Source organism: Pygocentrus nattereri, chromosome 26 (assembly GCF_015220715.1).
Source record: "Pygocentrus nattereri isolate fPygNat1 chromosome 26, fPygNat1.pri, whole genome shotgun sequence".
Lineage (NCBI taxonomy): Eukaryota > Metazoa > Chordata > Actinopteri > Characiformes > Serrasalmidae > Pygocentrus > Pygocentrus nattereri.
The window spans coordinates 6,949,724-7,021,544 of record NC_051236.1 but is presented as its reverse complement, the minus strand read 5'-3'; the positions used below and the strand labels follow the sequence as shown (position 1 = coordinate 7,021,544).

The 71,821-nt window shown below is 42.9% G+C and overlaps 3 protein-coding genes across 4 annotated transcripts; 2 read left to right on the top strand and 1 right to left on the bottom strand.

The window, feature by feature from the left end:
- The first annotated feature begins 19,033 nt into the window (after positions 1 to 19,033).
- On the top strand, positions 19,034 to 29,886 carry LOC108433700 (cytochrome c1, heme protein, mitochondrial). The gene is made up of 7 exons (XM_017708434.2): positions 19,034 to 19,181; positions 21,591 to 21,781; positions 23,025 to 23,151; positions 23,768 to 23,925; positions 25,244 to 25,404; positions 27,866 to 27,966; positions 29,561 to 29,886. Exons 1-7 carry the CDS (start codon positions 19,101 to 19,103, stop codon positions 29,663 to 29,665), a joined length of 924 nt encoding a protein of 307 aa, XP_017563923.1. The 5' UTR covers positions 19,034 to 19,100; the 3' UTR covers positions 29,666 to 29,886.
- A 3,896-nt stretch (positions 29,887 to 33,782) lies between these two features.
- ergic3 (ERGIC and golgi 3) lies at positions 33,783 to 56,744 on the top strand. 2 transcript variants are annotated; one of them, XM_017708435.2, is made up of 14 exons: positions 33,783 to 33,894; positions 34,319 to 34,389; positions 35,723 to 35,810; positions 36,262 to 36,381; positions 37,817 to 37,910; positions 42,902 to 43,067; positions 43,732 to 43,789; positions 47,200 to 47,214; positions 47,498 to 47,529; positions 47,619 to 47,715; positions 52,839 to 52,903; positions 53,747 to 53,883; positions 55,291 to 55,346; positions 56,119 to 56,744. In XM_017708435.2, the coding sequence occupies exons 1-14, from the start codon at positions 33,807 to 33,809 to the stop codon at positions 56,196 to 56,198; spliced, it is 1,167 nt and encodes a 388-aa protein (XP_017563924.1). In that variant the 5' UTR covers positions 33,783 to 33,806; the 3' UTR covers positions 56,199 to 56,744. The 2 variants fall into 2 exon arrangements, with proteins under 2 accessions (XP_017563924.1, XP_017563925.1); XM_017708436.2 differs by lacking the exon at positions 47,200 to 47,214.
- On the bottom strand, positions 49,427 to 51,844 carry romo1 (reactive oxygen species modulator 1). Its single transcript, XM_017708437.2, has 3 exons — positions 51,690 to 51,844; positions 49,810 to 49,940; positions 49,427 to 49,660 (listed from the first exon to the last, which is right to left on the bottom strand). The coding sequence occupies exons 2-3, from the start codon at positions 49,938 to 49,940 to the stop codon at positions 49,552 to 49,554; spliced, it is 240 nt and encodes a 79-aa protein (XP_017563926.1). The 5' UTR covers positions 51,690 to 51,844; the 3' UTR covers positions 49,427 to 49,551.
- Positions 56,745 to 71,821: the final 15,077 nt, after the last annotated feature.

Genomic DNA, 71,821 nt, shown 5'->3' with positions numbered 1-71,821 from the left:
TGAATAACGAGGGGACGTATATATATTATGGCTAAGTCGTAGCTCATATGTAATTAAGTAATGGTCAGAGATTGCTGTGGTTTGCGGTAGGATATTAAGCTTGTCTATGTTAAGACCTAGTGTCAAAACTAAATCTAACGTATGACTACAGTAGTGTGTAGGCCCTGTTACATTTTGGGTAAAAGCAACAGAGTCTAGGACTGAGGTAAATGCCTTTTTTAGTGGGCCATCTACCTTCTCAAAGTGAATATTAAAATCTCCTACAATTATTACTTTATCGTTGCACACAGCCAGGTTTGCAGCGAAGTCACAAAATTCTTTTATAAATTCAGAGTCGCCCCCTGGTGGCCTGTAAATGTTAAATAATGAGAACGCCTTCTTTTTTGTGACCGGATTTGTGACGTGAATAGAAAGGACCTCAAAGGAAGTGAAAGTGTCACATTGTTTCTGACTGATATCGAGAGTATTTTGGTATATTATACAGACTCCACCTCCCTTGCCTGATAATCTTGGCCTATGTGCATAATTATAGCCTGCAGGCGTGGCTTCATTTAAAGCTAAATATTCATCTGGTCTATCCCGTTTCAGTAAGACAAAAAAAGTCAAATTTATGATTGCTTATAATTTCATTTACGACGACTGCTTTAGAGTTTAGTGATCTTATATTAAGTAGTCCAAGCTTTAGATCTAAGGTGTTAGTGCTATCATCAGAACATGGATATGTGTTGATTAGGTTGTTTAAATGGGCTGATTGAGTTTTTCTATGATTAAATTTAGTTTTAATTCGGGGCAAAGACACAGTCTCTATAAAGCTGATCTTGGGTGACGCCTCAAGGCGGATCGCCGACAGTCGGTTTAGCCTGTCTGTCTGCAGCCTGGTCCCGGCTGTCAGCAGCTGTTTACACTACTCTGCCGACTAACTAAAGGACTATGTGCTATGCTGCACAAAAGTAAGGCAGCACCCTCCCGCGTGGGGTGGACACCATCCCTACCTATGAGACCAGGCTTGTCCTCAAAACGCAACCAATTGTCTATAAAGCCCACTTGATTTTCGGAACACCACTTGGACATCCAGCCGTTTAACACTGTAAGCCTGCTGTAGGCCTCAGCGCTGCGCCGCATTGGGATGGGGCCAGAGCAGATTACGGCATCGGACATCGTCTGGGCCTGTTTAACCACCTCTCTAATATTAGCCTTAGTTATCTCTGACTGCCGCAGACAGATATCATTGGCCCCTACATGAATGACTATCCTCGACTATCTCCTATCAGCTAATCTAAGGTTGCCACTAATGTCCAGCGCTCTGGCTCCTGATAAACATCTAACTGTTACTGCTGGCGCCCCTAAAGGAGTAGCTAACTTCACGTGTCGAACAATCGAGTCTCCTATGACCAGGGTGCTTTTAACAGGCTTCACAGTGGGTGCTTCACTGAGCGGGGCAAACCTGTTTGACACGCAAATCGGAGGAGCGTGGTGTTCCAGATCTGGTAATTTCCAGATTATTTTATATGAAAATGATTCAAACTCTAAAATCCAATTCAGCAAATGTTACAGAGATTTATTTAATTGTTCAGTCAATTAAAGTTAATTAGTACATCTCTGGGCGCCACCGTGGCGCAGTGACCAGGGTCCTCTCTGTGTGGAGTACATGTTCTCCCTGTGTTCCTGTGTTCTCCGGTTTCCTCCCACAGTTCAAAGACATGCAGTCAGGCCAATTGGAATTGCTAAATTGCCCATGTGTGAGTAACTGTCCATGTCTGTCTGTCTGCCCTGCGATGGACTGGCGGTCTGTCCAGGGTGTATCCTGCCTTCCGCCCGATGACCACAGGGATAGGCTCCAGCACCCCCCGCGACCCAGAGGGAGAAGCGGCTTAGAAAATGGATAGTACATCTCTTTCTTTGGTTATATTACATAAATACAAAGGGTGTCCAACAACAAAGCTTGTTATGAGGAACATTTCTGCTTTTATTAATCATCCAGAGAGCTGGGAGTTTTTATTCATGACTGAAACCGAACCTCAGGAACATTTTCTCTGATCCACACTAACCTCAGCAAACCACAAGATGTTGAAACAGCCTACAGAGAGGCCAAATACTGATCAATAATACAGCACACACACACGCACACACACATGCACACACACACTCACAGACTCACACACAATAACACACACACACACACACACACACACACACACACACACACACACACACATACACACTCACTCACACACACACACACACCTACACACACATGAACACACACACTCACAGACTCACACACAATAACACACACACACACACACACACACACACACACACCCCTACACTATATTGCCGAAAATATTTGTTGTCTGGCTTCACATGCACATGAACTTGAGTGACAGCCCATTCTTAATCCATAGGGTTTAATGTGATGTCGGCCCACCCTTTGCAGCTATAACAGCTTCAACTCTTCTGGGAAGGCTTTCCACAAGGGTTAGGAGTGTGTTTATGGGAATTTTTTACTGTTCTTCCAGAAGCACATTTGTGAGGTCAGACACTGATGTTGGACGAGAAGCCCTGGCTCACAGTCTCCACTCTACTTCATCCCAAAGGTGTTCTATCGGGTTGAGGTCAGGACTCTGTGCAGGTCAGTCAAGTTCTTCCACACCAAGCTCGCTCATCCATGTCTTTATGGACCTGCTTTGTGCACTGGTGCACAGTCATGTTGGAACAGGAAGGGGCCATCCCCAGACTGTTCCCACAAAGTTGGGAGCATGAAATTGTCCAAAATCTCTTGGTGCTGAAGCTTTAAGAGTTCCTTTAACTGGAACTAAGGAGCCGAGCCCAACTCCTGAATAACAACCCCACACCATGATCCCCCCTCTACCAAACTTTACACTCGGCACAATGCAGTCAGACAAGTACTGTCTCCTGGCAACCGCCAAACCCAGACTCATCCATCGGATTGCCAGACGGAGAAGCGTGATTGGTCACTCCAGAGAACACGTCTCCACTGCTCTAGAGTCCAGTGGCGGCGCTTTACACCACTGCATTTGGAGGTCTGTAGTGATTGACTCTGCAGAAAGTTGGTGACCTCTGCGCGACCCATTCTTTCACTAATGTTTATATATGTAAAATATATAAACCACTTTACTTTTAATGGATGTTAGTGGAACTAGAATTTTTTCCAAGTAATTTTGAGCCGTTTCTTTTGGTCCATTCATCATGAAATTTACACACATATTAAAGAGCAACAAATATTGTCAAAAACAAACAGCGATATATAGAGCATATATATGAACCCAGGCCTTGTGTCTGCTTACGTTATCAGGTCAGTACAAAACACACAAACCAAATTTGAATTGAAATGTGTTGCCACTAATAATAATAACGATGGTATATAATATTAAACGCAGCACAAAGAAGAGAAAAGCTGAGTTTTAGATCCGTCCTGCAGTACAGAGGCGAAACAGCAGAGCCTTAGCGTTAGAGGAGCATTCATCTGTATTGATTGGCCCCGAGCGTTTTAATTACTTCTGCTCTTACTGATTTCACTTTCTGAAACCTGCTGCTAATGAAGCGCATTTGTCTGAGCTTTAAGACGCAGCTCTGCTCTTCAAAGTGCGAGTATCGATTGCAAAACCCAGAGATGAAAGATCTCAGCTTTGCACTGTCAGAGCAGCAACATTTCACACAGACAGGCCTATTAAAAATTCATAATGAAAGGAGTTAATTATGTTTGCCACTTTTTAGCACAGTGTGCAGAGACAGCATCATATTTTATCTGCTTAAGCTTCAGGCTTTTTACTGTTTTGTTCATTTCAATGACAGGCTGCATGCTGAATTTTTCTGCATTATTAAATGCTGAAGATGTAAACAGAGTCGTTCAGAGTGGTTTGGTGTGAAATGTTCCGTTCTAGAATCAGAACTGTTCACAGTGGTGCTGATAGGAACCAGACTAAACCTCCTAAATCCTGTCTTAACTTTAGAATGAACACCAACAGGGTCCTAACTTCTGTTTAAGGCCCGTTTCTCTGGATTTTAGGCAGCTGAGTCAGACAGTGTAGTTCACTACCAGCATAATGAGCTCCATTTATTTCTACTGTAAAACTTTCACTGGGATGTTTTTCATTTCTAATTCGCTGCCGACTCGAACTCCACTGCCCCTCTGATCACCTTCCTATGTTAATGTAGATGATGAACTATTACAGTGATGGTGGTGAATAATGAGGAGGCGGAGCTGAACGGGTGTCTCTAGTTTTTTTTAAAGAGCTTTAAAAGTGAAGTGGTTGTTGCAGGACAAGATATCGTGATGAATGTTTTCACACCACTTACAACACTCCCTGCCCCCAAACACTGAATTCTGCAGAAATAAAAATGTAAAAAAATCTCCTTTAAAGGTACATCAGAGTTCAGGTTTAGTGCTCTACACTCTCAGAAATACAGGTTCTAGACTGTCTCAGGGTCAGGTCCCCTCTTGTCACTGGACTGGACCCCTCAAGGCTCCATCTCAGTCCCTTTAGTCAGGGAACATAACTGAACCATAATCCACTGAAATGATGTGTTCTAAGCTGTACTGACTCCATACACCCCGCCTCACCTCCAGGCTTACCTCGATGAATGAGAAATGAACCTAAACAGAACCTTCACTACTAACAGTGTAGATAGTTTTATACTTCACTAAAATCTCAAAATTCCTTTAACCTCTTATTCTCCAGGGTATATTTTGGTTTGTGGGGAAAAACGGGTCGACTTTCAGTAGAAAAACCAACTTCAGCTTCTTTTATTATAAGGGTTTAAAATGACATCACCATCTATTTGACTGGAGAGTTACAGCCTAATACGATGCCCAGTTTCTGAATGTAGCTTATGGAATATGAACATTATGAGGAGCACTAGAGCATTATGTCAAGCACTAACCCTTCACTCTGTAACATTACACTACTGTGCAGTAATGCTGGTTTCTGCTGGCATTCTATTGGATATGCAGTGTTAAGTCAGGCTAACCAGGCTAACAGTGGTGCACATAAACGGTGGTGCACATTAACGGTGGTGCTGTGACGAGGAGCGAAGAGGCGGATGCATGTGCTGAGATAAGCGAGATTTATTAAGGGCAAATCCAAAGTCAGGGTCGAGACAGTCCAGGGTCATAGAGCCAACACGGATAGATCGGGGGACAGACATGACAGACACCAGAATGCAACAGAACAAACAGAACAAACAACACAGCAGATAACAAACAAAGCAAACAAAGACCAGCGAAAACAAAAGGCAAACACAGGGCTTAAATACGACACCGGGAAGACGAGGGACAGGTAAAAACAATCAGGGGCGGAATCACAAAACAAGCAGCATGAACCAAACAAACGCACATGGAAGACCACACATGGAGTGGGAGGAGCCAATCGTGACAGGTGCACATTAACAGTGGTGAACATTAACAGTGGTGAACATTAACATTGGTGAACATTAACGGTGGTGTACATTAACAGTGGTGAACATTAACAGCGGTGAACATTAACAGTGGTGAACATTAACAGTGGTGAACATTAACGGTGGTGAACATTAACGGTGGTGAACATTAACAGCGGTGAATATTAACAGTGGTGCACATTAACGGTGGTGAACATTAACAGTGGTGCACATTAACGGTGGTGAACATTAACAGTGGTGAACATTAACGGCGGTGAACATTAACGGCGGTGAACATTAACGGCGGTGAACATTAACAGTGGTGTACATTAACAGTGGTGAACATTAACAGTGGTGAACATTAACAGTGGTGAACATTAACGGCGGTGAACATTAATGGTGGTGTACATTAACGGTGGTGAACATTAATGGTGGTGAACATTAACGGCGGTGCACATTGACTTTCCCACATTGGATGAAACACTGATGTTGCTCCAGTTTAAACTCTGACATTTGAAGCCTGTAATGAGCTTTATTGTGTTTTAGTGTTTCAGTAAATCCTTCAGTAAATACGTCAACTTGAAGCCTCACTCTTAACACTGGAGGAGGCTTTAGTCCAGTACGGTGTCTATAGAGGAACCATTTTGGGTGCTACTATATAGAACCTTTTAGAAACCTCAGAAGGTTTCCTACAACCTAAAGAACGCTTTCATGATGTATGTCATGCAAAGGATTCTTTGAGTGTTCATGGTTCTATATAGAACCGTTTTCTTTACTAAAGAGCCCTTGAAGAACTGCCTTTTTTTTAAAAGTGTACAATTTTGTTGTTTGTAAGTGAAGGAAATGAGAGAACAGGGAACGCCGCTGCCCGATGTTTCTTTCCGTCGTCTCATCTCAGGATCCTGTCAAACAGATGCGAGCTGCTGACCGGTCGGCAGACGAGCAGGACACGAGTGGCAGGTCAAAACAGTGTCACTCAATCTGATGCGGCAGGTGGATGCAGCTGGAGAGTGAAAGAGGACATGGATAAATCACGGCGCCTCATTCCGATCACTGAGGTCCAGCCAGAAGATAGAGCCTCTTTCTTCCCAGCAGACTGAAGTGGTGGAGTGGATGAAGCTGAAACGGTAAACTGCTGTCACTTACAAAGTCATTCCCTTCTCTGCGTTTCACTGACAACAACACAGCCGCCTTTATTCCCATCTATTTAAGCCTTTTGTTTGTGAGAATAAATTAAATCTGCAGGAGGTTTTTCTCTTCTTTCTTTGATCTTGCTGTAAAGCGTGCGGACGCTGCTTTTACAAAGCTCTAAACAAACAGCGGCGCTGTGATCTGTGGCAGAAAGCAGAGCTATACCATCAAAGCCATTACATTTAGTCAGACAACAATAACACATTCAAGATGCTCTCGTCGTAATTTGAATGTGGGGGATTCGCGCGCCGCAATCTGCATCCATAATGCACTGAAGAGGCTCCTTCTGATCTCCAGCTTTTCTTTGCACTTCAAAAGCTGTTTTTGGACACTTTGCGCTTAATGACATCACTTCTGTCAATGCATTACAGATGAAAAGGATGAGAGGAGTGACTTTGGCTACCTGCCGTTCTTTTCCATGTGATTTTCGGTTAATTCTTCAGTCCTTCACTTTTATTAAAGAGAAAAGCTTCAAAGTGATAGCGGCAATGGAACGAGGACCAATGGGTGATGCCAGCCATAGTGGCCAGTCCCGGATTAGGTTTTGGGTTGAGGGTAAGGTTAGATTTAGGATTAGGGCCGGGGTGAGGGTTAGGATTAGCCTTAGGGGTGAGTCCTTGTGAGTTTAAGAACCTGATCGCTTGAGGAATAAAGCTGTTACAGAGTCTGGCAGTGGTGGCACGGATGCTCCGGTACCTTCTGCCAGACAGCAACAGTGAGTAAAGTCCATGTGAGGGATGGATGGGGTCGTCCACAATGCTGGTGGCTTTCCGGATACAACATGTGGTGTAGATGTACATAATGGAGGGGAGAGAGACCCCGATGATCTTCTCAGCTGTCCTCACTATACGCTGTAGGGTCTTTGAATGATGGTGTTGAATGCTGAACTGAAGTCTATGAGCAGCATTCTGACGTAGGTGTCTTTATTGACCAGGTGGGTGAGAGTCAGGTGGAGTGTGGTGGAGATGATGTCGTTTGTTGAGCGGTTGGGGCGATATGCAAATTGCAGTGGGTCCAGTGAAGGAGGAAGCTGCTCTTTAATGTGTCTCATAAAAAGCCTCTCGAAGCACTTCATGATGACGGGAGTGAGTGCAACGGGACGGTAGTCATTGAGGCAGGACACTGGAGACTTCTTCAGCACAGGGATTGTGGAAGGATCAGTGGGATTGCAGGAGCAGCAGTGGAATTTTGGGAGCTGCATTAGGATTATGGGAGTGGCAGTGGGATTGTGGGAATGACATTGGAATTGTATGAGCAGCAGTGAGATTGAGGGAGCAGCACTGGGATTTTGACAGCAACAGTGGGATTATGGGAGCTGCAGTGGGATTGTGGGAGCAGCAGACAGTTTATGGGAGTGGCAGTGGAATCGAGGAAGCAGCAGTGGGTTTCTAGGACCAGCAGTCAGATTATAGGAGCTGCAGTGGGATTGAGGAAGCAGGAGTGGGTTTATAGGAGCAGCAGTGGGATTATGGAAGCAGCAGTGGGTTTAAGGGGGCAACAGTGGACTGGAGCAGGCAATAAGAACCAAAATAATGTTAAGAATTCTGTGATTTCAAGTAAATAAGTGAATTTGTCCTGAAACCTTTACAGAAAAAATACAAGAACACTGCCCATCACTAACAGCGTGGATTAAACAAACAGCTGCAGAGTTTTTCCCCTCGTGCCTTAGCAGTACATACACTCTAAATGCATTCTGAATACGTGACTTTTCCTGTACTGTACAGGAAAACATTACATACATTTAGCACAGTGTATTCAGTGTTCAGCCATCACGCCTTTTCAGCATATCCTGAGAACGGCTGATAACTAAAATCCCAAACAGATTAACAGAATAAGACGAGAGTCCCTGAGAAAGATGTTCCAAACCATCTCCTACAGTGGCTCCACATCAACCACTTTAAACAGCCACTACAAATGCTCAGAGAGCTCGATATGCCGCCTCACGCCAACAGTTAGCCCGTTCCTCCTGACGGATCTGATCAATTCCCTACTGCAGCTTCGTTATGTTAATTCCAAACTCGCAGAGCTCTGGCGAGGAACGAGGCCTATAAATCTTTCATGGAGGAGAAAAATGCAGAAACACACCAGCAGAGCAACAACTAATGAATTAACTAATCATAACAAGACAAATATCCCAGTGTAAGCGGTAAACAGCCGCCGTTCTGCAGCGCTAAATACATATGCGACTGTTCTGAGCTGTTGGCCGAGATCCAGGAGTCTCTGCATTTCTGACGTTATTCATGTTTTTCAGCTGTTTTAATGTACAATATTTCCACTTCCTTAATTTCTGATGAATTCAAAGCACTTTTGTATGAAAATGAGGAGACTCATTTGCTTTGATGCCAACAAAAGCTGTTTCCTCTGCCATTAGAGACATTTGCTTTGGTTTTTTGGCCTTTCATCTTCAGTAACAGCAGAAGTCTTTGTAGTGAGGTTATGATCTTAGTGCACCAAATCTGGCCACTCAATTAGGTCAGAGAGAGGGGATGATGATGTACACCTGCGGTCACCTCGATAAACTATCAGTGTTCCTTCCTCTGTGATAAAGTAGAAGCCACAGTTGCTGAATACCTCATAGCGGGAAGCCTTCAGGGCCTTCAGAGGAAGACTAAAGACTTCTGGGGACTAAAAATGCATGTCTATAATTTGTAGTTCATTGCTATTCAATAGAATCATGCTTTTATTTAAACCCTGCCAGTGTCACAGCAGTGTTCTTGTTTTACTGTGAATTTATGGATGGAAACAAAAGTAGATGTGGCTGAGAAACCTCTCCTATTGGTAACACTGCAAAAAATGTTATCTTGTCAAGTGATATTATGTTAAATCTGTTCAAATTTGGTATTTATTGTTGTAAGCTTAATTTAAGATTTAATGTAAGATTATTTAACATTTTTTCCAAACATATTAAGTAGAATTTTCTCATTATATTGGCAGATCATTTTGCTTGTATAATAATACAAGCAGATTCACATGAAAGAGGCCCCAAATATTCAGCTGTAACTCCCGTTAGGATGAAGCAATTTGAAACAAAAAATACGCCACATGCCTTGAAGTGTGTGTAATAGATTGCTTAACTATAGACACTTTATCCACTTTATCCACTGCTCTAAGTCAATATCATGCTGCTATAGCAAACTTGCACTCTGGACTTCATATTGCTGCTAACTGCCTACTCTCCTACTCTCCCTCTCTTGTGTACTTTCTATTTATTTATCTATTTTAATAACAGCTCTTGGGTGTAAACTGGACCATGAGATCTTAATTTCGTTCCACCTCATGTACCATGTGATGCGAATGACAATAAAATCTCCTTGAATCCTTGAATCCTTGAACATGTGATGCTGGAAGTGACCATGCCAGAGCCATGAAGGGGTACGTGGGTCTGCAAACGTCACAATGGCTGTCCAGTGCCACCTCATCACTCCAATGCAGGGGCATCCCACCTTTTCCATAGCTCCAAATACTGAGGATCTCATTGCATGTTGTTTTGTTCAGATTTCTTCATGCTAGAGAGAGTTATTAGAGATTATTTGAGGCCTCTTTCCAGTGAATCTCCCTGTATAATCTTACAACCCCATAAAACCCCCAATAAAAACAGAATATGATGATTTGCAAATCCTTTTCAACCTATATTCAACTGAATACACTACAAAGACAAGATATTTAATGTTCAAACGGATAAACTTTATTGGTTTTTGCAAATATTTACTCATTTTGAATTTGATGCCTGCAACACGTTCCAAAGAAGTTGGGACAGGGGCAACAAAAGACTAGGAAAAAACACCTGTTTGGAACATTCCACAGGTGAACAGGTTCATTGGAAACAGGTGAGTGTCATGATTGGGTATAAAGGGAGCATCCCTGAAAGGCTCAGTCGTTCACAAGCAAAGATGGGGCGAGGTTCACCACTTTGAGAACAACTGCGTGAGCAAATAGTCCAACAGTTTAAGAACAACATTTCTCAATGTGCAACTGCAAGGAATTTATGGATTTCATCATCTACAGTCCATAATATCATCATAAGATTGAAAGAATCTGGAGAAATCTCTGCAAGTAAGCGGCAAGGCAGAAAACCAACACTGAATGCCCGTGGCCTTCGATCCCTCAGGTGGCACTGCATTAAAAACCCACATCATTCTGTAACGGATATTCCCACATGGGCTCAGGAACACTTCAGAAAACCACTGTCAGTGAACTCAGTTCGTCGCTCCATCTACAAGTGCAAGTTAAAACTCTGCCATGCAAAGCGAAAGCCACATATCAACACCACCCAGAAACGCCGCCGGCTTCTCTGGGCCCGAGCTCATCTGAGATGGACTGACACAAAGTGGAAAAGTGTCCTGTGGTCTGACGAGTCCACATTTCAAATTGTTTATGGAAATCACGGATGTCAAGACACTACAAGAATCATTTACCAATATATGATTCTCCTGCCAGAAGTTTTATCAGTTCATCAGGTTTTTTCCTCATGTTTTGACCCAGGCTTAACGTTTGTTTGACAGCCAGATTGAAGTCCCAGCTCTAATCGTCACAGTTCACCACGGATATTACAACCATTATTTCTGCTCTTCTTTAAAGTAATATTAAAACTGAATTCTGAATGAATGTTGGATATTATTGAGCTCTGATGTAGGACAGCTGGGCGGTCATTAGGCTACACTTCGAGAGCTGTTTAAATAAATGTGTACCATATCTTGTAATGTTATCTGCAGATTTCTGAACAGAAATTATTCTTTTTCTTGCAGTTCTATTAATAAATAATTAAGAGTCAAGGCACTTTATGCCCTATGTGGTGTGGAATGAATGGCACATTATTGCTGTTAATTATTAAATTAAATATTAAAGCTTAGTGATCACAGATTTGCCACAATGGAAAAACAGACTTTGTGCTCAGTCGTTCTTTCTTTCTTTCTTCATCCAGAAAACTCTTACTTGAGAACAAGTATTGATAGTGAATGCAAATTAAGGTTTTAATGAACAAAACAATAATCAAGCACTTACTTTGAATTAACATGCACCTTATGGAAAGACAGGTCAAAGTGTCACTGGGCTATTGGCCTGCCAAGCTTCCCATCAGCTGACCTTGAACGCTAGCATCAGCTAAATTAGCCAGGTAGCTCGGACTCAGGATAAGCAACAACTGTAGGATTAATGAAAAGCTGTCGTCATTCTAAACCAGCAATAAAATGAAAGCAGTGAAAGATCACGGCAGCTGTTCAGCAAAGATTAATTACCCAGCCCACTTCTGTAGGACGGTAGCTCTGAGCTCTTGTGTCCCCAGCATTGTGGACGACCCCTTCAGCTCCTCTCATGGAGCATCCATTCCACCATCTCCAGACACTGCAGCAGCAGCATCCCTGAGGTAGTCACACTGAGCCTAGTCTAGACCCTCTCCAACATACACTTGGCCTAATCTAGACCCTCTCCAACACTCCACCTGGCCTAATCTAGACCCTCTCCAACATCCACCTGGACTAATCTAGACCCTCTCCAACACTCCACCTGGCCTAATCTAGACCCTCTCCAACATACACCTGGCCTAATCTAGACCCTCTCCAACATACACTTGGCCTAATCTAGACCCTCTCCAACACTCCACCTGGCCTAATCTAGACCCTCTCCAACATCCACCTGGACTAATCTAGACCCTCTCCAACACTCCACCTGGACTAATCTAGACCCTCTCCAACACTCCACCTGGCCTAATCTAGACCCTCTCCAACACTCCACCTGGCCTAATCTAGACCCTCTCCAACATACACTTGGCCTAATCTAGACCCTCTCCAACACTCCACATGGCCTAATCTAGACCCTCTCCAACATCCACCTGGACTAATCTAGACCCTCTCCAACACTCCACCTGGTCTAATCTAGACCCTCTCCAACATCCACCTGGCCTAATCTAGAACCTTTCCAACATACACTTGGCCTAATCTAGACCCTCTCCAACACTCCACCTGGCCTAATCTAGACCCTCTCCAACATACACTTGGCCTAATCTAGACCCTCTCCAACACTCCACATGGCCTAATCTAGACCCTCTCCAACATCCACCTGGTCTAATCTAGACCCTCTCCAACATCCACCTGGCCTAATCTAGACCCTCTCCAACATTCCACCTGGCCTAATCTAGACCCTCTCCAACACACCACCTGGACTGATGTAGAGCCTTTACATAAAGATTATATATAGTACCAAAAAGAGTTCTACTATTCTTATTATGTCAAGCTTGTATACTCATTTGGTGCTATATAGAACCATTTTCAAAAGGGTTGTATATAGAACCATACACCACACATTCTCCATCAGTCTGAAGAACCTTTTTTACCATGCAGAGAACCATTTAAGCAAATGGTTCTATATAGAACTTATTATTCCTTTTACTAAAGAATCCTCAAAGGAGCATCTTTTTAAAGTGTACATATTAAAGTGTACACATTTTAGAGTGTACATATGCATTTCTATAGAACATATATAAATATATTTCTATAAATATAAAAGGCATCATGTCAAGTAAAATTAAATGTAGTTCTTAAATCTAAATCTCAGGTTGAGGTTGTTGTAAGCTTCATTCAGTATATAAGTTATTCTAGGCATGTTTTAAGTCATCTTATTAAGTACAATTCTCTACATTGGCAGATTATTTTAAGAAATAGGCTTGAAACCAGTAAAAATATCAGATAATTTCACTTTACTTTATAAAATCAATTAAAAGAAGCTACATAATCTTATAATAAGTGCACAACCATCTAAAAAGTGTTACTGTTACATATATCGACTAGATTTAAGATCACTTAACTTGAGATTTTTTTTGCATCGTAACATTAGAATAAACACAAATAAACGAACATCGTGTAACAAAAAATTTAAATCTATATGTACATAAATGTGAGTGGGGCTTCAGGGTCACAGCGCAGCAGAGTTGTGTGATTTACACGAAGCTTTTTCTCTTTGTAACTAGTTTTCCTGGTAATACTAAAGTTTTGAACGCTGAGCTTTATTTATTTGTTTCTACAGACAGTTTCAAAGCAGTGCAGACGTCCAGAGATGCTATATATTATATTATTGATCTATTATCTCTCAAATTACCATTTCCATTTAGCCTGATTTAAATCTGGCTTTTTCACAACAAGGAGAGGAAAAAGAGAAATAGAGGAGCGTTAAACCAAAGTGAAACCTGCCCTTGAACCACATCACTGCACTGTCAAGCTGGCCCAGAAGTTGAGCAGGTTACCATGGCAACTGCCAGAGATAATCACCCCTCCATAACCGTGTCCCCAAGCTCGACATTTCGGCACGCATTATATATAATTTTCAGTGGAGATAAGTAGGCTTCCTTCAGCGCATCCTAATGCCGAATGACAAATATTGGTTCTGGGAAACTGCAATTTACAGATATCAAAGAAATAGCCCAGCTTCCCAATCATAAAATATTCATTTTTGTACCAGTAATGTATGAATGAGGGACCGGCAAGCGGGAACAGTCACTCAGATTTAGTTTAAACCAAAAAAATAAATAAATAAAAGTAAAGTTTAACTTTGTTTAAAAGTGGATTAATATCTCACAGCGGCAGGACAAAACACTGCAGAGGGCTCATCAGCTCAGGCCTTCAGGGACACCGGGCTCTCTTTATCATTCACAACAGCATCACTTTTAACCCTTTAACCCCCAAACAGAGTTTACAGAGGAGGTGAAGCTCCGTGCTATATATAGCGATATATATATATATATATATATATATATATATATATATATATATATATATATATATTTATAAACACTGCTCAAAAAAATAAAGGGAACACTTAAACAACACAATATAACTCCAAGTAAATCAAACTTCTGTGAAATCAAACTGTCCACTTAGGAAGCAACACTGATTGACAATCAATTTCACAGCTGTTGTGCAAATGGAACAGACAACAGGTGGAAATTATTGGCAATTAGCAAGACACACTCAATAAAGGAGTGGTTCTGCAGGTGGGGACCACAGACCACTTCTCAGCACCTTTCTGCTTTCTGGCTGATGTTCTGGTCAGTTTTGAACGTTGGTGGTGCTTTCACACTCGTGGTAGCAGGAGACGGACTCTACAACCCACACAAGTGGCTCAGGTAGTGCAGCTCATCCAGGATGGCACATCAATGCGAGCTGTGGCAAGAAGGTTTGCTGTGTCTGTCACCGTAGTGTCCAGAGGCTGGAGGCGCTACCAGGAGACAGGCCAGTACACCAGGAGACGTGGAGGAGGCCGTATGACAGTCAGAAAATAAAATTTCAGAGGAAGATGGACAAATAAAATTAGTCTTATAATGTCATAAAGTGTGCTTTTAATATTCCTTTATATTCACTCCTGGGCAAAAACAATCAAGCAGCTGCAGTGAGTGAGTGTGGAGAGGTCTTCACTCTGATTTCTCTCAGTGTTGGAGTTTAGTGTGAACGTTCAGACAGTCCTTTACAGAGAGAGTCTGCGGTGATCCTCTCAGCACCGACGGCTTCACACAGCTGAGAAACACTGCTGAGCACGTTTGGGTTTAATGTGAGACCAAATATTCACTATAGGCCTTAAACCTGGACTCTGACCAGCCAGAACCATTAGAACCATCAGTAAAAAAACAAAAGCCATCAGTAAACACTAAAAACCATCCATAAACACTAAAAACCATCTATATAAAAACAAAAACCATCAGTAAACACTAAAAACCATCAGTAAATACTAAAAACCATCAATATAAAAACAAAAACCATCAGTAAACACTAAAAACCATCAGTAAATACTAAAAACCATCAATATAAAAACAAAAACCATCCATAGACACTAAAAACCATCAATATAAAAACAAAAACCATCATTAAACACTAAAAACCATCAGTAAACACTAAAAACCATCAATATAAAAACAAAAACCATCAGTAAACACTAAAAACCATCAGTAAAACACAATATTACATTATATTTTGGGCTTGACCCATTTTTTGCCCAGGAATGTAGAATAAAGGATAACACTTTTCTGTAGGCTGCTGTTCATAAGACTGCATGACACCTATATAAGCCCTTCAAGACAACTGACATAACTCTTTACAAACATTTAGGAACAATTATCCCAGCAGGCGTTATTTGTCCTAAACGTTGCATTTGCCAGTTTGACTTCAACACTGACAAATGCAGACATTATAACAGATGATGTCTAGTAGACTTGGCCTTGTTTAATGTTTATGTAGGGTTATGTCACTTGCCATGACAAGCTTACGCAAGTGTCATGTAGCCTTATGAACAGGACAAGTGTTACCGAACAAAGTATGTTTATTTAACGAACTATAACCTCGACATTGAATTCCCTCCTAACAAAACTCTCTACAGTAATTACCAACATCGTTTTCCGTTTTATTTTCCGTTTTAAACGTTTTTTGTTCGGGGACCTGCTCTTCTTTGTAAAGGTGGTCCACAGATCTTGTTTATTTTAGCACCTCATATGGCAGGCCGGGTTGCCAGTTCCACAAAAAAAACTCTAGCTCAAAATGCAAAAGGTTTGTCCACCATAATCTGGAGCACCTTAACTAACACAATTTGAATGTAAAACATGGACCTGGCAACCCTGATGGTGAAAGGTATTTGTGGTGAAAGGATACATGGAGGTTGTTAGCAGGCCAAAAATACTTATTATTCCAGATTTTCCACTATTTTCCATCATCAACATTCCATATAAACTCAGAAGACTCGTCTGGGTTCTCTGGTGGTTCTGGATGATAAATAAAATGTCTATATCTGTGTTGTAGTCATGGCGACGCCTGGTTCCCATCACCACCACTGTAAAGACGTCTGAACCATTTCACACCAAACCCTCTCAATCTCACTGATTACACCTCACACTCTGAATTTGGCAGATATATTTAGGTGGAATTCCCCTTCAACACTCTGGATTCTGGAAGAAATGTTGGTGTCTGCAAACGTGCGTGTCTGAAACTGTGTCACTAAAATGAATTCCTTGTTTATCCTTTAAATAAATGGTGTAAATGTTCTTCTTAGGCAAATCGAGAAGGCCTGACTTACAGCAGTAACACACAACCTCAATCCCAGTGCAGCGTCACTGCTGACTTCTCTCCTGCACTTTCACATGGTCCTCAGTTATCGACATTCCAGCATGAATGGGAGCCGATAGAGTATTCACTGAGGCACATGTGCTCATAATTGACCAATTCAGCTGTACTTATTCTCCGAAATGGTGTCATTTGGTGGCCTTTTGGATGCGCTATCAGGACTCAATCCTACAGCCTTCAGCAAATAGTAGCAGTCAGTGGATTTTCCGCTAAACACAGTGGTAGAACACCCCGAGGTGTGGTCTGTTTTGGTGCTAGAACCCATTTTCAGCAGCATCCCTCCTGCCTCATGGGACATGCTCAATTTTCCCAGGCTTATCTGGCCAAGGTGGGCAATTTTGAGGCCTTTTGTCGCGCGGCTGCTCCACTTAGGACCCTGCTGTTGGGTTTGAGGCTAAATTATGTCTCTGCGGTTCTCCTAACTCGGAATAACCCAGTCCACCAACCCAAAACAAACAACAGCTCGATCTGTATTGGCTTACAGTGAGAATATCCTCACTCATAAGAAATGAAGCAGGTCTCGCTGTGAGCAGGTCCTCACGCCCGTGAGACTGGCCGTTACTGCATGAATACACAAAAAGAAGCACTGCAGCTTTTAACATCACAGTAAACGTTACGGGTTTTCCTTCTTCAGCAGAGTAATTGATTTATGAATGAGGAATCGTGTTTGTTGTTCCACCTTCATCTCCTGCTCTTGCTGGAATCCAAATGAACTCGCAGTTTAGGACTGTCCACTCAGCTGTGGCATCACTCTGACACCTAGAGGATTACAGCTGTCACTGCAGATGTTTGTAGAAAAATGCTGTATAATTTTTTTACCCGAACTTAATCGAGTTCTGGATTTCCACACAGTAAACTGGTTTTCTTTTAAAGTAAAGCCGTTTTACTCATCTCTTTGTGAAGCACTTACAGAGGAATCCCACAGACTTTTCACAGAGTCTGAAATGGTTCAGACGTCTTTACAGTGGTGGTGATGGGAACCCCGACTACAACACAGATATAGACATTTTATTTACCATCCAGAACCTCCAGAGAACCTACACAAGTCTTCTGAGTTTGCTGATGTTGATGATGGAAAATAGTGGAAAATCTGGAATAATCCATTTTCTTTGGGACTATTTTGCCGCACAGCGCCCTGCATGTCTCCCTCCACCACGAATGGAGTTGAAGTTCTCTAAACTATCATAAAACAGCGCCTCAGTCTTCAGGCAGTGAATTCAGAACCATCTCATGTAGGAACTTTCTGTGAGGAGCTTTTAGAGGGGGACGTCTGGTTCCTATCACCACCACTGTGAACAGTTCTGACTCGTTTCACACCAAACCACCCTGAATGACTCTGTTTACATCTTAAACATTTCATTACGCAGAAAATTTCAAATTTTGCTCAAGTCTGATCTGTCTGACATGATGATTCACAGGTCAGCGACTCAAATCCGTCATTAATGTGGTGAACCGGCCTGAACTGATCCTCATGAGTTCATTCTCCTCAGTAATGTCACGTGACTGAATCACTGCATCATCAGCAGAAACTAACGAGCAGAACGAGCTTCGCTGAGAAGATCATTAACTCTGATCAGCTCTCAGCTTCATTATTAGAGCCAGACGAAGGAGAAAAAGGTGAGATGAGCTGCTTTTCCACCGTTTACAGGCTTTAACGTCTGTTCGGCGCTGTTGCCATGGTAACTGCGCATGCGCAGTGAGAAAAAGCGCATGAATTCCGTCACATTAATGTCACATGGCCACACATGAAAGTGGCTTAGGTCGGATTTGAAGAGATCAGATTTGCGTCCACACAGCCCTGAAAACACCAGATCTGAATCACATTAGGGCGAAAAAAACTGGATCTGTGCCGCTTCAACCTGGTAATGTGAACCCAGCCTCAAAAAAGTTAATACAATTATTACGTTTTACTGTGTAAATGTTACTGGTTGATCCTAACAGACCTCCAACGACCTCCTACCGCTAGGAGGCGCCACGTTAAAGAAGGATAACTTCATTTCGACTCAGTAAGCCCTCAGTTAACGATTAAAATACATTTAGACATCAAAAAAGTTCCTAACTTTCTCCACTTATAAGAAGAACAGACACATCGGCGAGAGTCTCATGAACGCTGTTTTCCTTTTTCCAGGTAGAGGAGACGAAGGAAGGCTGAGTCTCAAATGGCTCCGTGCTCCCTACATAGTGCACTACGTCGGTCTCAACATGCAGCCTCGTGCATCGAAACAGCGCGTAATACGTCCATCAGAAAACCGTTTGAGGTTCCGTTGCGTGCACGCAAATCTCTGGTGGACATGGAGCGCGCTAGGTGTATAAAGAGAACGCATCGCGACTCCCATAGCGCACTACATAGGGAGCAGGGCGCTATTTGGGATTCGGCCTCGTCGGCGGAGGAAGTCTTTCCGAGATAGGGTGAAGAAAATGGCTGCGCTCCGAGTGGTCGTGCTGTCCCGGAGCGGCAGAGCTCTTCTAAATGCGCCGAAAACGGCTCATACAGCTCGGGTAGGGGCACAGCAGCAGCTTTGGCTACGTGGTGTTTCATGTATGTTGTGGACTGGACCGGTAGTTCGGATTTAGGGGCTGGAAAAGTGGGTCAGAGTGAGCTAGCAGTGTGAGCTAACCCGAGCAAGGTCACACAGCCGCTTGTGTAACGACGGCAAAGTTACGGTCCTTTTACCGCAGATTACAAGAAATAAACTGGATTCCAGGCCAGCCAGGCTTGTGTTTTATATACTGTTAAAGCTGTGGTGCCAATCGACTGTTAATCTGAAGTATAAGGCGTCTGGAAACCGTTTAAATTAGCTCGCTTAGCTGGCCGGGTGGCAGCGAACCCCTGGTGTTCTGCGTTGTTAATGTATATAAATGTTTTCTGAGGTAAACTTGGCGTTAAATTTATCCGTATATCCGGTGAGATTGACCCTTCTGCCAGATTTTGAGTTTAACTGAGATTTTCTTGTATATTTCTGTCCTTACAGTGAGCTTAGCAGCTCTGCGAAGGGGTCAAATATCGTTAATGTGGATTAACCTCAGTGGCATCTCACTAACGTTGAAGGAGTACTCCACCGAATTTTCAGAAATCTACACAATCGACGGGTTGTGATGTAAACAGTCATTCAGGGTGAATATAGAGAAACTGACCGAGTCAGAACTGCTCACAGTGGTGGTGATAGGAACCAGACGTCCCCCTCTAAAAGCTCCTCACAGAAAGTTCCTACATGAAACGGTTCAGACGTCTTTACAGTGGTGGTGATGGGAACCAGGCGTCGCCATGACTACAACACAGATATAGACACCTTATTTACCCTCCAGAACCACCAGAGAACCTACACGAGTCTTCTGAGTTTATATGGAATGTTGATGGTGGAAAATCTGGAATAATCCGTTTTCTTTGGGGACTATTTTGCCGCACAGCGCCCTGCATGTCTCCCTCCACCATGAATGGAGTTGAAGTTCTCTAAACTATCATAAAACATCGTCTCAGTCATCAGGCAGTGAATTCAGAACCATCTCATGTAGGAACTTTCTGTGAGGAGCTTTTAGAGGGGGACGTCTGGTTCCCATCACTATTTTGATAAATTGGGTTCCTCTTTAAGGGAAGACGGTCCTTATCTGCTCCTGAATGCGCTGCCAAGTTATCTGAGGGCTGGGGTCCAGTGAGGGAGCTGTGTTGGTGTTTTATAATAGTTTAATTATAATCTTTAGTAATTTTACCTCCTATAGTAACACAACTAGTAGCACTGTGTTATGGTCACCTATAATGTTTGAGTACAGGGCAGTTCTTGTCTGAATTGTAGGACTATAGATGTTTTTCATCAAGCCATAAATCTCTCTGTAAATTTGCATTGTTTGGTTTGTCCTCACAGCCTTCTGGGTGACAGCAAGAGCTCGCTTTCATGGTGATGTACATTTATTGTGATTAGTAGTGGAACCTGAGGTGATATTGGTTTGCAGGGATTGAAAATAATCACCAAAAATGAGTAAAGTTGCTGAAATCGCTTTTATATCGAAATCACAATTTTAAAAGAGCGCAATTTTCAAATCGGAAGAGCTGCAACATTAATTATGGCCATTTTTAAATGAACAATGTCTCACGTGAGGAACATCAACCTAATTTTAGAGCTTGCAAATTGCCTGTAGATGAGTTGGACCAATCAGAAGCAACCAAATGACTGTGTTGTGACATCACAACCACAATTATCTGGCGGTCTGGCATGTTCAGTGTTCGAGTCTGAAGCCAGAAGACGTAGCTGTTCTGGTCTTCTTGGCCAGAATAACAGGCCTTGACTTCAGTTTACAAAAATAATTGGAATTTTAAAAAATAATCGCAGTCGCCGTATCGATCAGAAAAACCGCAATTAGATGTTTTTCCCGAATCGTTCAACCCTGGTGAGTGCACACGGATTAGAACCTGTTGGCTTGCGTACTGCCCATCACTGTTATTCGTTATTAAGATTAAGATTGTGATACTTTTTTGATCCCACACCCGGGGAAAATCCACCTCCGCATTTAACCCATCTGTGAAGTGAAACACCACATACACACTAGTGAACACACACACTAGGGGGCAGTGAGCACACTTGCCCAGAGCGGTGGGCAGCCCTATCCACGACGCCCAGGGAGCAGTTGGGGGTTAGGTGTCTTGCTCAAGGACACCTCAGTCATGGACTGTCAGCGCTGGGGATCAAACCAGCAACCTTCCGGTCACAGGGTTGGTTCCCTAACTTCCAGCCCACGACTGCCCCCAGTTATTAATTATGTATTAGTTTTATATATATATATATATATATATATGTGTATATATATATATATGTGTGTGTGTGTGTGTGTGTGTGTGTGTGTGTGTGTATTTGGCTTGTTTTAAGACTAATGGAAACATTAGTGACCTCAGGTGTGTCATGCTTTGTCATCCAGGCCAACATGTCATTTGCCAGTCTGCCCAAGGGAAGGAAGGTGGCCCTGACCACGCTAGGAGTGTTGACCACCGGAGGGGCTGGACTGGCTCTGATGCTGCACCAGTCTGTGAAGGCTTCAGATCTGGAGCTGCACCCTCCCTCCTACCCCTGGAGCCATAATGGCATGCTGTCCTCTCTTGACCACTCCAGGTAGCACACCTGACCTGAGACAACACTCTTTAAAAAAAAAAAGTTTTTTAGTACGGATAAAGGTTCTGTGTAGAACCATGAACACTTGGGAGAACCCTGTGCATTATCTTTGCCTGGTGAAATTGGCAAACTAATAATAAAGCAGATTTTATCAACAAGGAACAGAGCATCATCCGTCTTTTTCAAACCAAATGGAGTAAAGACTTAACTTAGACTTTGTCATTCAAATTAATACAGTACAGTGCAATTAAAGACTTAAGTCTAGATTTAAATAAGATTTCCAATGATGAATCACCGTTAGCAGTGAAATTTAGTCTGCAGTGCTGTGAAAAAGTATTTGCCCCTCCTGTTTCTTCTATTTTCACCCATTTCAGATAAAGACAACAGGATTAAACACACATTGCAGTTTTTAAATGACCATTCCGTTTTGTTGAAGATAAAAAAAAAACCTACATCATCCATCAACCTAATAACTGATTGTGCTGCACTTGGCAGTAACAACTGCAGTCAGACACTTGCGATAACTTGTGATGGGTGTTTTACGTCGCTGTGGGTGAATTCTGTCCCACTCTTCTTTCCAGAACTGTTTTAATTCAGCTACATTGGAGGGTTTTCGAGCATGAACTGCCCGTTTAAGGCACCACATCAACTCAATGGGATTCAGGTCACGACTTTGACTCTCCAAAACCATAATATTGTTTCTTTTGAGCCGCTCAGAGATGGACTTGCTTTCACTGTCCTGCTGCGTAACGCCAGTGCCCTTGAGCTTTGGATCTTGACCTGACATGCGGCATTCTCCTGTAGGATTTCCTGCATGAGAGCAGAATTCATGGTTCAGCCAATTATGGCAAGTTGTCTAGATCCTGTGGAAGCAAAGCAGCCCCAGACCATCACTCTACCACCACCGTGTTTTTTGTCAGTAATAACTGGTAATAAGACTTGGAAGCAGCATTTTACTGTTAAAGAATTGTTGTTTAGGATGTTGTGTGTAGATAATTATAAAGCCAGTAGCTGTATCTCCCTTTAATTACGTGGTAGAGAGCAGTTTGGTAAGTTAAGGTAAGTCTTCATCTGGTTTTCAGCTGATGATGGGCGAATGAGAGCGACGCTGAATCAGCTACGATGAATGACCGATGAAATGGATTTCCGTGCACTCGATCTTTGTTGTTTTACTCATGTCCACTCCTGCATTGCTGCACTTTCCCTGTGATTTGACTCCGGAGTCGTTCTGTTCTCTCCTCAGTATCCGCCGCGGCTATCAGGTGTATAAGCAGGTGTGCGCGGCGTGCCACAGTATGGAGTACCTGGCCTTCCGTAACCTGGTGGGAGTGTCGCACACAGAGGACGAGGTTAAAGCATTAGCTGAGGAGGTAATGAGATTCGCGTTAGTCCTACTGCTTGAGAGCAGGTCGGTTTGTACACTAATGCAGCTGTTTATGTATTTATGAGTTAATTTTATACATATGATTTTTAGTTGTTTTTTTTTTAATACTTTTAATTGTTATTCTAATTTGTCTTTTTATTTCTGCCTTATTTCTGTGTTTGTGCAATTATATCTCTTGCCTCTGTAACGCTGCATTTTCCCCCTCTGTCTGTCTAATGTACTGTATATTTACAATTATTAAAAAAAGGACTAATGCAAATGCTAATTGGATTGTAAAGATACAATCAAAAAACTGTTTTGTGTTATTTGTTTTATTGTCTTAGTTTATTAGTAAGCTAGACTAGACTAAGCCGTAAAGGGGACCTCCACTGAGTTTTCAAAATTCCTGCACAGTTCTGTGTTTGAGATTCGATCATTTGTCTTCTTGCCTTGTAACCTTCTTTGAAGCACTTTGAACTACTTTTATGTATTAAGAGTGCTTTATAGATTAAGCTTACTGTTGTTATTATTATTTACAGTATGTGAGGTGTGGACCGTGCTGCAGCGAGAGCCCGCAGTCACCGCGTTTTATGTACTTTAATAACATCATGCATCTGTTCCAGATTGAAGTTGTTGATGGCCCTGATGAGTCAGGAGAGATGTTCACCCGTCCTGGAAAGCTTTCCGATTATTTCCCCAAACCGTACCCAAATCCTGAGGCTGCTCGCGCTGCCAACAACGGGGCTCTGCCTCCTGACCTCAGCTATATCGTCAACGCCAGGTAGTGGTCACTCCGGTTCTCTTCGTTTAGATACGCGGTGACACCTGGGTTCAACTTCGGTGGAATTGCTTAATGCAAGTCTGATTCATTTGTGTGGAGTTCACTTAAAAGAAGAATGATATTATATGTACAGTCGTATCCAGTAGTTGCTAAAATTATGTTTTGTTGAGTTTCTAAGTGACAGTAAGTGAACAGTTCTCTATAGAGGAGACACTTCTGCACATTTGAATGCACTAATACTGATTATTTGTTGAATTTAACATTTTGGGGGAGAAAAAAAAAATAAAACACATTTTTTAAGATTGAGCTTCTGTGCAGATGTTGATGCCAGAGGAGGTTTGATCTCTGGAGGTATTGATCAGCAGAGCGTTGGAGACTTTTATGCTCTGTGCTCCTCAGAACTTGGCGAACTGCTCTGTAACTTCACGTGGTCTGACTCTTCGTTCCTGAGCTGCTGTTGTTCCTAAACGCTCCCACTTTTCAATAATACTCTCATAGCTGGTTATAGAAAATCTAGGAGGGAGAAATTTCATGAAATGACTCGTGTGACAGCGGCTCCTGTTACAGCACCACGCTGGAATCCAGCGGCTCTTTAGACCCGCTCTTTCACTAATGTGTGTGACGGCAGGGCTGGGTGCTGGATTTGTACACCTGTGGCAATGAGACTGAATGAAACACCTGAGCACAATGATTAAGAGGTGTCCCAATACTTTTGTCCATATAGTGTACAGATGGGGCATTTCTGGTCAAAAAAACACTAATGGAAATGCTATTTAGATTATAAAGGTATGATCCAAATTAAACAGTATCAGAATTATGTGATGTTTTAATGTCCTGAAGGGGAACTCCACTCTATTCCTGCATGATTCAGTTTTATACAAAAGTTCCTGAAATTACATGTTTTTGTTGTGTCTAAGTAAGTAAACACATTCTCTATATAGAGGACACTTCTACACATTTTAATGCTTTAATACTGTTTATTTGATCAATTTAATGTATTGGGAACAAAACAGAAATCAATCTATATATTTTTTCTTCTGTTTTCTTTAAATTATACTATGTCAGTTATTAAAGCGCAGTTTCACTTAAACTATATAACTATATAAACGTAAAACTTGGCTGATATTTTTGTGAATTTAACAGTTTAAAGTTTATCAGCCACAGGTTTTATTTATATATATATATATATATATATATATATATATATATATATATATATATATATATATATATATATATATATAAAATCTCGGCTCTAGTGCTGAAATACTGGTTTATAATCTCTGTCTGTCTCTCTCTGTCTCTCTCTCTCTCTCAGGCATGGAGGAGAGGACTATGTGTTCTCTCTCCTGACTGGTTACTGTGAGCCTCCAGCAGGTGTGACTCTGAGGGAGGGGCTTTACTACAACCCCTACTTCCCTGGCCAGGCTATTGGCATGGCTCCGCCCATCTATAACGAGGTGCTCGAGTTTGATGATGGTGAGTTATGATGTTGAAAGATTCCCGTATTCCCTTTTTCAGGAGAAGAGAAGAGATGAATGAACGGCGGAGCAGGGGCAGAGGAGTTGCTTGTAAACCACAGATAAGAGCCGATGTCACGTATCATGTTTGTGATGTTGGTCCAGATCAGGTCACTCTCATTACAGTTTCAGCTCAGCTGCCAGTCTGCAGTGGAATATTTCTCCAGCTCTCACTGGATCAGCGTTTCTCTCCACATATTCATCCCCAGTTTGTGCTTTCGCTACACATCAGAGCACAGAGAGGTCCAGCTTTGTCGTGACTAAGTTAAGAGTGTGATTCGCCCAGCCTTACCACGCGTATAGTCAATCCGCCAAAACATGTTGGGTGTCTGAAACTGGAGAAAAATAAATCGCGTTGCTGAAAACAGTAGAAACCGGAAATTGTTCTGTACGTTAGTCCATGTTTGTGACACCTGTGAAAGCCTGTAAGTCAGTCCACCACTAAGTCAGAATAAAGAGAACGTTTACCATAATTGACTGTGACCCAATATCTCATAATTATGCCTTAATGTCCTACAATAATGAAAAATAAATTTTGAATAGCAAGTGCATCATTATTATAACATCTCAAGTCATTATGAGATAGTAAAGCGTGATTGATAGTTTTTTATGACATGCATTAATGGCCTTGTTTTCTTACAGAAACAGGCTTAGATTAATCGTTTTTATATCAGGAGTGCAATTTTTAAATCAGTTTTTTACAATTACATCAACATTTATTGTCTTAAGATTTAAGTGGAGAAATTTAGCCTAATAAGCCAGAGATTGTGAGCTGTCTGTAGATGAGAGAGACCAGTCAGAAACAACCACAGCTTACTGGCGCTCTGACATGCTGCAGTCAGGGGTTCATGCCTCAAACCAGATAAAAGTGGTCTTGGCCAAAAAAAACAGACTGAACCTTAATTTATAGAAAAGTCACTATTTAAATCAGTCACAGTTTTAGAAAAGTCACCACATATTTGTCGGCGGCGGTATCTCCTTGTCGTCTAATGCCACCTGTGTTGGCATAGATGCTCAGAATAGTTTATTGATGACGAATTAATGAGTGATTACTTCTCTCAGTCTGTAGTGGAATTACTTTAGTTTTTCCAGGATGGAATAAGTAATCTTACAACTCTTTAATCCTAATATACTCTGTAAAATACTATCAAATCTCCTGTAGGAAAGAATATGGAAACCTAGAGCTGTGGAATAACTCAAGTCTGGGAGGGGAAAAAAAGCCTGAAGCTTTTTTCCAATCTGATGTCCTATTAATTTCCCGTGATGAAGCACACCATCACCACCACCACTCCCCCATATGCTCTCTGTTCCTCAGTCCTACCTCTTCTGCCTCTGTCCAGCCTTCTAGCTCAAAGCTGAAGGAACCAGCCTGATTTCTTCAGTTGACTCTCCTCCTACAGTCTCTTCTCGTTCTATAGCGATACGTTGAAGGCACATCTCCAACTAATAAATTAATTTCAGTGCTTCATTTAGAAAAGGACAATCATATAAACGGCACTACCCGTTGTCTTCTCTCTGTGTACCAGTTGGGGGCAGTGTAACAGCCAGATGTGTACTCGTGCATGCAAAGACTCGCAGTTAGTCAGAGCGAGACTCTTTTTTTTTTTTTTTTTAAGAACAGTCCTGGAAAATATTGTCAGGCGTCCCAAAAGTGAAAAATGACTATACATTTTTTTGGGGGCTGGACAGCGGGACCATCTATGTCATTGTCCTGAAGCATTAGGTCACAATACATAGTGCTTTCATAAACAAATTGTGTATCTTGTCAGTACAGTACAGTAGACACTGACTGACTGTATGTTTCATTATAAAGAGAGCAAAATGAGTTTGATTAACTGGATTTAGTGAGGAATACTGAACAAAAACCGTGTTCAGGTCTAATACTTTTTTATTTTTTATTTTTTTGTAGCACTGCTGGTTCTTTTTTTCTCTGTTCCAGTTGGTCAGATGAAGTTTCGAATTATTGAATTTAAATTCAGAACCACCAGCCAACTGTGTTTTGCACACTGTGGATTTAGATCTCTGCATTTAACATCTGTGCAGTGAAACACCACATACACACTAGTGAGCACACCTGCCCAGAGTGGTGGGCAGCCCTATCCACAGCGCCCAGGGAGCAGTTGGACGTTAGGTGTCTTGCTCAAGGGCACCTCAGTCATGTACTGTCTGCTCTCGGGATCGAACTGACGACCAACCAGTCATAAGGCCGGTTCCCTGACCCCCAAATAAGTTTTGAGGGCTTATTTGTCTTGTTCTTGTTCTTGTTCTTGTTCTTCTTCTTGTTCTTCTTCTTCTTGTTCTTCTTCTTCTTGTTCTTCTTGTTCTTCTTCTTCTTGTTCTTCTTCTTCTTCTTCTTCTTCTTCTTCTTCTCGTTGCAGCTTCAATAATATAAAAATACCTTCTGCTCTCTTCTTCCACAGGAACCCCGGCCACTATGAGTCAGGTGGCTAAAGATGTCTGCACGTTCCTGAGATGGGCCGCCGAGCCGGAGCACGACCAGCGGAAGCGAATGGGCTTGAAGGTTTGTTTCTGATTATAAATCCTTCACCTCGTCATCTCATTGATGAATAAAAAAAGTGCTCTGTGCACTTAAGCACTGCTGTGTCTGATCCACTCAGACCAGCACAACACACACTAACACACCACCACCACGTCAGTGTTACTGCAGTGCTGAGAATGACCCACCACCCAAACAGTACCTGCTCTGTGAGGGTCCGTGGGGGTCCTGACCACTGAAGAACAGGGTAACAGAGTATCAGAGAAACAGATGGACTACAGTCTGTAACTGTAGAACTACAAAGTGCAGCTATACAGTAAGTGGAGCTGATAAAATGGACAGTGAGCGTAGAAACAAGGAGGTGGTCAGAACGTCTTGCCTGAATGGTGTATAGTTCCGTGAACTGCAGTAAAGCAATAAATGCTTCCAATCAAGTCGCTGTTTCTACAAGCAGTTGTGATTCAAAGTGCTTTACAGATTGACACAGACAAAAGCTAAGAAAAGAGAATGAAGGGAAAAAGAACATCAAAGTCTAGAAATAGATAATAGAGACATAAAATTAAATCATTTAAACAAAAAATAAAACAAAAGGTAGAGTATTAAAGTAGGTAAACATCAAATAAAATAAAAAATAAAATGCAAGCAGTACTGCAATAACATGAATTACAAACTACACTCACCAGCCACTTTATTAGTTCAGTTGCTCTTTAGCACAAATAGCTAATCAGCCAATCACACGGCTGCAGCTCAGTGCATTTAGGCATGTAGAGGCGGTCAAGACAACTTGCTGAAGTGCAGACCGAGCATCAGAAAAGGGGGATTTAAGTGACTTTGAACGTGGCGTGGTTGTTGGTGTCAGACAGGCTGGTCTGAGTATTTCAGAAACTGCTGATCTACTAGGATTTTCACGCTCAACCATCTCTAGGGTTCACAGAGAACGGTCCGAAAAAGAGGAAATATCCAGTGAGCGGTCAGTTGTGTGGACGAAAATGCCTTGTTGATGTGAGGGGTCAGAGGAGAATGGGCAGACTGGTTCCAGATGATAGAAAGGCAACAGGAACAAGAAATCTTCTTCTCCTTTCGGCTGCTCCCTTTAGGGGTCGCCACAGCGGATCATCTGCCTCCATCTTGCCCTATCCACTGCCTCCTCTACTTTTACACCAACCATCTCCATGTCCACCTTCACTACATCCATAAACCTTCTCTGAGGTCTACCTCTTCTCCTTCTGCCCGGCAGCTCCATCTCCAACATTCTTTGACCAATATATCCACTATTCCTCCTCAACACATGTCCAAACCATCTCAACCTGGCCTCTCTGGCTTTATCTCCAAACTGCTCCACCTTCACTGTCCCTCTGATCTGCTCATTTCTAATCTTCTCCATCCTTGTCACTCCCAACGAAAATGTCACCATCTTCATCTCTGCCACCTCCAGCTCAGCCTCCTAATAAAACAGTACCTAATAAAATGGCTACTGAGTGTATAATGGTGTTTAATATTAATCTCACAGAAATAGGAATAGAAGATAAATATAGAATCGGATCAATAGTGGAGTAAGATATAAGGGTTACTTTTACTGAACTCTCTCCTTTTCTGCTGTTTGTTTTTCCCTCTCCAGTTGCTAATGGGTTCCTCCATCCTCATCCCTCTGATCTACTATCTGAAGAGACACAGGTGGTCAGTGCTGAAGAGCCGGAAAATCGCCTACAGGCCTCCCAAATAAAGCTGGTCAGATGCCTTCAGCCTCAGTTGTCTTCAACACGGTCGACAAACCCGACTCGCCACTGTCGGTCTCTTCATCCTGCACACAGTATCGAGGTTCTCTGTCAGCTGGACATTTTGTCAAATACAGCGTTCCGGTTCTGACCCGGGAAACGGACGCTGACTCCTACATGTGTTTGTTTTACTGTATAAAAAATAAATTATCTAAACACAACATCTAAAGGTTGTTGGAAGCCGGTCTGTTTGTCTGTGAGCACCTGTGAGATCTTTGTCCTGCCAGCTTCGTGGTGTAAATAGATAATAAACCCCTCATAAACTGTAGAGCTGGACATCCAGGTCACCCACAGTCGGGATCTATTATACCACTGCCACGTTTCCAGTCGTGTGTCTGGTGTTTATATAAACAGACCCTGAATATTTTAATACATTTCAATGGGTTGTTTATAAAACTGGTCATTTCTAGGTGTTGAATGAATTCATTAAAACAGGTGTGTAATTAGTTCATTTATCAGTTGATCCAGTTGCTCTGAGCTTTAATCCCAGTTTGAGCTTAGTTTAGAAATATTAAGGTTTACTCTTAATGCATCATTTTAGTCCTGCCTGCTTAAGTTTCTGGTGTCAGTAATTAATTAATTACTGATTAATCTAATAAATAATTACTTCTCAAAGCTTTGATTATAAATCAGTCAAAATAATGACTTATTACTTAACTCAAAGTTGCAGAGTCAAAGTGATTAAATAAATATCAAAATTTCTAGAAAATTATTACTTGAAATGAATTTTTTTTTTTTTGGAAAAGTCAAAATGTCAAGCTGTCAGAAACAGGAGGAGGAAAACCAGGCATTTTCCTTCAGTATCTGGCAGAAGAGAAACATAAAATAAAAACATGCAACTCATTCCTGGCAGCGTTATGTTAATTTCTTCACTCCGCATCTTGAAATTACGGCTTATTAGATTTAATATTGACTTATTTTCTTGACTTGCTGTGTAGAAATTATGACTAGAATAAGTCATCCTGTTCTAAAAACGGTCGAGACGCTTAGTAACTAACAGATAAAAACTGAAAGCAATGATTTAGAAATCAATTTTGACCTGTATTTGAACCAAATCAGTGCAGAGACGAGAGACGTGGGGTTTTATCTGAACGTCTTGTTCAGTGACTTGAAATGCTCGTTCTGAAATTAATGTTTACAGCATGTTCCACAAAAGTTGGGACAGGAGCGATTTATGACCAGAAACATTGTGTTCAGAAAACTTCAACAGGTGAAGCTTTTATTTCTGGGTGTGAAAGGAGCGTCCAGGAAAGGCTGCGTCCTGTATGAGCGTGTGAGGACAGGATTTTGTGTATTTCACCCTCTACAGTAAAATCCTCCGAACTTTCAGGGAATTCAGAGAATCTATGCTTAAAGGAAAAGATCAGCACATGGACTCGGAATGCCTTAACTGCCACCAGTAAACACCATCCCTCACTGCATCCACTAATGCTTTACTGGGAGGAGTTTCAGTTGTACTGGGAGGACTTTTGGTTGCACTGGGCAGGGTTTTGGTTGTACTGGGAGGGGTTTCTGTTCTGGAAGGAGTTTGGGTTGCACTGTAAGGGGTTTTGGATGTACTGGGAGGGGTTTTAGTTGTACTGGGAGGGGTTTTAGTTGTACTGGGAGGGGCTTTAGTTGTAAGGAGTTTGGGTTATACTGGGAAGGGTTTTGACTGTACTGGGAGGAGTTTCAGTTGTACTGGGAGGGGCTTTACATGTAAAGAGTTTGGGTTGGACTGGGAGGGGTTTCAGTTGTTCTGCGAGGGGGTTCCGTTATAATGGGAGGGGTATCAGTTGTAACGGGAGGGGTTTCAATTGTTCTGGGAGGAGTTTCCGTTGTAATGGGAGGGGTTTCATTTGTTCTGGGAGGAGTTTCAGTTGTTCTGGGAGGAGTTTGTTGTAATGGGAGGGGTTTCAATTGTTCTGGGAGGAGTTTCAATTGTTCTAGGAGGGGTTTCAGTTGTTCTGGGGCGAGTTCGTTGTAATGGGAGGAGTTTCCGTTGTAATGGGAGGGGTTTCCGTTGTAATGGGAGGGGTTTCAGTGTGTTTATGCTGCTGTAATGTGTCTCAGTTCAGCTCCTGAAGTGATTGTGATCAGATTAGTATCTGTTTTAAATTGTTTCGGCTGCGTTTGCACATTTTGATGTGATGGGTTGACATCACAATGGTTCAATTGTTATTAGAACAAGGGTTCTAATAATTTAAGGTTTCTTAACGGGATCTAAATATGCCCTAGAGGAAACTAATGGACTCTAATGGTAACTAATAAGCAAATTACTATTTAAAAAGCAAGACTATCAAGTTTTAATTCTAATGTAATGGTATGTTTTCAGCAGGGCTAACTTTCTGAGACTGGGCTCGTAGATGCTATGTCCATGTGTGGACATGCTCTCCTTTTTTCTTTACAGCGCACATTTATAGATTCATAACCATTTTACATATTTGATAATGACCATTTATACCCAGTGCTGGACAGTAACTGCGTAACTGAGTAAATGTAATTAGTTTCTGTACTTTGGTATTTTTGGTGTATCTGTACTGAAGTTTCTCCATTCTGGACTTTTTCCTTTCACTCCACTACATTTCAGAGTCTAATATCCGACTTTTTCCTCCTACATTTTGAGAAATCTGTCGTTCCTTTTGGTTTCTGTGTGTATAAAAACGTAACATGTCAAAACGAAAGAAAGCGCAAAGCCAGAGCACCAATCAGGGCTCAGCGGTCACTTTGTTTAGAGCTGGTTTTGACCTGTTGGTCATACCGACCCAGTGCAGCACGCGGTTCAACGTCAGCGCAGCACCGTAAAACTTTGGGAGAGTCTGTTCAACATAAATGATGAACTAACCTAACTTTGTGTAAATAGAGCTCAATATAGAAATATGTCCACATATGCAGTCGAGACTGACGCGGCTTTTTTCTGAATTTCTACAAACACCATTTCATTTTATAGTAAATGAGTTTGGGCTGGTTTATGTTTATGAACAGACGCCTACAGATCAACATAGTAAAGGAGCTCATCTGTGATCCTGAGTTTAAAGCCAGTTTTTATTCAACTTAAACTTGGAACTAAGTTGTAAATAAATCTGAAACTGAAACTTTGCTTGTGTGTAAAAAGTGATTTCAGAGCCACTCGGTTCTCCCTGATGGAAACTGTTTACCTTCAGTGTTTTGTGCTTCTGATCATTTTAATAGACGTCAGCGTCACTAATTAATGACGTTCTATTAAAAGACTGGTTTACCAAGAGAGACGCTGGAGGACTTTCACCTGAAATGAGTTCATGAAGCCAGTCTGGTTATAAAAATGATAACAGGACATCAGAGCCAGAATTACTCTTTTAGTACTTTTACTTTACATTTTAGTACATTTGAAGGGAAATACTTTAGTACTTTTAGTTTTGATACTTAAGTACTTTTACTTTTGATTCTTAAGTACATTTGAAGGTAAGGGGCAGTCATGGGCTGGAAGTTAGGGAACCAGCCCTGTGACCGGAAGGTCGCCAGTTCGATCCCCAGTGCTGACAGTCCATGACTGAGGTGTCCTTGAGCAAGACACCTAACCCCCAACTGCTCCCCGGGCGCTGCGGATAGGGCTGTCCACTGCTTTGGGCAAGTGTGCTCCCTGCCCCCTAGTGTGTGTGTTCACTAGTGTGTATGTGGTGTTTCACTGCACAGTTGGGTTAAATGTAGAGGTGAAATTTCCCCGTTGTGGGATTAAAAAGGGTCGCTTAATCTTAAATACTTTAGTACTTTTAGTTTTGATACTTAAGTACACTTGAAGGTAAATACTTTAGTACTTTTACTTTATATTTAAGTACATTTAAAGGCAAATACTTTAGTACTTTTAGTCAAGTGGAGGTCTAAAGGGAGGAACATCTACTTTTACTGGAGTGATATTGTACCTTGAGTATCTACTCTACCTCCAGTACCTGGTTTGTTCTCCGTCCAGCTCTGTTTGTATCGCAGATCTACAGTAAACTGACGCGCGCAGCTGCGGGAAATCCCGTGGTATACAGATCTACCGTCTCCGACGCGGTCTGTTCTGATTGGCTGACGGAGCGCTTCTGGATCCGGTACGTCAGCGGGAGGTTCACCGGAATACAGAGAGGCAAGATGGACGCGTTAAATAAACTCAAGCAGTTTGACGCTTATCCGAAAACTCTGGAGGACTTCAGGATCAAAACCTGCGGCGGAGCCACGGGTGAGGACCGCGGAACCGCCGCTGGGCGAAACCGCGGAGAAACGCGCGCCGTTCGCCGCTGCGAACCAGCCTGAAGTTCCCTTCGCGCTCCAACCTGCCGGTCCACCTTAAGTGCTGCAGCGGCGGCGTTGCGGCGCCTCAGCCACCAGAGCGTAGCCGCTGCACCATTTAAGGTGGACCGGAACGTTTGAATGAGCGACCAGCGAACTTGTTCTGGTGAAATCGCTCTGACCGTCCAGATGATGTGCCGTCAGGAGGCGTTTCTAGAAACCAGATTAGATGTTTTGGCGAACTTTATTCCCTGAAAGGCTTAAGCGAGTTAGCGTTAGCGCCGCGCGAGCCGCCGGACTTTCTGTGAGTTCATTAAACTTGTAATCGGACTAATTTGTGTTCGATTCTGATCGATTCTCCTCTCCTTTGGCAGTGACGATCATCAGCGGGCTCATTATGCTGATCCTGTTCTTCTCCGAGTTACAGTATTATCTGACCAAGGAGGTGAGTGTGCAGCAGTGCCGGCCGATACACCGCCCGCACCGGTATACCGTGATATCGCTGTTCAGATTTGGCGATATGTTTGATAGACGTTCATCATATAATGCTCGTAAATTATCAGTGTCACTGTTTTTCTTATTGCGTGAGACTCGTGGTGTCCAGGACCTGACAGTTAAAAGGGAAAACCCACTGATTTTTCTAAATTTCTGCAGAATTCAGTGGTCGAGGCACACCCAAAGTCAGAGTCAGCGCCGGGTGATATGACATAAATGTGATGTTTATCACAGTATGCCACGATATCGTCTGTGCTTTAAAACAATCACATTGTAGCTCAGTGTTTGGTTGAAAAGAGAGCGTAATTAGATTTAGTGCTGCATAGATATGAAATGTTTAATTAGTTGGATTCATAGCTTTGATAATATTTTAAAAATGTGTCTCTTATAACTTAAATATTGTGACATATCGTGTATCGAAAGAAAAAAAAACGTCCTGTAGTATCACAATATTACATTTTGCCATATCGCCCACCAGCGGCTGTGAAAAGTGAGGTTGTTACTTTTACAGGGCAGCTCCACCCAAATATTTGCTTTATTGAATGTGTGAGGTAATCACAGTGGTGGTGATGGGAACCAGGCGTCGCCATGACTACAACACAGATAGAGACATTTTATTTACCATCCAGAACCACCAGAGAAACTCTTCTGAGTTTATATGGAATGTTGATGGTGGAAAATAGAGGAAAATCTGAAATAATCCGTTTTCTTTGGGGACTATTTTGCTGCACAGCTCCCTGCATGTCTCCCTCCACCATGAATGGAGTTGAAGTTCTCTAAACTCTCATAAAACAGCGTCTCAGTCATCAGGCAGTGAATTCAGAACCATCTCATGTAGGAACTTTCTGTGAGGAGCTTTTAGAGGGGGAGGTCTGGTTCCCATCACCACCACTGTGAACAGTTCTGACACGGTGAGTTTATCTAGAATGGAGCATTTCACACCAAACCACTCTGTTTACATCTTGACTGTTTAAATGAGCTTATATTTTGAAAATTTTGGTTGCATTCCCCTTTAACTGCAGTGTATCCTATTTACTGGCGAATTGAGATTGTTTGGAAAGAGCTTAACATCTGTAAACGGTCAGTTTTCTCTCTGTAAATGTGCTTTCTGAACAGAACGGGGCTCAATAACTTTATGAAGACCAGCTTAAATATCATCAGATGGATTGGGAAGATATCGGTTCTCTCGGTGGACCGACTGTGTGTTTAGTCATGTTCAGTCCTGTGCTGTGGTAGTAAATGTGACCTAAACACTCCACTCTGGGGCTTGTTTGTGGTTACAGGTCCATCCCGAACTGTTTGTGGACACTTCGAGAGGAGACAAGCTCCAGATCAACATCGATGTAGTGTTTCCTCACATGCCGTGCGCCTGTAAGTAAACGTTTCCTCGTGTCTGGGGGTGAACGTGCCGAACGAGTTCTGTGCCGGCAGTCTGAGCCTGAGGTGCTTCGCCGTCGTATCAAGTCTGTATTAAAGGTGCAGTGTGTGAGATTTTGGGGGATCTGTTAGCAGAAGTGGATTATAGTGATTAAAACCATGTTTTCCCAGTTTATTCGTTTCTTACTGTATTTATTTAACTGCTCTATTAAAGCAGTAGTACACCTGAGGAGTGAGTTATCACCAATAACATCACGGCTGTGATGAACTTCGGCCACCAGATGGTATTTCACGATAACACACCCCCTCTCGGGTTCTACTGCTTAAATACCGTATATATATTCAGAAAATATCGTAATTTTTTATTGTGATCAAAATTGTCGAGTGTGAACGTGACAGCTGACAGATGCAGGAGTCTGAGTGTCTCTTATTCTCCATTCCTCAGATCTGAGCATTGATGCCATGGACGTGGCTGGAGAGCAGCAGCTGGACGTCGAGCACAACCTGTTAAAGCAGAGGCTGGACAAAGACAGCAAACCGGTCAGCACTGAGCCGGAGAAACACGGTTAGTGTCACCTGTTTGATTAGACTGACCCACGGCATCACAGGTTCAAACGATGTGAACAAACCTTCCGCAGTAATGAACGATGTAAATGTGTTTAAAGCTTATGCTGCGTTCTGTGTAGTTGCTGTGGTATCCCAGGTGGCTGCTAAGGTTGCCAGGCTATTGCTGTGGTATCCTAGGTGGCTGCTAAGGTGTTGCTGTGGTGTCTCGGGTGGTTGTTAAGGTGTTGCCAAGTCATTGTTATGGTATCCTAGGTGGTTGCTAAGGTGTTGTCTGGCCATTGCTATGCTAAAGTGTTGCTAGGCTGTCATTATGCTATCCCAGGTGGTTGGTAAGGTGTTGTTAGGCCATTGTTATGCTATTCCAGGTGGTTGCTAAGGTGTTGCTAGGTTGTTGCTGTGCAATTCCAGGTGGTTGCTAAGGTGTTGCTAGGCTGTTGCTGTGCTATTCCAGGTGGTTGCTAAGGTGTCGCTAGACTGTTGCTATGCTCTCCCATGTAGTGTCTAAGGTGTTACTAGACCAATGCTAAGCTATCCAAGATAGTTGCTAAGGTGTTACTCAGCTGCTGCTGTGGTATCCCAGGTTGTTGCTAATAGGTTGCCAGACCCCCCCCCCCCCAGTTCACTCCTATAGAGATGAACAGGTTTGAGTTAACGCTGTGAGAACATTATGGGTTGAATCGGTTAAAGAACGCAAGCAGCCTGTTTGGGTTTGGGCTCTGCGATGCTGCAGTTTGTGCTGGAAATTTGAATATAAGAAGAAGAAAATGAAAACAGTAAAGTGGCTTTTCAGCTTAACGTAATAAAATAACCAGCCCTGTGACTGGAAGGTCGCCGGTTCGATCCCCTGAGCTGACACTATGTTACTGAGGTGTCCTTGAGCAAGACACCTAACACCCAACTGCTCTCTGGGTGCTGTGGATAGGGCTGCCCACCGCTCCGGGCAAGTGTGCTCACTGCCCCCTAGTGTGTGTGTGTGTGTGTGTGTTCACTAGTGTGTGTGTGTGTGTTCACTAGTGTGTGTGTGTGTGTTCACTAGTGTGTGTGTGTGTGTGTGTTCACTAGTGTGTATGTGGTGTTTCACTGCACTGATGGATTAAATGCGGAGGTGGAATGTCCCTGTTTGTGGGACTAATAAACTAAATACTTAAATAGAATATAGTACTGTTTGTTTCCTTACTAATGGTAATAACGTCCCACCCAGTGACAGTGTTTGTGCCCTGGAAGGTCCAGTTTAGTACCTCTTTTTGAGATTGAGACATCATCACGCTCCTTCTTGATAACACAGATTAAAACAGCGTGACTCAACACGTTTTAGAGCTGGTTCCTCCTCCTGAATGTGTCTGATAAGAAAAAAAAAAAAGAATCTTTGTTTTATGTTTTTCAAGGTAGACATGTTTACATTTCTTTCTCATGTGTTTTTGTTTTCTGTACAGATTTGGGACAAGAGGAGGGAGAGATATTTGACCCCAGCAAGCTGGATCCAGACCGCTGTGAGAGCTGCTACGGAGCGGAGACCGAGGAGTTAAAGTGAGTCTCTCTACGTCTGTTAAGATCCGGTCTAGGCTCCGGCCGTAACCGTAAACGAGAGTGAACTCTCCCCAGACCCGACTTTCTTGGTTCTCGGCTTTATTTAAACTTTCTTAGACGTTTTCAGGTTTGCAAGAGGCTAAACTGAATAGTGGTGACGGCTTCAGGGACAAGCGCTTGCCAGAATAACAAACAAAACTACTGATGATTACTAAAAAAAACAAAAATACAAACAACTAACCCCCTGCTTTAAAACAGGAGAAAAGGTTGCGGAAAGAAGCAACGCTCGTCCCCGATGTCCCAAACGTTCGCAGGGAATTTTACAGAATCTAACAAAACCATCACGGAATTTACAAGTGGCACGACGAGTGGAGTGAAGAGTGCCGGGCTGGCTTACACAGGTGTTCTTCCAGGTCATGTCAGAAGGGAGAGAGCCTTGAATGTCCCCCAGGTGGTGGCTTGGTGACCTTTTATATGGGCAGGCGCCCCCTTGTGGCCAATCAGTACAAGAGCTTTTTAATCCACACAGGTTGAGCTTTACCATTTACACTTTTGTGTGACTAAAGATTAAGATTAAAGATTAAGTCACCCTTTTTAGTCCCACAAACGGGGAAATTTCACCTCCACATTTAACCCACATGTGCAGTGAAACACCACATACACAAACTAGTGAACACACACACTAGGGGGCAGTGAGCACACTTGCCCGGAGCGGTGAGCAGCCCTATCCACGGCGCCCAGGGAGCAATTGGGGGTTAGGTGTCTTGCTCAAGGACACCTCAGTCATGGACTGTCGGCGCTGGGGATCGAACCGGCAGCCTTCCGGTCACAGGGCCAGTTCCCTGACCTCCAGCCCACGACTAAGGCTGTGCTCACATTACAAGCCTCGTTTCTCGAATCCGATTTTTGCTCAAGTCTCTCTGACTCGATGGTTCACACTCGTTTAGGTAAGAGACTCAAACATATCATTAATGTGATGAACCGGCCTGAAACGACCCTCATGAGCTCCTCCTAATCACTGCATCATCAGCAGAAACTAACGAGCAGAACGAGCTTCGCTGAGAAGATCATTAACTCTGATCAGCTCTCAGCTTCATTATTAGAGCCAGACGAAGGAGAAAAAGGTGAGATGAGCTGCTTTTCCACCGTTTACAGGCTTTAACGTCTGTTCGGCTCTGTTGCCATGGTAACGCTGAATGATAGAGAAAAAGCACATGAATTCCGATCTGAGTGTCACATTAAGGTCACATGGCCACGAATCGGATACACATCCGATCTAGGACCACACATGAAAGTGACTCAGGTCGGATTTGAACAGATCAGATTTGTGTCCACACAGCCCTGAAAACATCAGATCTGAGTCACATTAGGGCAGGAAAATCGGATTTGTGCCGCTTCAGCTTGGAAATGTGAACGCAGCCTTAAAGCCTGGGCTAAAGTCTGTATACAGGAAGTCGTACCTAAAGGTACTTTTTCACCAGGCAGCACAGCACCTGACAGAACAGCTGCCAGTCCGAATTCAGAGCTGTCTGTACGCTGCCCATCACACAGTGGTGCCTGGAAAGTAATCAAGGTTCTCCTGAGGTTCTATAGCAGTGACGTCGTTTCCTAAGCAGTGCAGTGTAAGTAGCAGCAGCAGCAGCTTTGAGGATCTTCAGGTCGGTTTTATGAAGAGAGTCAGAGACAGAGGTTCCAGCTAACTAGTGTTTTTTGAATTGGTGGTCATCTAACTTGAGAGACAGCGTGTGAAGTCAAAGTACAGCATTCGCTGTAACCAGTGGGCATTTTGAAATCACAGGCGTGAGTAAATCAGTCCTGCTGGACATTTTTAAACTTGATTGAGTGGAAACACTGAGTGTTTACATGCACTTAATAATCTGATAACTGCAGAAAATCAGATTTAGTCAGTAATCTGATCAATGGATTTACATGCACTTGAGTAATCAGATAACGGGGAAATTCCGGGTCTACATGAATCAGACAGTAATCAGATAATGGGGAAATTCCAGGTCTACAGGAGTCAGACAGTAATCAGATCATGGGGAAACTCTGGGTCTACATGAGTCAGACAGTAATCAGATCATGGGGAAACTCCAGGTCTACAGGAGTCAGACAGTAATCAGATAATGGGGAAACTCCGGGTCTACATGTGTCAGACAGTAATCAGATAATGGGGAAACTCCAGGTCTACATGTGTCAGACAGTAAGTAATCAGATAATGGGGAAACTCCAGGTCTACATGAGTCAGACAGTAATCAGATAATGGGGAGATTTTGGGTCTATATGTGTCAGACAGTAATCAGATAATGGGGAAATTCCAGGTCTACAGGAGTCAGACAGTAATCAGATCATGGGGAAATTCCAGGTCTACAGGAGTCAGACAGTAATCAGATCATGGGGAAACTCTGGGTCTACATGAGTCAGACAGTAATCAGATCATGGGGAAACTCCGGGTCTACATGAGTCAGACAGTAAGTAATCAGATAATGGGGAAACTCCAGGTCTACATGTGTCAGACAGTAATCAGATAATGGGGAAACTCCGGGTCTACATGAGTCAGACGGTAATCAGATTTCTGCTTTACAACCAGCCAATAAACTCACAGAAGAAGACGTGACGTAAAAGTAACGTGAACTCCGACTTTACGCCGTTTTTTTTTCTTTTTTTAAACATTGCGCCGCTTTACCTGAAAATGAACACGCATCATCTAGTAGACGAAGAATAGTTAAATATTTTATTACATGTTTGGCTCGTTTGTGTCCGGTGCCACCGTCTGTCCATGCGCAGACTGAGGAATCTGAAAGAAATCCGAGAAAGAGTTTACAGCACTGAGAAATCTGATTACTGAGCTAAAATCCAGCCTCTTTATCAGATTCTTAATCAGATTTCTACATCTGAGTACGGTGTTTACATGACCATTTGAATAATCAGACAACTGCAGAAATCCAATTATGATCGGATTATTGAGCGCATGTAAACACACTCATTGCTGAGGCTGTTTTAGCTGAATTATTCGTGCATTTAGGAACACTGCAGTGATTCCGGGCATTGCTTCCAGCACAACTGCATTCCACATTAACAAACACGGAAGTGTGATAACGGTCTGCTAATTATTCAGTTTCCAGGCGTCAACATTTAGACGCGTGTGGTGGGAACGTGTTGATGAAAACGTGACAGTGTTTCCACCAGATTTCCTTCTGTTCTCGGATGCCTGTTTGTTTCCTCATCCTTATATCTGCTGTCTTTGGAGTGGAAGGGGATTAAACACAAACTATTCCTAAGGTGACGTGTTCACTGTTCACTGGATTTACTTATGGATTTAAATCAGACCGAGCTCTCGGTCTCGGTCTAAACCTACACGGTTTATTTGTACGCTCGGGATGGGGCGAGGAGTTCAAGGAGCAGTTCAGCTCTTTTAGCATACAATGTTCCGACTTCACAGAATAAAGAAGACGCTAGATTTCTGAGGTAATGTTCCCAAATTGAAGATTGAGGCAGTTGTTTATTTTGCTGATCTTCAAAATGAACATTTTCAGGAAATCCTGTAATTTTGCTGGTTTGAAACCAGTTTGAAAGCAGACGTAGGCGTGTAATGAAAGTCTCCAAACAGACCGGACTGGTTGTGCCGGGTTTCCTCTATGCTTCAGAGCTCGCTTACAGGCGGAATCAGACAAGAAGTTCAAGAAAAATTGTTGCCCAATACTCCGACACAGCGGTGTGGTCCCCTGAGGTCAGCTCTGATCTAGTCCCGGTGGTCTAGTCCCGATTTTCCTTAGAACATTTCCTCCCACTCTTTTCTGTGCACGTTTAGAAACGCTGCATTCGAGGTGCTTTTTGATTTTATTATATATTTATATATATTGGATTGTTTTTATATAGAACTATCGACCCGTAAATTCATGACAGCTGTATGGACGCAGCCCGCTGCCCCGTCTATATCAGGGACATTCAATTAAAATTTGTGCTCCAGCTCAGTAACGTTCTTGCTTGTAAAGGTCCAGATAACATGTTACAGCGAGAACAGAAGCTGTTACATACTTAACAATCATTGGTTAGAACATGATAAAATTAAATGACACATTAAATTTACTTTGATAAACTGTTTGATTTAAATAAAGCTGTATAATTTGAGGTCGTAGAACAAACATCTTAACTCTGAAATCATATCTATTTAGTTCACTTTACAGTGGTGGTGATGGGAACCAGGCGTCGCCATGACTACAACATGGATATAGACATTTTATTTACCTTCCAGAACCACCAGAGAACCTACACGAGTCTTCTGAGTTTATATGGAATGTTGATGATGGAAAATAGTGGAAAATCTGGAATAATCAGTTTTCTTTGGGGACTATTTTGCCGCACAGCGCCCTGCATGTCTCCCTCCACCATGAATGGAGTTGAAGTTCTCTAAACTCTCATAAAACAGCGTCTCAGTCATCAGGCAGTGAATTCAGAACCATCTCATGTAGGAACTTTCTGTGAGGAAATTTTAGAGGGGGAAGTCTGGTTCCTATCACCACCATTGTGAGCAGTTCTGACTCGGTCAGTTCATCTAGAACAGAGCGTTTCACACCAAACCGCTCTGAATGACTTTACCATTTAATAATGTAGAAATTTTCCCTTGAATTCCTTGGAATTCTCCTTCAAAGGAAAGTTGCTTGTACTGTACAGTTTTGGTAACACTTTTTAAAAGTTTTTTTTTTTGGTCCATTACAACTTAACAGACATCAGGGAAAAAACTGATGTATGTAGTATTGCAATAAAAAAAATCAAATCAAACACTGTCCTGACATATCGTGATATTATATTTCTGCCATATCACCCACCTCTAGCCTGTGTCAGCTAACATTACTAGTCCAGTGATTTGCACCGTGTACCTCAGAAACAGCAGGTTTATGAAGATGTTAATTGATCTCTAATTAAAACCTTACTATGACCGAATCAGATGGTCCTCACAGATGAGGTTTGACTGCTTCTCTGATCTGTAGATGCTGTAACACCTGCGATGACGTGCGAGAGGCGTACCGGCGGCGCGGCTGGGCTTTTAAAACGCCCGACACCATCGAACAGTGCAAGAGGGAAGGTTTCAGCCAGAAGATGCAGGAGCAGAAGAACGAGGGCTGTCGGGTGTACGGCTTCCTCGAGGTCAATAAGGTAACGAACATGCTCTCAGAAACAAGACGTTCTCCAGTCTGGGTTGAGGCCAATTCATAGTCCAGACGTCCAGCATCGCTCGACAAGAAATGAAGTAAACGAGATTCGCCGAGGGTTCCGCGCACATCAAAAACTCCGAAAGGGTGCAGAGGTTCTCACACGCTCTGATGGGATAGAAACTCAAAGTTCGGTCTCCGGGTGCAGCTGGGTTTACTGTCTTGCTGCTCTGCTGGCGTCGGAAACAGAAACAAGTTGCCAGATATTCAGAACTAGGATCAATATACAGTCATAAACCGATTTGTTTTCACTTCCATACCTTTTTCCGCAGCTGCGATTACTTAAAGTTATGCAAGCAGAAAACTCACCCGTGACAGCGGGATTTCCCCCCGCACTGCACTTTCAGACTAACTGGAATTTTTGGGAAAACTGAATCTGGTAACCCTGCGTGATTCTGCGTGTTTCGGTAGCTGCGCCGTCGTACGAGTTTCCATAGAAACTGCAGATGATGCTCTGTTCTGACGTTCTCTCGCGGGTGCAGGACTACAAAAGCCTGCAGTGCTGACACATCTGTCCTCCACGGCTTTCTTCTGTCGAACGACGCTTGTCGCCTGGACTGTGAACTGGCCTTTATGTCCTTAACCGTTTTCTCCTCATCTGTCCTCAGGTGGCAGGTAACTTCCACTTTGCCCCTGGAAAGAGCTTTCAGCAGTCTCACGTTCACGGTAAGTGCTGAAACAGTTTCCAGTTTCACTGGGAGTTCAGTATAGATTCAGTCCTCTGGTCTGTAGCAGTAACACTGATTATAAACAAGTAAAGGCCAATTTAGAGCCTTTAAGATTAAGATTAAGTGACCCTTATTAGTCCCACAACGGGGAAATTTCACCTCCGCATTTAACCCATCCGTGCAGTGAAACACCACATACACACTAGGGGGCAGTGAGCACACTTGCCCAGAGCGGTGGGCGGCCCAAACCGCAGCGCCTGGGGAGCAGTTGGGGGTTAGGTGTCTTGCTCAAGGACACCTCAGTCATGTGCTGTCAGCTCTGGGGATCAAACCGGCAACCTTCCGGTCATAAGGCTGGATCCCTAACCTCCAACCCATGACTGCCCCCTTAAAACATCTCTCAGATTTCTAAACCCTCATATAGTATATTTTATATTCAGTTTGATTTATATTTTTGTTTGTTTATATTAAATTACTCCCATTTGGCTGTAAATGTATGAAATGATTCTTCCAGATAAGTGGTAGGAAACTGAGAAATCTGGAAAAGTACATTTTAGATGATTGATAAACAAAGAACAAAACTACTGATTATTCCAAAATGTCATAGATTCATAGAAAATTACTTGCTATTTCGCAATTACATTATATTGATCATTTTAGAATTTCTTATGTGCAGAATGCTTGAAATATTGAGTAAAACTGAGAATATCTTTTGGTCTGGCTCTAGTTTTTATAGCATTAGGGGAGGGGTCGTGCTATGTGTGGCTCTAGTTTGCCACTGTAATGTGTAATTTCACAGATCAGTCCTGTATAATTCAGTCTTTTTCACGTGTTTTAAGCAGTTATTTTCTAACACGTATCAAGTGTTTAGTGTGCAAACTTCACACAGGCTTTGCGTGCAGATAATAATGTTGAATCGTCTGTTTTAGAGCTTCATATAATGTCTCATTCCATAGTCAATAAAATGAAATGACAACAAACATCAATACTACATATTACACATCTTTAAACTCGTATTAGAGCGGTATCCCGGCTCCAGTCTCATATCATATCCCGAGGACTGTAGTGACTCCTACACTAATGAGAACAGCTGGTTTATTGATCACAGCTGTTTATTAGATGTTGAGCTCCAGACCAGAGGACACTTAGGTTCCTTCGCCTGTAAACCTTTGTTTAGTGGGATCAGTGTAAATAGTAAACGGTAAGTTGTAAGATGGTTTATTTAGTGCCTCCTTCATCTGTTCCTCCCTTTATGGATGAGTGAATGACGTACATGCATGACACTTCCATCATTTCCACACTTTCCTCTCTCTGCTGCTGCTGTAGGCACTTGAGGATCTGGGCTGACTCACTGATCTTAAGGCCACCTGAACAATTAATGCTCTAATTAGTATATAATCAATGGTGAATTTCACACTGATAGTGCTGAGCCATGCTGATTTAAATCTTTTGAGTGTTCATGGTTCTATATAGAACCACTTTCTTTACCAAAGCACCGTCTTTTTTAAGACTGTAACAGCAGCAGAACCCTTTCTAAAAGGTTCTAAACAGAACCATATACAACACATCAATCTGAAGATCCATTTCACCATGCAGGGAACCATTTAATCATGCAAAGGATCCTCTTGAGTGGTGTAAGCTTGCCGGACAAAAAATGAGCCACTTTGCGTGTTTAAGGTGGTGGCAATTTCAGGCTCCTGTTGATGGCGCTGCATGAGGATGATCAGGCTATAAATACCTGTGGGGTGGATGGCGGGATTCATAGATTGAGAAGAGGTGGTACAGTGCAGTGAATGTCTTGTTCTCTGTGTAGAAAATTGGTAGCAAAGCAGATGTTAATGATTGTATTTGGGTACCAAAGGCCACAGTGTCATACGGGTCAACCAGCAATGCCAGAAATCCCAGCCTACAGGAAATTCTCATCAGAACTGTGTCTGAAAGACGAAGCTGACGGGCAGGGCCCACCGGCTTCTGTTAATCAGAACAACTGGCCAATTGTGGAATTAGACCTCTGCATTTAATCCATCCATGCAGTGAAACACCCCCATGTACACTGGTGAACACACACTAGGGGGCAGTGAGCACGCTTGCCCGCAGCAGTGGGCAGCCCTATCCGCAGCTCAAGGGCACTTTAGGTCCGGATGCAAGGCTGGTTCCCTAACCTCCAGCCCAGGACAGTCCCGTGTAGAAGTCAACGCAGGTTCTTCACAACCAATTTCTGAAAGAACTCTGCAGGGAACCACATACTATGAACATATGGAGCAGAGCGGCTTATCGCAGAGTTGACAGTTTTGGTGGACGAAGAGACGCAAACACTGGACTGTTCATGACTGGAAATGTGTTATCTGGTCTGATTAATCTGGTTTCTGCCTGTACGTGAATGATGCTCGGCGTCGTGTTCATTGTAGACCTAAAGAGGCCTCAGTGAGGACTGTGTGTAGGTGTGGTTGAAGCTGGATGTTCTGGATGCTCTGTGATGTTCCGTGGTGTTTTAATTATGTGGAAATGATTCGTTTGGTTGAGGTGACGGTCAATTGGAACCACAGTGCTGACACTGAGCTGCTGGACAACCAGGTTTTGCCTTTTGGTCGTCATCTTAAGAGAAACGTAACATTCTTCTCCCTGTAATCCGAAATGACGACTCTCGCGTTCACAGGGCTTTCCAAAAAACATCTGGACCTGCCCACAAAATTCTTCACGAAATCTGGCCGAACCGCACGGGTCTTTATTGAGAGAGTGGCTGAACATTGACGTTGTCTACGTCCAAAAACTCGTCCAGTCCAGGCCCAATTGAATCACAGCTGTTATTCATGCTCATGTTATTTGTTACACACTGTTGGTTACCATTCAGTCACAGGTGAATAATTTTTTTTGTCTGGTGAGTTTAGAACAACTGTCTGTACTGAAGAATCCTTGAAGAACCATCGTTTTAAAGAGTGCAGCCAATATTTTGAAGACACCAGTAAGACTGGGTCGTATTATTGGTCAACCGATGTATCGGTCAGGCTCTTCACACGCTGGCAGTTCATCTTAATGCAGAGTGTACAGTCTTTAAATACTGTGGGGAATTCGGAGCATATATTTTTGGGATGTTTTGACCTTTCTTGAGTAACAAGGTACATCTTTACTAACAGAGAACACACATGACTTGAAACGTGTGCTGAAAAGTAAAGAAATCTGGTTTTGAGGGTGTTAATGTCTACTACAGAAAAAAGAGATGATGAGCCCCTTTAACAGCCGATCCAAAAAATTCCTGTTTCTTAAATTGGCCAGTTCGGTAACGTAGCGCCCCCTTTACATCGCTGCCGTAACTGTGTGGACGCAGGGATGTCCTTTTTGGACATTTTCTTTGTTTCTCTAAGAGCAAAACTAAAGCCATTTGGTGACTCTTTTCTCTTCTTTCTGCAGTGCATGCTGTGGAAAGTAAGTCAATCTTCTAATCCTTTAATTCCCATATATTCCCATTTAATAAATACACAAGTTTGAATCGACCTTGTTACTAAATCAGTATGGTATCCATGTATCTCTACATAATTCCTGATTTGATTAGTCTAATTATGCTTTGACATGGTTCTGCTTTCAAATAATCAACTTTGCATAGTTCATACCTTCTTAATACACTATTGTTTCTCCTTTTTCCAAACTAATTAGTCAGATTAACGTGCACAATCAGATAAACTGACCATCCGATTTGTTCCCCCCTCAGTTCACGATCTGCAGAGCTTTGGACTCGACAATGTAAGTTGGTTATTTCAGTTTTATTTGTATACGTGGCCGGGTCAGCTTGTCTCGGCTTTGCCTGAATGTGTCCAATTTCTTTTTTACAGATCAACATGACCCATCAGATTAAACATCTCTCGTTTGGGAAAGACTATCCTGGAATCGTGAATCCTCTAGACGGCACCAACGTAGCAGCGCCTCAAGGTAGGTCACCTCTGTTAATCGTTAAACAGCTTCTGATCGAGGGTCGTGTTCTGTAAGCAGTGGCTTCCACAGCCAGGTGTCCTTCTGTTCGTTTCAGCTAAAGGAATTAAAGGAATGATTCATGGAAAAATCACATTTGAGCAGTTTTACTGTGAACACCGGTCATCCGAGGCTCCTTTGGTGCAGTTTCAGCTTTAGTCTCGAAACGTATCTCATGCAAGGACACAAACGCAGACGGGGTTTCGCTCATGGTTGCATTCAAAAGCATGTCGTTTCATGACGCAGCACAAGCAAGCTGCATTCCGAGTGATACAGCAGAGGGCGCTGTAACAGCCAAGCCTTTTCAAGCCATTTTCATCACATTACCATGTGATCATAAAATTATGATCCATTACGGCCTTTACTCCGGCAGAAGAGCTAAAGCAGCTCACTCTCCTCTACTGCCCATGTTCAGCTGCTGAGGCTGTTGGAACATCTGTAGATCCTCTCTGATCTCCTTTAGCGCCCCCTTGTGTACTAAGCGTACAAGGCTAACGTAGCTAACAAGTAATGGAAGCCAACAGACTCGTTTTCCATTGACTTTTATGCGTAAATTGCAAGCAAAAAAAAAAAAAAAACACCAAGCAGCTTTAAGCAATAAAGGTTTATCGATTAAAAAGGTTTTGTGTTTCCATCTCCAGTTTCATTTATGCTGCAGAGAGCGTCGCCGAGATTCCCATCACCTACTGATAAGGACATTGTTTATTTATTACTATCACTGTTTTTTTGTCTGAATTATTCTGTGAGACATCGTTTCTCTCTAATATTGAGCCGTCTGAGCTCTGTGCTTTAAGACCGTCTGCTCGTCTCCGTCCGTATGAGCTGTAAAGCGCTTTCGTCTTCGGCCCAGCGCAGCTCCACCTCTCCGCCACGCTGTCGGAGCTTGTTTTAAAGGGGCACGGGAGGAAAATCTGTCACACCTTTTCAAATTACTACCAGTTGCCTAGTCTACGCAGCCTACATCGACGTTTTATTTAAAAAGAAATCCTTCGTTTAAATACGCAGCTACATTTTGGTTAATATTAGCCTCATAGTTAAGGCTGGGCATCAAAGTGAATTACATTCACCAACTGAATTGCATCGTTACTACTTATTATTCAGTACCAAATTTAGGTTCTTGAGTAGATGGTCTTATCAGTGAGCCAATAAGCATCCTTAGTCCAGTCAAGTCTGCTGATTGGTTGTCTAAATTACACTCTGTATACATTATTAACATTAATGCTTCTTGATTAGTCTGGACTCTGGCTAGTAAATATGCCCACTTAAAGCAACCCACAGTGACTTCTTCTGAAAGCAGCATCACGTGATCCAGGGGTCACCAATCTTATCTGTGAAGGGTCAGTGTGGCTTCATGTTTTCAGTCTAGTCAAACAGGAGAACACCTACATCCAGCTGTTCAATCGGGTGGTCTCGTTCTTTAAACGACTGATTAGTTATATGAGGTGTGATCCTGCTGGGCTGGAACGAAAGCCGGCAGCCGCACTGACCGTCTGCATATAAGGGCATTTTCACACTGGAGCTTTTTCCAGAATTTATATGTTTTACCTCACATTTATTCCAAGCCATCTGATAAAAACCAGCTTTAAGAAAGAACAGGAGGGATCTGGAGGGATCACAGCAGATCATGTCACCGCAGCTCTGATCTGGACCACATCCCGGGTTTCACAACAGGTTCTTTTAGACGGTTTAATTTCAGTTTTTATTGACACACCCACTCACACTCTGTGTAAAGGTGGCATAGTGACATGGATGAAAATCTGGAGTCCCGAAAAGTGATCAGTGCAGTCTGTGGTGGTCTCAGCAGCGAATGCCCATCCCAATGGCCATGAAGGTGCCGAACGTGCCTCCGCTTTGCATCATGGTCTTCCCCACTCCTCCCATTAGCTCTCGACCTCTCATCCCAATTCTGTATACAAACAAAGGGTGACACAGTGAGCCAATGTGCCAGCCTGACCACTGAAACGCTGGTCCACAGCTGGACGTCCTCAGACACTTATATTTTACTTTTAGCAATTTCATTTAAATGCAAGAAATCTAGAAAATGATCCTTGATACCTTAGACAGGAGAACGTTCCAAACATCGCTCCCGCAGCCATTCCAACCGCAAAGCCCATCATGAAACCCATCTTGACTCGGTCAAAGCAGCTCGGCTGAGCCTGCCCGTATGGTCCTACGGCTACCGGCATCTGGAAAGAGTAAAGACTACTAGGATGAGAAAATTCTAGAGTCTTTCTAGAATTTAACATTAGCACGGAACGCCATCCAGACGTCTGTGTGTATCCCGACGGTTTACTCTGGCCCCTGGTTGTCAACATAACATCAAAATACCCGGATAACTGACTTTGAACTGGAACATGAACAGTGAACAAATGCATGTTTACTTTCTCCTGTGAGGCAGATTCTGACATGCCAGCGCTCCAAATGCACATGCTTTGCACCACTATCAGTTAATTATTAATGAATAATTACATATAAGATGAATGGAGTAAGCTGCAAGTTTAGCTGCTTGGCTAAGTGCTTCTACATACCACAGCTCGGTTTGCGCGTGCATGTCCGGCAGCCCAGTGTGGTATAGTTTATAACAGGTTTTTTTTTTTTTTAAATAAGCCAATATAAATTTGAATATTTGACAAATAATAAATGTGATCTCTGAGCCCAGCTGATCACCCTGTGCTCCTACATTGGGCACAGGTGCCTGGACCCAAATACTGCATGACCATTTGGGATTGAGCCCAAGACCGGATAGTGACGATTGGCATCAGACTGATGACTAGATTTGACTGATTTTATGTATGTGTATATGTGTGTGTGTGTGTATATATATATATATATATATATATATATATATATATATATATATATATATAGAGTACTCTGCGTTCAGCTGATGCTGGGCTACTGTCTGCATTGTGTTTATAAACCTCTCTGTAATGCAAGTCGATGTGCATTTAGTCAAATCGGAATTACACTGATTTTTATGCATAACTCAGTGTGTGTAGATGTAATCAGAGAGATTCAGAGCGGGTTTGGTGTGAAATGGTTCAGACGTCTTTACAGTGGTGGTGATGGGAACCAGGCGTCGCCATGACTACAACACAGATATAGACATTTTATTTACCATCCAGAACCACCAGAGAACCTACACGAGTCTTCTGAGTTTATATGGAATGTTGATGATGGAAAATAGTGGAAAATCTGGAATAATCAGTTTTCTTTGGGGACTATTTTGCCGCACAGCGCCCCGCATGTCTCCCTCCACCATGAATGGAGTTGAAGTTCTCTAAACTCTCATAAAACAGCGTCTCAGTCATCAGGCAGTGAATTCAGAACCATCTCATGTAGGAACTTTCTGTGAGGAGCTTTTAGAGGGGGACGTCTGGTTCCCATCACCACCACTGTGAACAGTTCTGACTCGGTAAATTTATCTAGAACAGCGCGTTTCGCACCAAACCGCCCTGAACCGCTCTGTTTATATCTGAACCAGTTAATTCTGCAGTATTTTTGAAACTCGGTGAACTCCCCCTTTAATATTCTCTCACCTTAGAATTGTGTAAGCAATAATTTTAAAATACTAATAAAAGCGTTAATACACATCTAATGGCCTTCCGTTCTAATGAGCCTCCTGTCCTATCGTTCGACCTTCCCGCTCCACCTTAAATGCCCATACAGAACTGCTGCACCAGTTAAGGTGGAACGGAAAGTTCGAACACGCAAGGAAATCCAGCCTCTTTCGGACCCGCCGCGCCGGTTCTGGTGAAGCGGGAGTCCGAATGGACCCCGTCTGGTTTAAAACCCTTTAAATGCGGTTTAAAGCGCGATTATCCCGGCTAGCGCCGTTAGCATGTCGGCTAATCCCACAGCTGGCCTTCGCCGAGCCCCCGGTCCGGCTCCGAGGCCCGCCTGAGGCCCGGACCGGGAGCCGGAGCTGCACGCACCTTCGTTGGTCAGCGCTCGAGCTCCTCGCGGAAAAGCCCCGGAGTATCGATCAGAGTATCGAGAGGAGTATCGATCAGAGTTTCAGCCCAGAATCTGCGCTTTAGCAACTCGCCATTACATAGAGGAAACATCCGGGGCGGAGAGAAGCGCTCAAACCCTGCGGCGCCCCCTGCCGGCAGGCTGTCCTCCTGACTGAGTGGAGGAGTATTAAGTTTCAGGATTCCAAGCAGGAAAAATCCCATTTGAATGGTCGTTCCCACGGAACCCCTAAGGTGACATGGTGATTATTGTTTTTTTAGTAAAGCATGGCCACAAATTAATATATTGAGGCCAAAAATTTACTGTAATGAGGCATTAAATTACTATATTGAGACATTAAATTACTATATTGAGGCCACAGATTACTATAGTGAGGCATTGTTAATGTATTGAGACCATCCATCCATCCATCCATTTTCCAAGCCGCTTCTCTGTCAGGGTCAGGGGGGTGCTGGAGCCTATCCCAGCAGTCATCGGGCGGAAGACAGGATACAGTTACAATATTGAGGCATTAAATTACTATATTGAGACATTAAATTACTATATTGAGACCACAAATTACTATAGTGAGGCATTGTTAATGTATTGAGACCAAAAATTACTATATTGAGGCATTAAATTACTATATTGAGACCACAAATTACTATAGTGAGGCATTGTTAATGTATTGAGACCAAAAATTACTATATTGAGGCTACAGATTATTATACGTTATTAAGCATACTAAGATCACATTAAGAACATCTGGAAGATTAGAGATGAATTACATCACAGAATGCGTTTCAAATCTTGTCTTGGATTTCGTCGGTATTTTAAAAAACACTTCCCGACCGCATGTTTGAGTAAAAAGAGGGAATAATTGTTCCTGTTTAACTGGATTTGGTGCAGCGCAGTGTGTGAAGTGCTGAATGCTAGTTGAGTTCCAGCTTATCAGATGTCAGAAAAAACGAATATCGTGACGTGTCTTGTGTCATAAAAGCTTCCCGAAGTATCGCGATGTCACGCTTTGCCATATCGCCCAGCCCTGCGCCCACAGCAGCCATGAATGCAGTGTTAGAGCCCAAACTGCAGAAGCCTGATCTGGTTCTTTCTGCTTCTTTGGCTTCCAGCATCCATGATGTACCAGTACTTCGTGAAAATTGTACCAACGATTTACGTTAAAGGAGACGGGGAGGTAAGAGTCTCTAACGCTGTTCATCTCCAGCCGCCTTCAGACGGCCTGTCACTGATTTAGTTCAGTGTAACTTCTCCTTTCTTCTTTTTGCTTCATTTCATTTTTTCCCAGTTATTTTATTTATTTTAATGTGATCCTAGTTCTGTTACTTTATTTATTTATTGATTTATTATTGTTAATTAATATTCTTTTACATGAGTGTTTTAAAGTGGTAAAATTCCATTTTCATTTCTTTTTCAGTCCAAAGTTCAAAGGGGTACTCCACCCATTTTTTTTAAAGGTGCTCAATTTTTTAACGGTTTAGAAACAGTACATTCTAGATAAACTTCCTGAGTCAGAACTGCTCACAGTGGTGGTGATAGGAACCAGACGTCCCCCTCTAAAAGCTCCTCACAGAAAGTTCCTACATGAACTGGTTCTGAATTCACTGCCTGATGACTGAGACGCTGTTTTAAGATAGTTCAGAGAACTTCAACTCCATTCATGGTGGAGGGAGACATGCGGGGCGCTGTGCGGCAAAATAGTCCCCAAAGAAAATGGATTATTCCAGATTTACCACTATTTTCCCATCATCACCATTCCATATAAACTCAGAAGACTCGTGTAGGTTCTCTGGAGGTTCTGGATGGTAAATAAAGTGTCTATATCTGTGTTGTAGTCATGGCGACGCCTGGTTCCCATCACCACCACTGTAAAGACGTCTGAACCATTTCACGCCAAACCCCTCTGAATCTGAATTATGGATAATCGGTGGAGTCCCACTTTTTTGAGGCATCCTAAATAAATGATTATTCTGATGGTTTAAGCTGTAAAATGGTTACATGTTGAGTTTTTTTTCCTCAGGTGGTGAAAACAAACCAGTTCTCGGTGACCAGACATGAGAAAGTGGCCAACGGGCTGATTGGGGATCAGGGTCTGCCCGGCGTCTTTGTGCTGTATGAGCTTTCGCCCATGATGGTCAAATTCACGGAGAAGCAGCGGTACGCTTTCACTGCACTCGCCTGCAGGAGGATGTGTTTTGGAGTTTATTGTGTTGTTGCAGGACATGGCAAGGAAAGCGGTCAGATAGCTCCCTGCTGTTTGTATCCCAAGCGTAGGGAAACTGAACTGGAGTCGATGTGCACTGTAGGCTGTACAGCATGACCTGCCCCGTCACCCAGATATTCAGCTGTTTTAGACACTGTCAGTGATTCAGGAATGGGTGGGGCTAGACTACTGTAGGCTGAATGGGTGGGGCTAGACTACTGTAGGCTGAAAAGGGTGGAGCTAGACTACTGTAGGCTGATTGGGTGGGGCTAGACTACTGTAGGCTGAATGGGTGGAGCTAGACTGCTGTAGGCTGAATGGGTGGAGCTAGACTGCTGTAGGCTGAATGGGTGGGGCTAGACTGCTGTAGGCTGAATGGGTGGGGCCAAACTACTGTAGGCTGAATGGGTGGGGCCAGACTACTGTAGGCTGAATGGGAGGAGCTAGACTACTGTAGGCTGAATGGGTGGAGCTAGACTACTGTAGCCTGAATGGGTGGGGCTAGACAATTGTAGGCTGAAAAGGCTGGGGCTAGACTATTGTAGGCTGCATGGGTGGGGCTAGACTACTGTAGGCTGAAAAGGGTGGGGCTAGACTACTGTAGGCTGAAGGGACGGGGCTAGACTACTGTAGACTGAAAAGGGTGGGGCTAGACTACTGTAGGCTGAAGGGACGGGGCTAGACTACTGTAGACTGAAAAGGGTGGGGCTAGACTACTGTAGGCTGAATCGATGGGGCTAGACTACTGTGGGCTGAATGGACGGGGCTAGACTAGTGTAGGCTGAATGGACGGGGCTAGACTAGTGTAGGCTGAAAAGGGTGGGGCTAGACTACTGTAGGCTGAAAAGGGTGGGGCTAGACTACTGTAGCTGAGTGGGTGGACCTAAACTACTGTAGGCTGAATGGACGGGGCTAGACTAGTGTAGGCTGAATGGACGGGGCTAGACTACTGTAGGCTGAATGGGTGGGGCCAGACTACTGTAGGCTGAATGGGAGGAGCTAGACTACTGTAGCTGAGTGGGCGGGGCTAAACTACTGTAGGTTGAATGGACGGGGCTAGACTATTGTAGCTGAGTGGGAGGAGCTAAATTACTGTACAGTACATCTACATCTCTCCATCTGTGGTAAAATGAATGGCAATTCTAAATGTGACCAGCGGGTGGCACAGTTCTGAACCTGTTGCAGTGGTGCACCATGTTTATTTAGCCATTTTTCTTCACTGAAAACGATTGTTATTTAAAATAATCTGTGCTTCTCTGTCACTGAGAGGGAAGTATAACGCACGGGGGGGTGTAAGTGAAGGGTTTATGCAGCTGTGTGATGGACAGACCTCTAACTGACCGATGTGTTTGTTCTCTCAGGTCATTCACTCACTTTCTGACAGGAGTCTGCGCTATTGTAGGCGGAGTTTTCACAGGTGAGTTCATCTCTACCTGTTTGTTGACCATAACGTTCCCTGTGACCACAAGCATTAGTCATTATTTGTGAAATGGGTTTAATGGGTTTTCATTTAAAAAAATTCAAAACTTTTCATTTAGAAAATCGACACCAAGTTTAAAACGATCAGAATGTGAAATTTGGCCAGAAGGGCATTAATATCAGCAGGTAACTGTCGTCAGGAAATGAGTTTCATTGAGAGTGCGATCCCTGGTGATGCTACGGTCATCAGGGGCACGTCGATTTTCTCACTGGTCTCACAAGAAGACCGTCTGGGTGGGCAGGGCAGCCCCCCCACTCCCGTCCCCCCAATCACTCGTAACAGATCTGGCGGTTAGCGTCTCCCCAGATTGAGTTCGGCTGTCCGTCTTAGTGAAAAGGTGCGGCGGAGCTTCACAGAACGCAGAGGAAGCCTGTGCTGCCTTCACCGTCTCAGAGCTGGGGGTCCGAACTACAGGGTGGAATTGGATTTGACAGCATCGGGGAGTAAACTGGAAAAAAATCCCTAAAAATAAATGAAGAACGTGACTCCCTAACTGAGACTTCCACAGTTTAGAAGCGTAATAACATGAGGAAGCCTCTGCTCTGTTGGTTCCTCAGTTATTGTCCAGGTTAGCATTCTCCAGTGAGACGTTCTTCTGAAACCAAAGCTGGTCTCAGATACGCCTGTGGTCACTTTTGCAGCCCATCCTGGGCACACACCTTCATATCAGCAGTTCACTGAGTTTCTCTCTCTCTTTTTCCTCTTGCAGTTGCTGGACTCATCGATTCTTTAATATACCACTCAGCGAGAGCCATACAGAAGAAGATCGAGCTGGGAAAAGCGTCCTAGCACCTCTCAGTCTCCACCACGGACATTTGCGGTGCATTACAGTTTGCAGGAACCCCAGTCTGTTCTAATGGAAGAACCCAGCTGCGTGCCTGTGTGTGTGTGTGTGTGTGTGTGTGTGTGTGTGTGTGTGTACGTGTACATACGTGAGTGTGTGTTGCTACTCGCTCCAGATGCAGGCCGGTTCCTCAGCAGGGCATCACTGGAACAACCAAACCGGCTGACTGGATTTCACAGAGAACCGCAGAGTTAAACGGTAACCGTACGGCACAAATGAAGAATCTGCTCGTTCCGCTGTGGAATGAAGAACCTCTCCTGGAAATCCCAGAGCGTCTCAGTGCGGGACTGGGTGGCACCATTTATATGTATGTTTGCACTTAAAATATCTGTCAGGTCTTTACTGAGTCCTCCATTACTCTAGCTGACTCTCCTTTTCCTAAATTTGGTTGCACCACAAGTCCTTAAAGGGCAATTCCACCACTTCTTCAAAATTCCTGAATAATTCGATCCCTGATTTTTTATATATAAATAAAGTCATTGAGGTTTTCATGTCAGCTGCTTCATTCTAGAGAAACATATAGACTCTGATTTCTTTAGAGAAACCAGTGGCTGCAATGTCTGAACTCAAACACGTCATAAATACACTCTTAGAGAAGATGGTTCTGTAGTAAAGACAGTGGTTCTATGTAAGACCACGAACACTTGAAGAACCACTTTTGTGCTTAAATGCTTAAATTGCTCTTCAGATTGATGGAGAATGTATTGTATATGTTGAAAAAGGGGTTCTATATAGAACACAAAGGGTTCTGTTGTAGTTATGCCAAACTTGCAGCAGTAGCAGAACCCTTTTTGGTGCTGTATAAAACTTTATCCACCAGACTGAAGAACCATTTCATCATGCAGAGAACCATCTAACCATGCAGATGGTTTCTTCATATTTCTATGTAGAACCGTTGTCTTTACTAAAGAACCCTTGAAGAACCATCTTTGAGAGGGGCTTACAGTTTGAACTTACGTACAAATGGTGCAGCCGACCCCAGATCCGGCAGGACGGTCTACTTTTTTGTTCTGCCAGTTTAAAGCACACTTTAAAGGGCCCATATCCTACGTTTTTATATTTTGAGATCCAATTATAACACTTTTGTTTGTTTATGTACCAAAATACATAGGCGGTTCTCAGGTGGAAAAGGGTGGAGAGCCCTCTCTGGGTCTGGGATAAGCTCTTGCCTCAAGTAGCGGAGTTTAAGTATCTCGGGGTCTTGTTCACGAGTGATGGTACAAGGGAGATGGAGATTGACAGGCGGATTGGTGCTGGGTCAGCAGTGATGCGGGCTCTTTACCGGTCTGTTGTGGTAAAGAAAGAGCTGAGCCATAAGGCAAGGCTCTCGATTTACTGGTCGATCTACGTTCCCACCCTCACCTATGGTCATGAGCTTTGGGTAATGACCGAAAGAATAAGATCGCTGATATGGGCCCTTTAAGGCGTTCTAGATCAGGTATGGAGAGCAGTACTGTGCGCTTGCTGAGGGTTCTCCAGGGCTGGATTGATGGCACCGGTTGTGTTGCCTGATTACTTAATCTGGGATTAATTTTTTACAGTAATTGTATATTTTGTCAAAAAATCAACAGTGGACCGTGATGAGAGGTCAGTTCTGCTGTTAATCACAGCCTTTATGACCAGGCTGGTAACTGAATGCAGACGTACAGTTGTGAGGAAATGTTGTAACGTTGAGTGTAAATAAGTCACACGTCCTCTACAGAGACACTGCCGCACATTTAAATACACAGTTACTGTTTATTTACTGAGTTTAACACGCAGGAAAACCAGAAATCGTAAACTGTGGCCTGTGCGAACGTTAAAGCTGCACTATGTAAGACGCTTTAGTTAAAGCTGAAGGAGGTATGATAACTGAACCCATGTGCTCTGGCGGGTCTGTGCAGAGGAACTCGAACGCTACTGCTGAACATGGGGAGATGCAGAACTCGAGTCAGAACCTTGAACAAAACATCTGTTCTACCTTTTTCCTGAAAAACAGTACAGCAGGATTCACATCTTAAAAATGAAAAGTTGAATTTGTTTTAGAAATGAAAATGTGCTGCTTTCTTTTTGGTGTTAAATCAGTGAAACAGATGTTTATCTTTTCATTTTGAAACGTTTCCCACGTTACTGTTTAAACACAGCCTCATGTATTCACTGCATTTCCCCGTTATGGCTGCATTTCAATGAGGGGAATATACAACCCCAATTCCAATGAAGTTGGGACGTTGTGTAAAACATAAATAAAAACATAATACGATGATTTGCAAATCCTTTTCAAACTATTTTCAACTGAATACACTACAAAGACAAGATATTTAATGTTAAATGGATAAACTTTATTGTTTTTTGCAAATATTCACTCATTTTGAATTTGATGCCTGCAACACGTTCCAAAGAAGTTGGGACAGGGGCGTATTTACCACTGTGTTACATCACCTTTCCTTTTAACAACACTCAATAATACTGATGAAGATGTGATGACAGTAGTAGATGATTCACCCAGGTCCTCAGAGACGCTCCTTCACCGAGTTTAGACCGAGTTGTCTCTGATTCTCTTTCAATCAGCAGATTCATCCACTCGGAAGGGTTTGGTGCAGTTACACGTATTCACCAGAGAGGCCACCAAATCCCCAAATCTTGTGCTCTGTGGAGGATGTTTTCACTTAGGAAGTCAAAACATGTCATGCGACAGGCATTCAAACTTACCACTCAAAAGTTTGGGATCACTGTTTATATGAATGTCGTTTTATAGACGGCGCAGATTTAAATACTTTTATATGACAGCAAAATGAAACATGTTTGGATGATTTAGTCGCTATTTTGAGCATTTTGATACCAAAAACTTATTTGAGTCTAAACAACTTAAGGAAATGATTTATTTGCAGGATATGTTTGTCCTGCTTTCTTTGGAAATACAAGGTATTGATTAACTTCATGCGGTCATTTTAGATCATACAGTTCAAAGCGGCATGTCCTGCACAAAGATCATTGTTAAATGGTGGTGGTTGGCTAATGTAGTGGTTAACACCTCTGCCTTCTACGCTGTAGACTGGGGTTCAATCCCCGACCAGTGCAAGCACCCTACACTATACCAATAAGGGTCCTTGGGCAAGACTCCTAAACACCACCTTGGCCTACCTGTGTAAAATGATCAAATTGTAAGTCGCTCTGGATAAGAGTGTCAGCCAAATTCTCTCTCTCTCTCTCTCTCTCTCTCTCTCTCTCTCTCTCTCTCTGCCAGTATGAACTAAACACACGTTTTTGGTTGAAACTGGACCGTTTTTCATTCTAGACAAATTCTTTGTTGATTACTATTCATTTCTACAGCTTCCTGCTGCTCGTTTGCTGTTATATGATCTTGTGAAGTTACATGGGACTGACATAAGAATAACCGTATACGTTAAGTCTGCTTTTATATCATCAAACACATGATGAACAGTGACTCCTCACTTTTGAATGGTCTCAGCCGTTAAAGCGAACTGTGGCGAATCAAAAACGCGCTACGGTTACTCAGCTGGTGGACTCGGTTCAGTTGTACAGTGTTTGTTCACATCTGGAGCTGAACGATTTGGAGAAAATGTCTGATTTTTCTGACCCGTATTGCGATTTAAATACAAATTTTTTCCATTATTTTACATCTAGAAGTTCAGCACGTTTCTTTTTTTCTTTTCTTCAGATTTCAGGCTTGAATGATGAATGTTAGACTCCCGGTTCATGAAATTCGAGGTAATATTTCCCCAGTTAAAGCTCGTTAAGACGGTGCAGAATGATGTTAGGCCTAATTATAATAGCGTCTAATGCCTTTTGAAAATCGCAGCCCTTTCAAATCGCAATTTTGAGCCAAAAGTGGTTAAACGTTCAGCCCAAATCAGATCCGTCCAGAGTGACAGAACAGAAAAGGTGCTGATCCTGGATTCAGATTCACACCTGCGGGATCTGCGCCGGCTGGAACGGTCTGCACAGATCGGAGTGTTTCTGTGTAATCGCACCTCCAGCTCTGAATTCAGGGGAGCGTGAGTGTGTGTGTGTGTGTTTTGGGTGCTTTGGTGTGCGAGTGTGTGTGTGTGCTGTTGTGGATGGCCTCGTGTCTCGTGTTTGGGGGAGAGATGTATTTATATTTTGATTGTCTCTGCGGTTTTTAAAATGATGAATAAACGTAACTGTACAGATCCTCTCGTCTTTGATGTCCACACACGAATGAGTTTCATCTGGAACTGGAATCTCAGCCAAGCAGCAGGTCTACTGCTGATACTGTGATACTGCTTATGTATTCTGACCACCTCCTTGTTTCTACGCTCATAGTCCACTTTATCAGCTCCACTGACCGTATAGTTTCACTCTGTAGTTCTACAGTTACAGACTGTAGTCCATCTGTTTCTCTGATACTCTGTTACCCTGTTCTTCAGTGGTCAGGACCCCCATGGACCCTCACAGAGCAGGTACTGTTTGGGTGGTGGATCATTCTCAGCACTTAAAACACTGTGTCCACTCACTGTCTCATCACTCACTATTAGACACTCCTGCCTTGTCGGTCCGCCTTGTAGATGTAAAGTCAGAGACGACAGCTCATCTGCTGCTGCACAGCTTGTGCTGGTCATCGTCTAGCCCTTCATCAGTGGTCACAGGACGCTGCCCACAGGTGGACTATTCTCAGTCCAGCAGCTACACCGAGGTGTTTAAAAACTCCAGCAGCACTGGTGTGTCTGATCCACTCAGACCAGCACAACACACCACCACCACGTCAGTGTTACTGATGATCCACCACAGAAATAGAACCTGCTCTGTGAGGATGCCAACTTATTAACTTCATTCATTCCAATTTTAAGCATAGCTTCATTATAGATCACCTTATTAGTGCTGACTTATTAGCTGTAATATCACCCATGTAAATACAGTGATCCAGTCTGCAAATAATGTGATGCTGATTCAGTCTCTCCCAGCACTAAATCCATTCTTACGTTATGAAATATGTTTTATCCTCAAACATATTCCATGTTACAGTGATAAATGGTTCTTTCCCGGAACTCAAGCACACAGAAGGCATTTAAAGTGGCGTGGAATGTAAAGATGGCCTCGGGGTGAAGCTGCTCGGGCTGGAATGATGGAGCGCTGCTCTGCGGGCAGACGTGCTCAGCGTGACGGTTGTTCTTTACTGCATGTGACTGAACTGCTGACCTTCTTGTCTGATGGCTCTTCATGGAACACAAAGGACGTCCTGTGTACAAGATCCGCAGCTCCCTAGCGGCGCAGTAGGAGCCGCTCACCACCAGGGGGAGACCTGAACACATAACACACAACTGAGGACCACCGCTGGAGAAAACCCACAAAAATTAGGGACCATGTGTGAGAGAGAGAGCACTCTGCAGTGAGTAATTTCCAGGATGTGTGTCATGAGTGCTTGAGCCCTGAAACACAGCCTGAAAAGCATCATTTTATCTCATAAAAAGGCGATTATGGTGAAAAACATGCGTATGCGTCACTCTCCCCCGGGAGTCTGGCAGTGTTTCTGAGTTATTCTGAGTCTGAGATCAGACTCTGAGCAGCTCAGAGTGAACATGATGGAGCATCTGACCCTGATTTGGGTAAATAAAGACCCTCATGTTGACTGAACAGAAAAGCCTCGCAGACCAAACAGTCTGGGGTCGCACTCAGAAATCGTCAACAAACACACAGGAAAAGAAAGTTTTACTTTCCACTGAGTGGACGACCTTAAACATGAACCCATAGCAGATTTTCAGCCCTCAGGAAAAAGATACAGACAATGTAAAACGCACAACAATGTCCTTAAAGGGAAATCCCACCAAAATTTCTGCATAATGACCCCCTCAAACAGCCAGGACCCACCAGCAGGCCCAGTGTTTTATTACACACCTCTATAATCTAAGAATAGCTTGGTTCGTTTGCATTGAAGTCCCTGTGGTTACTGAATTATAAGCCTTAGTGTGTAATAAGCCTGAGGGGTTAAAGTGGTTCAGATGTAAACAGAGCAGTTCAGAATGTTCGCAATGGTGGTGATGGGAACCAGACGTCCGCCTCTAAAAGCTCCTCACAGAAAGTTCCTACATGAGATGGTTCTGAATTCACTGCCTGATGACTGAGACGCTGTTTTATGAGAGTTTAGAGAACTTCAACTCCATTCATGGTGGAGGGAGACATGCAGGGTGCTGTGCGGCAAAATAGTCCCCAAAGAAAACTGATTATTCCGGATTTTCCACTATTTTCCATCATCAACATTCCATAAAACTCAGAAGACTCGTGTAGGTTCTCTGGTGGTTCTGGATGGTAAATAAAATGTCTATATCTGTGTTGTAGTCATGGCGACGCCTGGTTCCCATCACCACCACTGTAAAGAGATCAGAACCATTTCACACCAAACCGCTCTGAACCTCTCTGTTTACACTTCACACTCTGGATTATGCAGGAATTTAGAAAAATTGGTGGATTTTCATGCAAAGGAATAAGTGGCATATATTTCAAAATATTGATGCATCTGTGCATATATTAGCATACATTTAAATCTCCTAAAAATATAAATTTCAAAACATCACATACGTGCATATGTTTTTTGAATGTAAGCTAATAAATGTAAATATATATTTCTTTCCTTTGGGTAAATATTTTAATATTCATTGCACATATATTTTGAATATAAGCTAATGTAGGTTCTGTGGTGGTTCTGGACGGTAAATAAAATGGTTATATTTATGTTTGCTGGTCATTTACTGGCTGCGTTTTTAGCTCAGAATAAGGTGAAACCATCACTACTGAAATCATAAGTGTTATGATTGTTTTGGTAGTGAGAAAACGGAAGGTTTAGTCAGTAGTTTTAATAAAAAAATCATAATTAAGCTTTAGAGTCACTCAGAAAGGATCTACACTCTAAGATCATGTTGTCAGCTCTGACTTTGTACCAGTTCAGTGGAATGATCTGTATCAGCTAATTGACCAGCAATCAATAGAGTTCCAGCGTGGCCTTTCACTCTCAGGCAGCCTGGACAACTGCAAACTCCACCAAACCTCTGAACCTCTGGAATTCCTTCCTCTGAAAACAGTGACGTCTGTGAATGTTCTAGATTCACCTGTTTCCAGATTCCTCCCTCCGCCATCAGCACTTCAGAGTAGATGTGTAGGTTCAGAGCGATTAAGGAACAGACTGCAGCTTCAACAGCGCGGAATTAGAAATTAGAAACACTGCAAAGGTTCTTTACCTAGAACCCTTACATTATGTGGAGGTCCTTTAAACTTTGAGTGTGAACCTCTTGGAGTGAACCTCTCCAAAGAACCAGCCAGTGAAAGGTTCTTTAGGGAATGGCATCACATAAAGAACCCCTTATTGTTAAGAGAACACAGAAATGAATGTTTTCATTAAAAATAAATTAGAATCACATTAAACAAAACATCCGTTTGTCTAAATGCTTAAGGAATTCAAAACTGTTTTAAGTTTAAAACTTGGTTTCACATTCAGTGTTCATTCATAAGTTCTGAAACTTCAACTTTGGGTTTAAAGTTTATTTATTTTATTTAAACTTATTTATTTGTTGGTTTTATTTTTTGCTTTCCACTAATTTCCACAAATATTTTACTTAAGCCGTTTTAACCAGCTTCTCTAAGGTTAAGGGGAATACTAATTTAAGTCCAAAATGTACTTAAAATGTACTTAGAAGTATTTTTTTGTGTAGGAAATTGTAATTAACAGTGCACATATTAAATTTCAATAATGCAAAAATTATTACAAGAATGACATTTAAGTACATTAACAGTACAAATATGAAGCATTTACTGCAACTTCTTACATTTGAGATTGATATGATATTAAGAGCACCACAGGAATATTATATACGCAGGAGAAAACATATAGATTATTATACAGCACTACAGAGATTCATATAGTTATATAGTATTACTAGATCTGTGTATTGTGTTAAACCGCAGTCCAGACCCAGAACAGATCACTGCTGTCCAATTAATACATGGTTGTATTTCCAAAACAGTAGTGATTTTATATAGTAGTGATAGAAATGACTGAATAGCTGGTCTTTATCGTTGTGTATATGTTTCATATGTAAGTCAAATCAAATCAAATCACAAGGCAGCTTCACAGAATTCCAGAAAAGACAAAGTTTTAACAAGAATGTAAAAACCCCCCAGTGGGCAAGCCAGAGGCAACAGTGGCAAGGAAAAACTCCCTCAGAGCTGAGGAAGAAACCTTGGGAGGAGCCAGACTCACCAGGGGGGACCCATCCTCCTCTGGTCAAACTACCTACAAGTGATTGTAAGGATGAATAACAATAATACGCCCAAGCCCTGGGTCCAGTTTAAATGATCTTGTCTTCTGTAACTGAAATTATGTGTATGTTTTACTCAGTGTCAGCGGCTGCGCATAAAGCAGGATGTATGTGGAGTTTGTCGACTCAGCACCGCCGCACAGACCAATCAATAAAGCAATAACGACGTTAACAACCCCCCCCCCCCCCACACACACACACACCTCCCCCGCCCCTCCCCAACAACCCGACAACCCGAGCCTGTGTAAGGTCAGGAGTCTGGGCGATTGATGGATCTGTCAGCCAATCGTCTTCATGTGACAGTGGACTACTCTCATGGACCTCAGCCCCCCCATCCCCCCCCCCCCCCCCCCCTCCAACCACCACTGGAAATCCATGGCACATTGTGGTGATCTGTGACAACCTGCCCCGTGAAGACAGATGGGTGAATTCTGAATTTAGACTGCTGCTTGACTCCTTTGCTCTCTGCTGATCGGTGGAGCTAATCTGTGTCATAAATTCAGGCGCTGGCGGAGATCCAGCCCCTCAGATCCTGCAGGAGATAGAGGAAATCAGCTTACTCACCCTGATGGGTAATGCATTCCTCATCAATTGGAGAAAGGCCTGCTGGGGGGAGGGAAGGGGGGGGGGGGGTATTGGATACTTTAGCCTTGTGTCTAAACATTGGGTGATACAAAGCTGCATTGATCTGACCGCCCTGGACGTGCGCATAAGCAGGAGTGGTCAGCATTTACTCTCAGACTGACTGACCACCCAAAGCCGAGCTCACGTTACAAAAGACCCTCAGTGTTAAAACTGAGCACCTACACATTCTTTCATTATTCACACTGACGCTGATTAAATCTGTCTGGACGTCTGGTTTGAGGTCCAGCGTTCTGGCTACCTCATGACCAGACATTCAATTTAACTTGATTTAAGTAATTTATTTCTTTTTCAGCAAATGCAAATAAAACCACTCAATATTTAATGATTTTATTAATGATAATTTTCTTGGACTGCAGTGTGCTGGATATGGTGCTGCTGATGGGACAAAATTTCATATTTTGCTTTTTGTATTTCTTAATTTCTTTTTTATCTAATTTAAAAGATGATCTTTACCTTAGCTCTGTCCTATCTGGTGCACTTGCAGCCCTCAACTGAAGACCATGAAGCTGTAGGGCAGTTAAATACATAACATTTACACTCATATGTTAATTAACGTTCACCACAAAACACAACTAGAAATAATATTAATTAGTAGATGTAGCAGCAGTAGGAGGAGCAAAAATACACATTTAAAAGCTATTTTAGTGTTCAGTCAAATCAAGTACATTAGCAGTAGAATTACGGGGGACCCATTTATCATCATTGGCTAGGTTGAAATTTGAGGAAATCCCACAGAACGATATGTGAGTCCAGACTAAATAAAGGATATAAATGGATTAATAGAAATAACTAGAGCCAAAACACTAGATAAGCCATGTTAGCTGGAGATGCTGAAACAGCTCACTAATGCTGAGCTACCTGGTAAAAAGCTAAACATGCACACAGACCAGCAGGGGGTGCCAGCTCGTCAGGGGGCGCCGGGTCGTCAGGGTCCGCAGCACCATGGTAGACGTTTTACACAAACACCAAAGAACATCTCCTCCCGCTGAGCTCTCGCTCTCTCAGAAACCGACAGCTTTAGAGGGAGAAATGAAAACTGTTCCCCTGAAAGCGGCTGAAGCAGCAACTTTACACCACAAACTACAGGTTAACGTTGGTCTGACACAGAGGGTCATTTACTCCGTATAGCAAAATTTATTCCTTTATTAATCACACAAACTCATTTTCTCTGCTCATCATCAGGTGGGGGTCAGGACACTGTACGGTTTAGTGTCCTCACTGTAAAACACAGCAGCTTCAACTCCTCGGCTGATTCGCCAGAGAACCATCAATAGAGTCTCCATACCAAACATATGAGTGAAAGACTGCAAACTCCACCAAACTGAACCTCTGGAATTCCTGTCAGGATAGTAGGTCTGTGAATGTTCTAGACTCATCTTGTGCCAGACTCTTCCCTCCACCATCAGTGAGCACTTCAGAGCTAACTGTAGCTTTAACAGCGCAGAATTAGAAATGAGGATGAGTTAAAAAACTAAAAGAAACAGAATTTAAACACACAGTAAAGACAGATCTTCACATACTGTAAAGGTTCTTTACCAATTTAAAGGTGCTTCCTAGAAGCACCTTTGGAGAAGTTCTTCACATGAGAGAAGAAACCACTGAAGCGCCTGAGTGAGCTGTACACGCTCTATTCATCGTCGTTGCCTTAGCAGAAGCAGCGCTGCCCTGAAATGAGCACCTCCAGTAGAAACAATGTGGGAATGTGAAAAGGGCCTATAGCTGATTTAACTGAAGCTTAATTACAGTCAGTGTGCCAGGTTTGCGTTTCTGCTTTAAACATGATCATCGTAAGGCAGTGGTTCTATTAAGAACCCTGAGCTTGTTGTAGAACCATTTAAACTTAAACGGTTCCTTGCATGGTGATATGGTTCTATACAGCACCAAAAAGGGTTGAGCTACTGTTACAAGCCAAAGAACCCTTTTTTTCTGAGAGTGTATGAAATAAAAGAATGTTGTAATGTACATGTTCTCTGCACAGGAAACCCCTAAAACTACTCGTATGCAAATAGTTTCACTGCATGACTGCAGGTTCCTTTAAAAGGCACACAGTGTTCAGTGTCAGTCGTTACCATAGCATAGGTTTTGTAATCTGGAATAGAAGTGAAACCGGCTTGCGTAACTCACACGAGGAGCTGAACAGGACGTACAGTACTGCAGAAGTCCGGTTACAATACAACGTCTTATCAATGAAATCCGTATCAATCAAGCCATACAAGCCACGTTCTCCTGACACTGTGTTGAAGACAAACTTTCCTATAAACTGGAAACGGGCACAGCTGCACGGCAGCAAGGGGCACTTTCTCCAGAACGCAGCCAAATATTCATCCTCCAGCAATCAGCACTGCGCCTGCTTAACTGCAGGAACCATTACAACCTTAACAGCCCATTTAAAGGAACGTGTAGGAGCGGCTGAGTGTGCCAGCAGGGCTGAAGGTCAGAGAGAGAGCTCTGCTCAGAAGGTTCGGCCTCGCAGCTGTCGGCCGTGCACCGGGTCAGCTGAACGCAGTGCTTCGTTCTGCAGATGAGCTCGAGTGACTACAGCAGCCAGAACACATGCACATAATTATAATAAATCAGCTGTTTCTTCTATTAATATTTAACATACATACCCATATGGAAGGTAATATGTACCTATGTTAGCTTATATGCAATTAATATTTAACTTATTTACTCATATATTAGGTTTTATTCAAAATGTATGTGCACCTAATATTAAAATATTTACCATATGAAAGAAAAAATATATTTACATTAGATAATATTCAAAATACATATGCAATGTATGTGATGTTTTGAAATGTATATTTGTGAGATTTAAATATATGCTAATATATGCACCCATACATTGATATTTTGAAATATAGGCCACTTATTCCTTTGCATGGCCTGTCCATATTCACTAATTTTAATATTTGAAGGGAAAATCCACCAATGTTTCTAAATTTCTGCATAACTCAGAGTGTGAGGTGTAAACAGAAGGATTCAGAGCGGTTTGGTGTGAAACGGTTCAGACGTCTTTACAGTGGTGGTGATGGGAACCAGACGTCGCCATGACTACAACACAGATATAGACATTTTATTTACCATCCAGAACCACCAGAGAACCTCCACGAGTCTTCTGAGTTTATATGGAATGTTGATGATGGAAAACAGTGGGAAATCTGGAATAATCCGTTTTCTTTGGGGACTATTTTGCCACACAGCGCCCTGCATGTCTCCCTCCACCATGAATGGAGTGGAAGTTCTCTAAACTATCATAAAACAGCGTCTCAGTCATCAGGCAGTGAATTCAGAACCATCTCATGTAGGAACTTTCTGTGAGGAGCTTTTAGAGGCGGACGTCTGGTTCCTATCACCACCACTGTGAACAGCTCTTACTAATTTATCTAGACACCAAACCGCTCTGAATGAACTTTTTCGCCACATAATTACATGGAAATTGAGAACTTTGAGAACTTTTCCCCTTCAAGATTGTTGATTTATTCTTTTATGTATGTCTGTCAGAGCGGAAATAGTGCATCGTGTCAAAGTGTCAAAAGCAATGAGGCCAAAAGTTAAAGTCATAAATGCACAAATTCAGCAACTTCAAGTCACTAAAACAGACTTAAGAACACATTTAAGAGTTACTTCTCATAGGAGGAGAGCGGATGAGCTCGCAGGGTTACAGAGAAAACCCTGCATGACTGTGTCAGTGGGCTCCACTGTTGGCCATATAAAGCCAGTGAGGCCTGAGGCAGTGTTTCTGAGAAGCTGGCAGTGAACGGGGGGCTGTGAGAAGGCTGGTGGGCCGCATGGCATCAGGTGGCAGCTTGTGTGTGGGCGCCAACTGCTGAAGCAGATGCCTGTGCCAACACTCTGCCCTACATGGTGAGGAGGAGTACGCAGCTCCGGGCTCACCACCAGCCTTCTGTCACCTGACTCCTCTGGCATCTGGGGTCACTCGACACCATCATGACTGCACTCTCTCTCCCTCTCTCTCCCTCTCTCTCCCTCTCTCTGCTCTAAATATAGAGTAACTGTGGCAAAGCCTCACCACGAGCTTTCTCCTCATTCACCCTCCTCGCCTCTAGATCCTCCTTTAGCCTGGGCCTGAGTCATCTCTCTCTCTGGCTCCTCCTCCTGCTGTACTATACCGACTCTGCACAGTTGTACACTGTATCCTTGCCTTCTCACAGTTCCAGGAAATATACTCCCCTCTAATTCATGGAAGAGTCATTTTGCCTTCCCTTTAAAAAAAAAAAAGCCCTTCCAAGACATCAAACATGTGGAGTCTGTGTGACCTCATGGACCTCTGAGCTTACTTACTATAACCCACTATTCACCCTCTAAGTGAAAAACCCTCAGGACTGCTTAATAACAAAAATATAAATAAGAGTTTTTTTATATTAGTTTCAAATCTAAAGTATTTTAAGCAGTTAATGCACAGTGTGTAGGTGCAATAGAACAGCATACACATCTAGCAGGACAGTATGGAGATGAAGTAGGACAGTTATAGTAGGACAGTATGGAGGTGCAGTAGGACAGTTATAGTGGGACACTATGGAGGTGAAATAGGACAGTCGTAGTAGGACAGTGTGGAGATGAAGTAGGACAGTTATAGTAGGACAGTGTGGAGATGAAGTAGGACAGTTATAGTAGGACAGTGTGGAGATGAAGTAGGACAGTTATAGTAGGACAGTGTGGAGATGAAGTAGGACAGTTATAGTAGGACACTATGGAGGTGAAATAGCACAGTTATAGTAGGACAGTGTGGAGGTGCAGTATAACATCGAGTTGTGACTGCAGGCTGGATTTCCAGCAGGAGGTTTAGTAGGACCATTATAGAAAGACAGCATGGAGATACAGTAGGATATCAAGTTGTGACTGCAGGCTGGATTCCCAGCAGGAGCCAGAGCTCTGAGATGCAAAGGAACATTGGAGTTTGGGATGCTGTCAGCTGGGAGAGCCTCCTGACTCACAGAAACAGATGTTCCTCAGAGAACCCTGGCACTCGGCGCATGTGTGAGTGGGTGTGAGTGAGTGAGCGTCTGTTTCTTATTCTAACACTGAGCTCCTTCTGTTCCTCTGATCGTCTCCGTGGTAGATGGACCGGCGTTTTGGGGGAGGCCTTAGGGGACGACTATACAGCTCCAGTGCCCCCTTAACACACACACCCCCCTCTACATTCTAAATCTTTACACAAGAGCTCTCTGTCGCAGCTCCGGCGATTCCGCCGGCTTGAATGATTCATTGTGAGATGCGATGTTTAAATAAGCTTCTGTTTCCTCGGCTGACCAGGGAGGATTTTCACAATCGTTATCGGATAATTGAGGCACGTATGACGGCGTCGATCACTGCTGCGCTCGGAACGACAGACCTGCTTCTCCAGAGAACTGTACGCAGTGTATCTGCAAGTTTTAACCTGACAACACAGCTGCTGTGCTGTAACAGGGTTCTATGCAGAACCTTTTTAAAAAAAACACGGGTTCTTGCTTGACATCCCAACAACAGCAGAGCTAATTTTGGAGAACCATAAAACATGACGCCCCATTGTTTGTATACACTCTTAATAAAGAAGGGTTCTTTGGTAAAGACAAGGGTTCTGTACAGAACCATGGAATGGACACTCCAAGAACCTGTTGCATGCTTAAAAGATTTTTTATGAAAGTAGCGTAACTGTTTATGGTTCTGTGTAGAACCTTTTAGAAAAGGGTTCTACACAGCACCATGAATGGTTTTTCTTTCGAGACAGACTTGACATCATAACAATCGAAGACGTCTTTTAGGTGCCATATAGAACCTTTTAGGAATAGGTTCTATATAGAAACATATACAACACCTTCTCCGTCAGTATGAAGAAAGAAGCCACCATGCGGAGAAGCATTTAAGCATGCAAAGGGTTCTTTGAGTGTTCCTTGGTTCTATATAGAGCTATTGGAGCTTTTTTAAAGAGTGTACAGAAGAGTGTTCTGCCTATTTAAATGCACAATCACTGTAACATGAAATGAGGCCTGTGCAAAAATAGCAGCACATTTTTTATGTAAATCAATAGAATCGGTTTCTTTGTATGTCTGAGCCGTTTGTTTTGGTCCGTTCAGTGAAACACAACGTAAAGCACAACAGTCGCTTTCAAACTGTGTCAAAAACTGAAAAGACATGAATAAACAGAATTCTTGCTCTGAAAAACGGAGAAACTGCCGTATTTGGTGTAAACGGTGAAATTGGAAGCGTCTCTGCACTGTTAAAGCGTCATTACTGTAAGTGCGATGGTGGGAGCAGCCGTCGGCCGGCCTGCTGTCTGGACGCTCGGCGTGCGAGGGGCCCTCGCAGGGATGACTTTTTACTGTTAATGTGGTCAGATTGACAGCTCATCAAAAGCAGAAGTGAAACCTGCCGCGCACGCTGGGGAGCGAAAGAGGGGCTGGAGGACGCAGCTACTTCTTCAAACTCAGTAATGCCCTCAGGGACGGACGCTCGGGTCACGAAAATGGTGAACATATTTTGATCAATTCTGGCGAGTCGTTGATCCAAAACTCACATTTTCAGGAACCCCTAGAGTCTCTTCATTCAGTTATCGATCTTCACTCATGTCTGAGTTCGTTAGTCATGAGTATTTACTCACACCAGAATGTTGGGATGCCAAATTTCACCCCTTGTCCCGAATTCCACTGAAATAC

What these genes read in the sequence shown, in the direction of transcription:
- romo1 (XM_017708437.2), bottom strand. Translation starts at nt 49,940, where the DNA reads ATGCCGGTAGCCGTAGGACCATACGGGCAGGCTCAGCCGAGCTGCTTT. An exon ending in GGAACGTTCTCCTGTCTAAG is followed by an intron (nt 49,661 to 49,809) that starts GTATCAAGGATC and finishes GTTTGTATACAG; the next exon opens with AATTGGGATGAGAGGTCGAG.
- LOC108433700 (XM_017708434.2), top strand. Translation starts at nt 19,101, where the DNA reads ATGGCTGCGCTCCGAGTGGTCGTGCTGTCCCGGAGCGGCAGAGCTCTT. An exon ending in TCCTCTCTTGACCACTCCAG is followed by an intron (nt 21,782 to 23,024) that starts GTAGCACACCTG and finishes TTCTCTCCTCAG; the next exon opens with TATCCGCCGCGGCTATCAGG. An exon ending in GGTGCTCGAGTTTGATGATG is followed by an intron (nt 25,405 to 27,865) that starts GTGAGTTATGAT and finishes CTTCTTCCACAG; the next exon opens with GAACCCCGGCCACTATGAGT.
- ergic3 (XM_017708435.2), top strand. Translation starts at nt 33,807, where the DNA reads ATGGACGCGTTAAATAAACTCAAGCAGTTTGACGCTTATCCGAAAACT. An exon ending in TCCTCACATGCCGTGCGCCT is followed by an intron (nt 35,811 to 36,261) that starts GTAAGTAAACGT and finishes TCCATTCCTCAG; the next exon opens with ATCTGAGCATTGATGCCATG. An exon ending in GCTTCCTCGAGGTCAATAAG is followed by an intron (nt 43,068 to 43,731) that starts GTAACGAACATG and finishes ATCTGTCCTCAG; the next exon opens with GTGGCAGGTAACTTCCACTT.